Here is a 72,089-nt window from a genome sequence, read left to right on the forward strand (position 1 = left end):
AAGCTGAGCACCTAAGAATTGATGCTTTTGGACTGTGGTGTTGGAGAAGACTCTTGAGAGTCCCTTGGACTGCAAGATCAAACCAGTTCATCCTAAAGGAAATCAATCCCGACTATTCATTGGAAGGACTGATGCTGAAGCTGAACCACTTTGACCACCTGATGTGAAGAACTGACTCCTTGGAAAAGACCCTGATGCTGGGAAAGATTGAAGGCAGGAAGAGAAGGGGACAACAGAGGATGAGATGGTTGGATGGCATCACCAATTTGATGTACGTGAGTTTGAGCAAGCTCCAGGAGTTAATGATGGACAGAGAAGACTGGCTTCTGCAGTCCATGGGGTCACAAAGAGTTGGACACAACTGAGCAACTAAACTGCACTGACATGAAACCAAAAACTTTCTGCACAGCCTAGGAAACCAAATAAAAATGCAACAATAGAATGGGAAAAAATTATATATCCTGAGCAGAAATATTTATATTCATACTTCTGCCATGATACAAAATAAATCAGAATCAAGTACAAATGGTATTGATATTTGCAAATCACATAACCACTGTTTCAAAATATATATTGAACTCATGCAACTTAAAACAAAAAGTAATAATAACCTGATTAAAAAGTGGGCTGAAGAACTCCATAGTCATTTCTCCAAAGAAGATATATGAATGGTCAATAGGTATCTAGTAACATCCCTAATCATCAAGGAAATACAAATCAAAACTATCATCTCACACTAGTTAGGACATCTATCATCAAAAAAAAAAAAAAAGGATCACAAATATTCACAAAGATATGGAGGAAAGAGAACCCTTGTGCACAGCTGATAGAAATGCAAACTGGCACAGCCACTATGGAAACAGTATGGAAGGTCCTCAAAAAATTAATACGAAAATGACCTTATGACCCAACAGTCCCACTTCTGGGAATATATCTAAAGGAGACAAAATCATTTCTCAAAGAAGTATCTGTATTCCTGTGTTCATTGCAGCATTATTTACAATAAATCAAGATATAGAAACAACCTAAGTGTGCATGACTGGATGAATGGATAAAGAATATGTGATGTATAGATAGATGCAGATATAAATACAGACATAAGGATATTTAGCAATTGCCCATAAAGCAATACTCTGATATAATGAGAAAAGATTGCTAAAAAGGCAATAAAATGAAATGCTGGGTGTAAAGAAAGAAAAATATAAGATTTTTGTAAATACATATACATACATATAATTCAGCTGTAAAAAAGAAAAAAGTGTTGCCATGGGGAAAGGATAGTCCCTTCAACAAATGGTGTTGGAAATGGTGGTAAGAACTAAGAGAATAGCATTGATGTATATACATTACCAAGTGTAAAACAAATAGAAGGAGCTCATCTAGGTGCACTGTGGTGATGTACAGGGGTAGGATGCAGAGGAGTGAGAGAAAGACTCAAGAGGGAGGAGACATATGTATACATATAGCTGAATCACGACACTGTACAAGAGAAACTAACACAATATTATAAAGCAATGATACTCCAATTAAAAACAAATTAAAAAAAAGAATATCCATAAGCAAAAGAATAAAATTAGATCATTCTTTTGCACCACACAAAAATGACCTCAAAATAGATTAAAGACTTAAACATAAAACCTGGAACGTAAAATTCCTAGAATAAAACATAGGTGAAAAGCTTCATGATGTTGGTCTTGGCAATGACTTCTTAGGTACGATATCAAAAAGCACAGGAAACAGAAGCAAAAACAAACAGGATTACACCAAACTAAAAAGCTTCTGTGAAGCAAAGAAAACAGTCAACACAATGAAAGACAATCTATGGAAAGGGAGAAATACCTGTAAACCCTGTATCTGTAAGAGGTTACTATCGAAATACATAGAACTCCTACATTTCAATAGTAAAAACACAAGTAACCCAATTTAAAAATGGACAAAGGCATTCAATAGACATTTCCCCAGATAAGATATACATATGGCAAGTAAGTATTTGAAAAAATGCTCAACATCACTTACCATCAGAGAAATGCAAACTAAAACCACCATGAAATATTACCTCACACTTGTTAGAATGGTTATTATAAAAAAAAAAAGGGGGGGGAGGCATAAAATGTTGATAAGGATGTGGAGAAACTGGAACCTTATTAATGGGAGTGCAAAATGGTACAGCCACTGTGGAAAACAGTATGGAAGTTTCTCCAAAAATTGAAAAGGGAACTACCACACGATCCAGCATTCTCACTTCTGGGTATGTATATAAAAGAACTGAAGTCATGATCTCAAGAGCTATGAACACTCCCATGTTCACTGCAGCATTGCAATAGCCACAGATCTGGAAATAATCTAAACGTCTATCAGTGGATGAACAGATAAAGAAACCGTGGTATATACCTACAATGGAATATTTGTTGTTGTTGTTTAGTCACTAAGTCATGTCCAACTCTTTTGCATCCACCAGATTCCTCTTTCCATGGGATTTCCCAGGCAAGAGTACTGGCAGCTGCTGCTGCTGCTGCTGCTAAGTCATTTCAGTCATGTCCGACTCTGTGAGACCCCATAGACAGCAGCCCACCAGGCTCCCCCGTCCCTGGGATTCTCAAGGCAAGAACACTGGAGTGGGTTGCCATTTCCTTCTCCAGGAGGTCTTCCCGATCCAAGGATTGAACATCTGCATAGAGGCAGATTCTTTACTACTGAGCCACCAGGGAAATCCAATGGAATGTTATTCACCCTTAAAAAAGAAGGAAATCCTGCAATACACAACAGTGATGAAGCTTGTAGATGTAATGCTAAGGGAAATAAACCAGTACATAAGAACAAACACCACATGATTCCACTTCAATGACATATCTAAAGTATTCAGACTCATAGAATCAGAGAGTAAAATGGTGGGTTCCAGGTGCAGAGTGTAGAAGGAAATGGAAAATGCCAATCAATGGGCATAAACCTCTATAGATCTGCTGTTAACACTGTGCTTAAAGTTAACAATACTGTATTGTACACTTAAATATTTGTCAAGAGAATTGATCTCATGTTAAGTGTTCTTATCATAATTTTTAAATGATAAAATTAAACTTTACAAAATTTAAATAAAAAGAAAATATTTGTTGAAAAATAAAGTAGATCAGAAAAAATATGTTATAAATTTATACAAGTATATATACACTTGAAGGTACATAGGTGAAAGGATATTATTATTACATTTAACTGAAAATTGGTATAAAAATACATGTGATAGTGTATGCTTTACATGTAAACACTAAGTGGTTAGATCATGGATGGCTTTCATCTTCTTGAAACATGTGTAATATCATATATGAAACGAGTCACCAGTCCAGGTTCGATGCACGATACTGGATGCTTGGGGTTGGTGCACTGGGACGACCCAGAGGGATGCTATGGGGAGGGAGGAGGGAGGAGGGTTCAGGATGGGGAACACATGTATACCTGTGGTGGATTCATTTTGACATATGGCAAAACCAATACAATATTGTAAAGTTAAAAAATAAAATTAAATAAAAAAAAATAAAATAAAATATTTTTAAAAGCATGCATATTTTTTATAATCAGAAAAGTAATTAATAAAATTTTCCTATAAATAATATCATTCCTTAGTGGGATAAAAAGTGAAGTTATATTTTAGTCTAAATATTGCATTCCATTTGCTGTGTATCTATTTAGGCTTAAAAATTCAGAAACTTTATATTGCTCATGCCACAAACTTAGTCCTTCTCAACCAAATCTTTTGCTTTCTTCAAAAAAATCATTTATGGAAAACCTTTTTAATACTTTTAAAGAAAAATTTATAAATACCTATATATCTCAAATAAGGTTTTCAGTAGAGGATCAGAGCAGCCTAGACTGTATGAGTCCCACCTCTCACACAGCAATTCAGAGATACAGCTCTTCTTGTAGGGAGTAAAACAGTGCCAGCAAACACCCACATACTTACAAAGAACTTGAGTTGAAAAAAAAAGTTGTCTTTTAGAGTATGTTAGATACTCAAGAAGTGAATTCTCATTTGATTCCCTCTCCAATGTGATGTGGTACTACTAACAAGTCTTGCTGCTGCTGCTGCTGCTGCTGCTAAGTTGCTTCAGTTGTGTCCGACTCTGTGCGACGCCATAGACGGTAGCCCACCAGGCTCCCCCATCCTTGGGATTCTCCAGGCAAGAACACTGGAGTGGGTTGCCATTTGCTTCTCCAATGCATGAAAGTGAAAAGTGAAAGGGAAGTCGCTCAGTCGTGTCCAACTCTTAGCGACCCCATGGACTGCAGCCTATCAGGCTCCTCCGTCCATGGGATTTTCTAGGCAAAAGTACTGGAGTGGGGTGCCATTGCCTTCTCCGAACAAGTCTTTCTAAAGACAGTAAAAAGTTCCTTCATATCACCCAGCTTGGGAGGTATGCCATTGTCAAATATGCAGAATTAGAAACATCTCTACAAAGATTAATAATAAAAAAACCCCTAAGAAATACTTGAGCTTGTGTCACATGTTTTTATAATTTGACTTTTACATTTTCCTTTAATTTTCTTTTTTCATAGTTAGTTCTTATGCTAGTAAATAATAGAACCATTATAGGATATTTCATTAATCTGCCATTCTTTTAGCCTTCCCTAATATTCCTCTACCTGGTATTTAAAAAATACATTGTAAATAGATAAGTTGCTTAGCCACTCATAAAAAAGGTGTTTAGTATGAGGTAAAGCCACATACTAAACCTGTAGCCCTGAATTATGTCCATGAGTCTCTCTCTACTTAGCTATCACATGTGCTTTTCTCAGACTCATGGCATTGTGCAGATACAATTTGTAAGTGTTTGATTTATTGTTTTTCCTTCCTTTTCCCCAAAGCTCAGTTGACTATTATTTCTGTTGGCTCCTCAAGGTGCCTTGGGACAACTGATATTTTCCAGACTTAACCTGAACCCCACAAGTTACAAGAGCTTGGAGATCTCAGCTGTCACTTCTGTTTCCATGGAAACTCAAATCAGATTGCCAAAAATGAGGTTAGTCACTTAAAAATCATATTATTTTTAAAGAAACAAATACTGCCCACCGCCACCATATAATTTGAAACAGTGTTTTGTTGAAAGCCATTTTCTTGTTTTTAAGGATTAAATACCTGTTGCCATGGTAGCAGATTAATAAACAACAAAGATAGAGCTGAGCTCTAAAAGCTCCTACTGACAACAACACCTACACCCTCTGAGTCCATTGTGCTCAGGAAGCCACCTGCAGTGTGGGGCTCTAAACATGGTTTCTTAAATAATAATAAAGAACGACTCTGTTTCTATATATATATGTTTCCCACAAATGGAAAACATTGATTAAATAGTGATAGGAGGATTTTTGTAATGATGACGATAATAATAAGTACTTATAATTAACTGTCTACAGCGGGACCAAAAGTGTTCAGGCTGGTTGTTGTTTAGTCACTTAGTCATGTCCGACTCTTTGCAACTGGCTCCCAGGCTCCCCTGCCCATGGGATCTCCCAGGCATGAATACTGGAGTGGCCTGCCATTTCCTTCTCCACGGGATCTTCCCAACCAAATGATCTCCAGTCCTCACTATTATTAACTCCATTTTCTCATGGAAGGTTTCACAGGTATAGACAAGGTAGCCATGATTTTAACTCAACTCTGTCCTGCTTTGGGGCCAGGGTTTGTCTCTTCTTCTTTTCAAAGTGCAGCAGGGAACAGGAGCAGAATATTTAATTCCTGCCCTCACTGCCAACACAGGTATATGCCCACGTAGTCATACCACACAATGCATGTGGGTGATTCAATGCAGATAGAGTGAATGAGGTAAGAGGAAATTGGACTTCATTTTTTAATGCTTAATATTTTTAGTGCTTAACAATGTTTAAGCACTGTTAGCTCCTTCTCCAATAAGATCATATAAAGAATGTCTAAGTGCCCCTGAAGCCCAAACATGGATCCTAATCTCACAAGCCTACAACCTTTCGATGGAGTTAAATGCAATATTGCTTCCCGCTTTACACCTCACCTTCTCACCACCAACTATAACCTAACATATAAACTGAACAATGCCTAGAGTAGAGGCTTTATATATAACATAGGTGTGCTGATTTAAATGAACTAATAACTTCTTTGAAATTCTTAGTCAAATAATGAAAGTATTGGTCAATTGTTGATTGTAGCAAGAACTGAACAGACGCATTATGTTACCCTGAAATAATATTTTTCTGGTTTACTTGAGAGTGTACACTTCTACTGTGCCCTCAAAGGCATAGGTGACCACACATTGTTCAGAAAATTAGATAGGGACAGTCATGTTCATTATGTCTTACTTGAAGTTAATTCTGTCAGAGTTAAAAATAAACCCCCAAAAGCTCTGCAGACATACTTAGTAGAAATTGGATCCATCTCAACATGAAACAGCTGTCTTCCACATTTTTTCTCAGGCAAAATGTAGATGGAAACCTGATATAGCAGATTTTGTCTCCAGGCGAAATGAAATGGATGATTTTAATGTCAGTACAGGAAAAAGAGATGGGGCAGTTCCCCAAAGAGCAGCTCGGTGCTCACTCTTAATTTATGTCAATATTTTTCTATTGAAGTAGGAAAGGAAGCCATGGAAGAGGACATTTTTTTGGAGAAGCAGAGTTGAGGCATTGCTGACATCACAATCACACACTATTTAACCTTGAACTATTTGGATTCTTTGCAGTACTGCTAAGGTTATTTCTAAATTAAAGAGCTTAGAAAGCATGATATCAAAGGCCTAAGTGACATTTAATTTGAAGATACAATTACAGTGTTTCCTAAAATCATAGGGACCTCTCCAAAGACCAAACACTCTGAAAACCAATTCAAAACCTTATTCCTCAAGAAAAAAGTGATTTTTCCAAATATATATACATATATATATATATATATATATATATATATGTTGCCATTTGTAACTTATTCCTGCCAATAAACTGCTCCATCAATTTTCAGATCTTTAGAAGCGATACTTAGAAATTTCCAAACTCTGTGCTCATCCATGATGTTAATCACCACAGTAATCCAAATGAAACTACAATAAACCAAAAATCTGTAGCAATCAAGGAAAATGTATTCCAAATGGGTAAGCAAAAAAAAATCCAAACTTTAATTACACTTGCCAAGGTATAAATTAGAACTAAGAAAGTAAGACCAGCCTACACCAGAAATGGAAGATAAACCCTACACTATAGTTCTGTATATTTATTTACCCACAAATTCCAATTTGTGGTAAACAATCATTAAACAGAGATCCTTGTACTTACACTAAATATTACCATAAAAAATGTCAAGAATTCCCTCAAATACACTTCCAAAGTGAGAAAAGTTTCTCCCTTTTCTCCTCCCCTTCTGTCTACAGTAGGTAATAGTTACCCAAAACATCCATGACCTAACCCTTGGAACCTATGGGTATGTTACGTTACATGGCAAAAGGTACTCAGCAGATGTAATTTTAATCTTTAAATTAAAAAGACTACCCTGAATTTTCTCAGCTGCCTCAATCTAATCTCACAAGCTCTACAAAGTAGAAAAGTTCTCCAGCTGGAAGGAGATGAAGAAGGCAAATGAGAATCCAAGCATGAGGATTCAATCGATTGCTGGTGTTTCTGAGATCCATCTCTTGCTATTTCTGGCAGATGCAAAATAGCAGAGGGTAAAGAATAAAGGGGAAGAAAAAGGTGAGCCAAGTTCTTTAACCTCCTCAAACTTTAGTTTCCTCAGCTATACATTGGAGAGAAAGTCAGTTTCTTGACAGGTTGAGGAATGAAAAGAGGGTTTAATAAATGTAAAACCATGTAGAAAATGCTTAATCCATCTCAGTCTCCTCTTCCACAGTCTCTTTTAACACTTTCTGGAGGTTGCAATCCCAAGTTCAAAAAAAACTATTTCAACCACTCCATCCCTAGGTAGCTGCACAAAGCAATGAAAGTTTATAGGACAAACTTGATCAAAGTGATTTAAATCTTCCTGGAAAGCATTTCCAAGGACTATCCCATGGAAGTCAGGCCTGAGGTCATGATTCCCAACAACTCAGATAAAAGAAGAGGATATTCTTATAATTTCAAGTTTACATTGATCTTTGTACAGTCTGAATAACAAAAATAACTTTTGAAATAATTTTAATTATAAAACCAGAATCTCTCAAAATAAAGAGCATAAAAAGCAAAAGGAGTAACTAAGGACAAGAGTAATAAGAACTGAACAAACATAGATAATCTACCTAATTCTAGTGCAGAAAATTGCAGTGTAGAATATATGCTGACAATATTATAGCTGAAGAGATGGTAGGAAACAATTGCCAATAACTCTTGTAAGTGAACTGATTGAACTGGGTGAATTGATTATTAGATGGATTGATTAATGGGAGAACTGATTCTCAGAGATCAGCCAGATTCTCAGATTCTTGGCCAGCTGGTACATGAAAGATGCTCAATACACATTTGTTGAATAAATGGTGAATATTGGTGTCATATTTGGCCTTAAATTTATCTTTAAAATTCCTGGAATCATGTTATTATGCTAAAAATAATCAATTATCTACCCACCTCTTTTCCAAACTTCTAATCAAAAGTATTTGTTGCAGTTGTTGTTTAGTTGCTGAGTTGTGTCCAACTCTTCTTCATGACCCCATGAACTATAGTCCACTAGTCTCCTCTGTCCATGAGATTTCTCAGGCCAGAATACTGGAGTGGGTAGCCGTTTCTTCTCCAGGGAATCTTCCTGACCCAGGAATTGAACTTGCCTTTCCTATACTGGTGGGCAGATTCTTTACCACTTAACCACCAGATTATAGAAACTTAAAAAAACCACACGAAGTAAAATTTTACTTTTAATCTATCAGTTTTACAGTTTTGGCAAGTTAACAAAGTCTATCTCTCATAGAAACTTTAGATGATAAAATATAAGAGTATCTCTGAAAATATAACTCTTTACATTAAGTTTGAGAATTATTCATGACTCAAAATTATTTTAAAATTTGTACTGTGCACGTGTGCGCAATTGCTCAGTCATGTCAGATTCTTTGTGGCCCCACAGACTGTAGCCCACCAAGCTCCTCTTTTCATGGAATTTTTTAGGTAAGAATACTGGAACAGGTTGCCATTTTCTCCTCCAGAAAACGTGTACTAGACTTTCATGTGACAGTCGTTCAGTCATGTCTGACTCTTTGCAGCCCCATGGACTGTATTCTGCAGGCCAGAATACTGGAGTGGGTAGCCTTTCCCTTCTCCAGGGGATCTTCCCAACCCAGGGATCAAACCCAGGTCTTCCGCATTGCAGGCAGATTCTTTACCAGCTGAGCCACCAGGGAAGCCCAAGAAGACTGGAGTGGGTAGCCTATCCCTTCACCAGGGGATCTTCCCGACCCAGGAATCAAACCAGGGGTCTCCTGCATTGCAGGCAAATTCTTTATCAACTTAGCTATCAGGGAAGCACAGATCAAATAGTCAAAATACTTGTTGACTTGATCATTTAGGGTTCTAATAAAGAGTGTAAATACTGAGGGCCCTTTGTGTCCCTTGAATTTATTAGTGACTGACTATGCCTGCATGCTAAGTCGTTTACGTCATGCCCTACTCTTTGTGACCTCATAGACTGTAGCCCACCAGGCCCATCTGTCCATGGACTTCTCCAGGCAAGAATATTGGAGTGGGTTTCCAAGCCCTCCTCCAGGGGATCTTCCCAACCCAGGGATTAAACACACGTCTCCTATGCCTCCCGTATTAGCAGGTGGGTTCTTTACCACTAGTGCCACCTGGGAAGACCATACTTCAACATAAGAATCACAGATTTTTAGCTGTTCTAGCAAGGGAGTCATGTGAGTGTGGGAAGAGATGACCTCACTGAGGAAATGACACTTAAGATGACACTAGCCCTCAAAAGTTGGGAGTTTTCCCAGTAAACCGTGAAGGGGGAGCACTCTTGGCAGAATATTTCATAAGGATCCCTAGATTCAAGCCCTCGAGGTCAGGAAAACTAGAGTGGGTTTGAAGAACTGAAAAGTGTTCAGTATGCCAAGAATGTGATGTACGAAGGGGAAAAAAAATTACACCGTAGGAATGAAAATCTGTAGGAGGAGTCAGCCACTGCGAGGCTTTGTCAGATATTTTAAAACAATTAGATTTCCTTTCCCAAGGTATAGAAGAAAAACCTATGTTTGGATATGTGTACTTCTTCTAAATTTTTCTTTTAGTTTATATTTTAATGACTTACTGTTTCTTTATTTTTAAGAATGGGTTTAAATTTTTAAGAATAATAATATATCTACCACCTATTAACATACATTCCATATTAAGTAATGTGAAGAAAATGTCACTGGCCTTTCTAAATGCAAGTTCAAATGACTGTCTTGAAAAATTAATAGAATATATCTCTCTATATTAAAAGGATAGTTTAGCTGCCTCAGTAGTAATGTATCTTCTCCTTAAAATCATTTGATATTTGGCAATCCCAGCGGCAAGAATACACAGAAGAACTGTACAAAAAAGATCTTCACGACCCAGATAATCAGAATGGTGTGATCATTCACCTAGAGCCAGATATCCTGGAATGTGAAGTCAAGTGGGCCTTAGAAAGCATCACTACGAACGAAGCTAGTGGAGGTGATGGAATTCCAGTTGAACTATTTCAAATCCTGGAAGATGATGCTGTGAAAGTGCAGCACTCAATATGCCAGCAAATTTGGAAAACTCAGCAATGGCCATAGGACTGGAAAAGGTCAGTTTTCATTCCAATCCCAAAAAAAGGCAATGCCAAAGAATGTTCAAATTACCTCACAATTGCACTCATCTCATACACTAGTAAAGTAATGCTCAAAATTCTCCAAGCCAAGCTTCGGCAATATGTAAACTGTGAACTTCCAATGTTCAAGCCGGTTTTAGAAAAGGCAGAGGCACCAGAGATCAAATTGCCAACATCCACTAGATCATCGAAAAAGCAAGAGAGTTTCAGAAAAACATCGATTTCTGCTTTATTGACTATTCCAAATCCTTTGACTGTGTGGATTACAATAAACTGTGGAAAGTTCTTAAAGAGATGGGAATATCAGACCACCTGACCTGCCTCTTGAGAAACCTATATTCAGGTCAGGAAGCAACACTTAGAAATGGTCATGGAACAATGGACTGGTTCCAAATAGGAAAAGGAGTATGTCAAGGCTGTATATTGTCACCCTGCTTATTTAACTTATATGCAGAGTACATCATGAGATATGCTGGACTGGAAGAAGCACAAGCTGGAATCAAGATTGCCAGGAGAAATATCAATAACCTCAGGTATGCAGATGACACCACCCTTATGGCAGAAAATGAAGAAGAACTAAAAAGCCTCTTGATGAAAGTGAAAGAGGAGAGTGAAAAAGTTGGCTTAAAGCTCAACATTCAGAAAACGAAGATCATGGCATCTGGTCCCATCACTTCATAGGAAATAGATGGGGAAACAGTGGAAACAGTGTCAGTCTTTATTTTGGGGGGCTCCAAAATCACTGTAGATGGTGACTGCAGCCATGAAATTAAAAGACGCTTATTCCTTGGAAGGAAAGTTATGACCAACCTAGATAGCATATTCAAAAGCAGAGACATTACTTTGCCAACAAAGGTTTGTCTAGTCAAGGCTATGGTTTTTCCAGTGGTCATGTATGGATGTGAGAGTTGGACTGTGAAGAAGGCTGAGCGCCAAAGAATTGATGCTTTTGAACTGTGGTGTTGGAGAAGACTCTTGAGAGTCCCTTGGACTGCAAGGCGATCCAAGCAGTCCATTCTGAAGGAGATCAGCCCTGGGATTTCTTTGGAAGGCTGATGCTGAGGCTAAACTCCAATACTTTGGCGACCTCATGCGAAGAGTTGACTTATTAGAAAAGACCCTGATGCTGGGAAGGATTTGGGGCAGGAGGAGAAGGGGACAACAGAGCATGAGATGGCTGGATGGCATCACCGACTCGATGGACATGAGTTTGGGTAAACTCCAGGAGTTGGTGATGGATGGACAGGGGGCCTGGCGTGCTGCGATTCATGGGGTCGCAAAGAGTCGGACACAACTGAGCGACTGAACTGAACTGAACTGATTCTGATGTAATTAGTCCTCTACATTTATTGACTCATTAATGAGCCTTTCAATAGTGATTAAAGATGTTTTGCTTTGCAAGGAATTATCTCTTTTGATATATCTTTTACCAAAATAATCTTCAAACATCTAACATACAATATAAGATAACCCCAATTTCAAGACTTTATAACCAATGCTCATAAAGACAATTTTATCAAAAAGCTCTTTTTAGAATATTTTCTTCTCCAGTGAATGGCGTAGTGGAAGAATTTGGTACTACTTCAATAAATTTTATTTATACTAAAAAGTCTATAAACCAAAGAGGCATTCATCCTACTTGAATCCCTACTAATTAGATTATTTATTATAAATGTCATTTTTGTTCATCATATCTGCTTGTTGTTATTGCTGTTGTTGTTTTATAACATTATTTTTCAAAGACTTTAGGAAAATTCAAAATGGTATGAGATGGGTAGGAAAGTACAAGCAGTCATAATGAGAAATAAAAATGAGAACAAGTTACATCCATTGCTGGGAGAATCTCACTGCGGGACGGAATAATAGACAGGCCATTGCTATTTCTCATTACATTTATTAAAAGTGGATTTTATATGAATCTACCCTATGTATATTTTCCCAATCCATCCCTTAACTTATATCTCCAGGACTAGATATTGATGAGAAGAAAAGAGGAAGAAGGAGAAGAGGCCGAATAAAGAGAAGAGTTTCACTAATTCCTTTGTCCAGGATGTATTTTAGTAACTTAGTAAGAAGTTTGTGTATTTCCTAGGACAGAATCCTTAGAAGATGCCTAATAATGAGATCTGGAGCTTCTGGATAAGTACCAATAATGCCACTGGGCAGGCATGTCTTGGTCTGAATTAACATTCCAGAAAAAGCCTTATTCTCTTTAAGTAAGGCATTATTCACTACATCATTTATGAAATGGATGGTAGCCTCCACACACCTACTTCATTATTACAGGAAATGTTGAGATTTGGCAGCATTCCTACCTTCTGCTGCTTTTAGGAAAAAACTGAGGAATAAGACAGAGGAGAAAGATAGATAGATGGAAATTAAAATTTGGCTTTATTTTTATAAGCTTTTTGGAAAATATGGATTTAGTTCTATAATCAAAAGACTTACTATCTTCCCTCCTCCCACACTACCACCACCCGTAAGACACATAGATACTCTATACTTGAGGAAGTCCAGCAAAGAAAATTTTGAATCTGAAGAACAGATGCACTTATCCAAAACTGGTCACTCACCCTGGCCTAGGGCAATGTGAGAAGGAAAAGCAAATTAAGCCCAGGGTACAATAAAGAAAACAGATCCAGATGCCATTTATCAATTAAGAAACTCACTTCATCTCATGTATTGAAATGAACAGCAGATGGGGCAAGAGGCCAAAGTGTTTTTGGTCTTCTTTTTTTTCTTTTAGCCTGCATGCTCAGTGGTGTCTGACTCTTCGCAAAAATCTCTCCACATAAAAATATGCAGCAAATGGAAAGAAGATTAAACTCATCTGAGGCCTAAACAGTATATCCCAAGAATTCTCCAGATGTTAAAAATTAAGGAACCATAAGATTGTGTCCACTTTCAGTTCAGTTCAGTTGCTCAGTCATGTCTGACTCTTTGCGACCCCATGGACAGCAGCACGCCAGGCTTCCCTGTCCATCCCAGAGCTTGCTCAAATTCATGTCCATTGAGTCAGTGATGCCATCCAATAATCTCATCCTCTGTTGTCCCCTTCTCCTCCTGCCTTAAATCTTTCCCAGCATCAGGATCTTTTCCAAGGAGTCAGTTCTTGGCATCAGGTGGCCAAAGTACTGGAGTTTCAGCTTCAGCATCAATCCCTCCAGTGGATAGTTAGGACTGATGTCCTTTAGGATGACTGGTTTGATCTCTTTGTGTCCACTTTAGGTGATCAAAATTCATAATCAAGATTTGATTTATATTAATTCCCCAAAGAACTCTCCTAGGTATTGTATACCATTATTTAAAACACTGTACTGTATCTCCAACAAGAGTACTGGACAATCTTGCCTGGAGAATCCCATGGAGGGAGGATCTTGGTAGGCTACAGTCCACGGGGTCGCAAAGAGTTGGGCATGACTGAGCGACTTCACTTCACTTCACTGTATCTCCAGGATTCAGGAAAAGGAAGGAAAAGCCTCTTCTGTACTTTTTCTAACTTGCTCACAAACAATGATGTATTTAAATAATTAATATTAATTTTCTCATCATAAAACTTATATTCACTAAGAGGAAAAAAACTAGAATTTCATCAAAAAGTAAAATGTAACATAAGCCAAAATGTATTTCCTAATAAAAACATAATTCAGTTTTTAAGCTGATGAGTCACTAGTTCTGTAGCTGCTGTGGATTTATTCCATATAACATTTTCATATAAATAGCTGGCATTTTGAATGGTATTCGTGATGCAATCTTAGCATACCTTCTCCTCTTTACTTCACATTTTCCAGTGTGAGTGAAAGTCACTCAATTGTATCTGACTCTTTGCAACCCTATGGACTATATAGTCCATGGAATTCTCCAGGCCAGAATACTGGAGTAAGCTGTTCCCTTCTCCACGGGATCTTCCCAACACAGGGGTCAAACCCAGGTCTCCCTCATTGCAGGCTGATTCTTTACCACCTGAGCTACCAAGGATGCCTTCCATCTATTCACTATTCTCTCCTTGAATGTGAAAAATATAAATTTATAAAATTTAAGATATCAAATAAGTGTTGACTATTTAATTTCAAGAGCTCCCTGGGTCCGGAAGACCCCCTGGAGGAAGGTGTGGCAACCCATTCTAGTATTCTTGCCTGGGAAATCCCATGGACAGAGGAGCCTGGTGGGCTACAGTCCATAGTGTTGCAAAGACTCAGACACAACTGAAGTGACTTAGCATACACACATACATTTAATTTCTAAATTACCATAAAATGTTACACAATTATAATTTATGCAATGGAATTATCTATTTTTTTCTCTTGATAATTTAAGAAACAAATGAATATTTAAGATATAATGAATATGAGAAGAAAATTATTCAAGATCTTGACATTTAAAACAACTAATTACCCTTTTAGGGCTCTCCCCGTGGTTTAGTAGTAAAGAATCCACCTATCAATGGAGGTCCGACTCTTTGCAACCCCATGGACTGTAGCCTACCAGGCTCCTCAGTCCATGGACTTTTCAATGGAGGAGACGCAAGAGACACGGATTCAATCCCTAGATCAGAAAGATTCCCTGAAATAGGAACTGGAAACCCACTCCAGTATTCTTGCTGGTAAGTGCCATGGACAGAGGAGCCTGGTGGGCTACCATCTATGGGGTCACAAACAGTCAGACACAAATGAGTAACTGAGTACATTTACCGTTTTCAACCTATGAATTGGAAGGTTTCAGGGGAGCAACAGCTTAATTTAATCATGTTGACCAAAATAATCAATTGACACTTTTAAAAGAGGCAACTTAAACAGATACCCTAGGTGTCCACATTCCTGGACTTTATTATTTTCTGGACAGTTACAAAAACACCATTGATGGCTCTTGACAAGCTATGCACTCTGGAGCATAAAGAACCTTTATTTTTAAAGGTCTTTTGATTTCTAAAGTTGAAAGACATTAAGTAACAATCACTGAGTTCTTAAATGACACAGGCAGCAGGTGCATGGGAATCATCAGTGAGAATAAGATAAAGATTTCTTCTTCCATCTAAGACGAAAGCCCTAAGTGATGAGAAATTCTAAATGAACTCTGCTCTGATCTCATTAGCTACCATTTCGTAAATGTTTATTGGGTATCACAAGAGGAAGGAAAAAGGGAATTCAAAGCTGACAAGGCATAGGTCTTCCTTCATTAAAAATAATAATAATAAAAATGGCTCAGTCATGTCTGACTCTTTATGACCCCATGGACTGTAGCACTCCAGGCTCCTCTGTCTGTGGAATTCTCCAGGTAAAAATACTGGAGTGGGTAGCCATTCCCATTAGGTTTATCCCAATTTTATTGGAGGTAAATATGATAAATAACAGTATCATAGAAATGGTACTCCACAACAGGCATCAATAATGTGTTTTGTGTTGTATCTCTGATTTTTTTAAACAAGGCTTGGAAGGGTACTTAGAAAACTAGTTATCTGGAGAAAGGACTAGCTCCCAAATGTGAGCCATCCTCTAGAATGAGAGGCTGGCTCGGGGATTAGGGGTTGATTTTGTATTAGGGGTTGATGGTATTAGTTGGCTGACAGAGATTTCAATAAGTAAGAACACATGATTTAATTATAATGGTTGAGATAGACATGATACCATAAACCTCCTAGAAGAGAACATAAGCAAAACATTATCTGATATAAACTGTATCAATGTTTTCTTAGGTCGGTCTACCAAGGCAAGAGAAACAAAAGCAAAAATAGGGTGTTTCCTGGTTGCCTAATGGTTAGAATTCCAGACTTTCCCTGCCACAGCCCAGGTTCACTCCCAAGTTGGGGAATTGAGATTCTGCAAGCCACACAGTGTGGCCAAAATAAATAAATAAATAAAAGCAAAAGTAAACAATTGGGGCCTTATCAAACTTACAAGCTTTTGTACAGCAATGTGTTAGTCACTCAGTCATGTCCGACTCTTTGTGACCCAACGGACTGTAGCCCATCAGACTCCTATGTCCATGGAATTCTCTAGGCAAGAATAGTGGAGTAGGTTGCCATTTCCTTCTCCAGGGGATCTTCCCAACCCAGGGATTGAACCCGGGTCTCCTGCATTGCAGGCAGATTGTTTACTGTCTGAGCCACCAGGGAAGCCCTTTGTACAGCAAAGGAAACCATAAACAAAATGAAAAGACAATCTGTGGACTGGGAGAAAATATTTGCAAATGATATGACCAACAAGGGCTTAATTTCTAAAGCTTAATTTCTAAAGCAAGGGCTTAATTTCAAACAATTCAAAAGCAACAACAACAACAAAAAACAAAAACACCCAATAAGAAAGAAATGGGAAGAAGATTTAAATAGACATTTCTCCAAAGAAGACACACAGGTGTCTAATAGGCATATGGAAAGACACTCAACATCACTAATTATATGAAAAATGCAAATCAAAACTACAGTGAGGTACCATCTCATACCAGTCAGAATGGCCATCATTTAAAAGTCTACAAATAAAAACGCTAGAGAGGATGTGGAGAAAAGGAAACCCTCCTACTGTGTTGGGAATATAAGAGCAGCCACTATATAGAACAATAAGGAGGTTCCTTAAAAAATCAAAATTATTAATAGAGTCCCCATATGATCCTGAAATCCCACTTGTGAGCATATACCCAGACAAAACTGTAATTTGAAAAGATAAATATATCCCAATATTCACAGAAGCACTGTTTACAATAGGCAAGACATAGGAACTGCCTAAATTTCCATCAACAAATGAACGGATAAAGATGTGGTATGTGTGTATATGTGTGTGTGTGTGTGTGTGTGTGTATATATATATATATATATATATCTCCATTCATCTGTGTGTGTATATATACATACACACACACACCATATATATATATATATATATATATATATATAGTGGAATATTAGTCATAAAAAGAATGAAATAATGCCATTTGCAGCAACATGGAGGGACCTAGAGATTATCATAGTAAGCAAAGTACATCAGGAGGAGAAAGAAATATACCATATTGTATTATCTGTGGAATCTAAAATATGACACAAAAAAACTTATCTGTGAAACAGAAACACTCAGAGACACAGAGAATAGACCTGTAGCTGCCAAGCGGGAGCAGGGTGGGGGAGGGCTGGATTGGAAGTTTGGGATTAGCAGATGCAAACTATTCTATATATGTATAACTGAATAACTTTGCTATACACCAGAAACCAACACAACATTTTAAATTAAGTATACTTCAGTATAATAAATTTAAAAAGAAAACAAATACAATCATTGAGGCACAGAGCCAACACAAATGATCTAATCTTAGAAGCAGAAGCATATGCGGGTAAATGTACAGGGAAACCCAGACAGTAACAAGTAATACAGGAGAGGTGATGCTAAACAGAGCAAGGAGACGGGCAGGCAGAATGCGGGGCACTGCACAATGCAAGCTATCAAGATCCTAAACCATGTGTGGGATTCAGAGCACTTGATCTTCCTTGAGAAACAGGCAATAGAAGGCAGGTCTCAGACCTTGAACGACCGCCCTGTCAGTGCCCCTGAAGGCTGATTCCTGGAAATGGCACTTGAAGCTAAAACCGGATCTATCAATCCAAGTTTTCAACAGACTGAAGTACACCGTACCTATTGGCGGGAAGGTTCTGGAACATAGGGTTTCTAAGTCTAAAAGAAGAATTAGGACAATCTAATTTTTAATAAAAGGAAACTATAGGTAAAATGATTATCTGCCTCTCAGTTTGGAACCAGGACCAAATGCAAACAAAAGCACATCAATTCCAGCCACCTTTCATGCAAAGGAGGAAGAAACCTGGTACCAGGTATGATGTATAACATTTGAGTTTTATACAAAGCCATTCTACGTACATAGAGGAGATAGAGGATCATGGAAAAAGAAATTATTAACACCAAACTATTAACACCAAAAGAAAGCATGAATGGCCAGGAACTGGATAAACCCCTGGCTTTAAGTAGCAGAGGAGACTGAAAGGGAAAAGCTATGGGCAATTGTAAATGCTGGAAAGAAAACACACCTTCTCAAGGGACCTGAACAAAAGACAGGATGGCCTCTAAAGCGTCTGGGACAAAGTCCAATGTGGCGCAAGGGGCTCCAAGCAATTTCACACCAAGCGATTTTCCAGCATCAGTTGGGTATCCAACATGCTAAGTCGCTTCAGTCATGTCTGACTCTGTGATTCTGTGGACTGTAGCCTGCCAGGCTCCTCTGTCCATAGGATTCTCCAGGCAAGAATACTGGAGTGGGTAGCCATTTTATTCTCCAGGGGATCTTCCAGACCGAGGGATCTAACCCGGGTCTCCTGCATTGCAGGCGGATTCTTTACCATCTGAACCACAAGGGAAGCTCCAGTTCTGACACAGTCTACCCAGAGAGAGAGCATCAGACTCCACAGGTATCAGCATCAGTCACATAAGACTGCTCACTGCCTGCCTTCAGATGCCAGTCATCATTCCAGGTTACCACCCGTGCTTTGGGCCAACTATAGATTAGAGGTTCCCACCACCTCTTGCTGAGGTGTGATTAATTTATGAGTAGTTCACAGAATTTAGGAAACTACTTACCAGATGACTAGTTCATTACAAAGTGTATATTAAAGGATATAAAGAGGCACATAGGGCAAAGTATGTAGGAAGGGGCACATGGCTTCTATACTCTCTGATCACAACACACTCCCCTAATCTTCACATATTCTCCAACCTGGAAGCCCTCCAAACACTGTCCTTTGGGGTTTCTATGAAATTCCAAATATTTCAGGAAGTGTGCTAGAAATTTGCCCAAGGACCAAATGTACCTTTCTTATAATCACAAGGTCACTCATACCTCATGATGGAGAAATTTAGCCATGAATGCTTCCTGATGTTGATATTGGAGCACAGGCAGATTTTTAGGAAAATTCCTGTAACTGTTCAGGACAAACATCGTTTTCACATAGACATTGGTCCATTCATAGGTTCTGAATGGACCTAGATTGAACTATGGAGTTAAATGACCATCTGATTTGTGTCAAGCAACAAGGTAGGCATTGGTCCTTGAATAGTCCTTGAGTATTTGAATATTGATTGATTAACTGACTGATTGACCCCGGACCACTAGAAATATGTTTAAGAAAGATTCCAGTTTCAGGAAGAATGAAGACTATCTTTGTACTTCTTTAATCCCAACCATACATCTCCTATTGAAAGGAGAGGTATGTACACAAGTAGCAATAATATTATTATGGGTAGAACACATTTTGAAGAACACAGTGGAGACTACTGGGCTCATTCAGTTCAGCAAATCTGAGAGCTTGAAATTAATCCAAGAGTCCCTAGCTGTGTAAGAAAACCCAGGCTCCTAGGAAGAAACTGAAGAGAAATTTAGGTCAAAATGTAAACACACCCTGCAGCTGCTGCTGCTAAGTCTCTTCAGTCGTGTCCAACTCTATGCAGCCCCATAGACAGCAGCCCACCAGGCCCCTCCGTCCCTGGGATTCTCCAGGCAAGAACACTGGAGTGGGTTGCCATTTCCTTCTCCAATGCTTGAAAGTGAAAAGTGAAGTTGCTCAGTCGTGTCTGACCCTCAGCGACCCCATGGCCTGCAGCCTACCAGGCTCCTCCGTCCATGGGATTTTCCAGGCAAGAGTTCTGAAGTGGGGTGCCATTGCCTTCTCCAAACACACCCTAAGGCTACAATTAAGATACTCCACAAATAAGAGGATATTATAGCATGTGCCAAGAAAGAAAAGACTTTTTTTTTTTTAGTACAGAAAAGTAAAAGGATAAGATTCACTTCTGGAATGTAGGTTTGTAGTCCCTAAAAATATACTCCCTTATATTGTTAACAAGTGCACTTATATTGTTAACAAGTTCTACTTCAACTCTTTGGCACAAGTACCTCAATAACTGGAGAAATGAAACTTCCATGGTCAAAAGAAGCTATAATTATTTGCCAGCCACATCTTTTCACTGCTGAGGGCAAACAGACTTCTTTGGGACTATCTGCATCATCAGACACTACAGCAAATGGAAATCATGGCTATCAGTAGCAACAGAAGCCCAGGCAGGAGTCACTCCAAGGAATTACTAAAACTAAACTGACTGCCTAAGGACTCACCCTACTTTAGGCCCGTTTCTCCTCTCACTGAAGTGCATTACCCTGACTCTACAAAAGATGATGGGAAAAGTCTGTGAGAAAATCCTGGAGTTGTGGATAAAACAATGAACAAGCAAAGCAACCAATTCAGACGCTAACATCCAGCCCCGTACTTCTGGATTATAATCCACATCTTCAGTACTTTACCTGTAGTTGAGGTGACCTGAGAAATAAGAGCTAGACAAGTGAGGACTCAACCAACCTTCCATCAGAGTACATCAATCAAAAAGCCTTTTTAAACTCTAAGAAATATTAAGAGGTAAATAATCTTTCTTTCTTCCTGCCTCTGTTAACCAGCTCTTGTGTACTCCTTCAAATTCCTCTTCTTAATGATATCCACTGTGGCCCTAATTTGCAACTGTATTTCTACAATCACTGCCAAGATGAAACAACACTTTCTTCAGGGGACCTAAAGGAAGTTTAATTCAGATGAGTCATGGGCCTAAGTATATTGTCTGAAACCAGGAGTGCTAACTCTCCATCATTTCTTATCAAATCAGAGTCTGATAGATAATGACAGATATGCAGATATGAATCCCATAAAGCACACAAAATATTAAAATGTGTAAGAAATAATATTTTAATAATGACGTATATAAGAGCTAGGAATTCCAATATTTCCAAGTTTTATGTTGCCAAAATCAGTCTCCTAAAATTTTTTTCTTAAGTCTGAGCTTCCTTTGATAGCCATTTATATGTGTGCACAGTGTTTAACTGTTAATAAAATAATTAAGTATTTTTAAATTTGAGATGTCTCGGTCATATAACAATTATTCTTTTTGTAACAAGGTGACCCTGGGTCTTTCATGTATCCATGCTTTTTTTCTTCCCCTTTACTAATTTTCATTTTGTTCCTTTTCAATGTGATGTTCCTTTCACAACACAATGCTAGGCATTAGATAAAATGGTGAATAAGATGTGGACTCCAAGCTCAAGAAACTCAAAATCTAGCAGAAGAAAGTGATGTGCAACCATCTACAAGTTAAGAATTAAAACAATTACATCATAAGCGTATAAACAGTTTATAATAGAAGCCCAAAGGAAATAGCAGTTTGCTATAATGGAGGAGAGAATGACAGAGGTGAATTTGAAGACTGAATAATCTGTCATTAAATATTAAAATAATCATAATAATGATGATAGAAGAAGAAAGAATGGGGAAGAAGAGGAGGGGGAAAGGGAGAGGGAGAAGAAGAAAAAGAAGAGGAAGAAGATGAGAGGAAGCAAAGTAAGCACACACAGCAAAATAGAAAGATATGGCTGGACAACATCTTGTGTGAAGAGATGAGATCGAGGTGAGACCAAATAGACCCCAGCACATGGTGAATGCTGAATTTGAAACTAGTGAGCTTTGATGAAAGTGAAAGTGAAAGTCTCTCAGTTGTGTCCAGCTCTTTGCGACCTCATGTACTATATAGTCCATGGAATTCTCCAGGCCAGAGTACTGGAGTGGGTAGCCCTTCCCTTCTCCAGGGGATCTTCCGAACCCAGGGATTGAACCCAGGTCTCCCACATTTGCAGCTTAGCCACCAGGGAACCTAAGAATACTGGAGTGGGTAGCCTATCCTTTCTCCAGCAGATCTTCCAGACCCACAAATCGAACCAGGGTCTCCTGCTTTGCAGGCGGATACTCTACCAGCTGAGCTACCAAGGAAGCCCAAGTGAGCTTGATATTTGTGATCAAACTGTTGGAAGACTTCGGAGGTTTGTAAGGTGGAGAATAACAGGATGCTCCGTCTTACGTTTTAGGAAGAAACTTTATGACTGGAGACTGGGTGTACATGTTTTGAGGAGGAAAGGGGTCTACAAAATTATTGCTAATTTAGGACAATGTAAATGGGGAATTTATAGTTTTAGAGATGTGATGTAGATAAATTTTTACAGATGAAATTAAAATGTAAATTTAATTATTCTATATATATATTCTTTTCTGAAGTATGAGTCTAACTGAAGCAGAAATTTTCCAACTGTTGTTTACTGATTGTTTCCAGATGTTCTTGGCTTTTATCTTATTTGCCTACATGTAACAAAGGAAAGTGCTAAACAAGACCAGGGGAAAATCAGCAGTTGTGGAACTAACATATCTGTGGCACCATGTTTCATGTTTCAACACAGATCCGGGAAATCACAAATAGATCACACAGCACAAAAGTCCTTTAAGATATCCAGACAGACACTGATTATGTTAAACATATCACAAATGAAGCAGCAATGTTTATAGATGTTCCAAATTAGTTAAACCAGGAATTCCTTGTCTGGAAAATAATCCTCAACCTGGTAGAAACAAAGAATTCAAAACAAACCTTTTAAACAAACACTGAAACAGACTAGAACTAATTCTTACATAAAAGAAAACATTACCCACAAATAAGTGTACCTACTTACTCTGAAAAAGAAAAATAATCCCCTCTAGAATATAGCTACCAAGTCACTTCCCTTGAGCTCCCTAATAAATCAAATTATTGACTTTTATTTTTTAAACTAAAATAAATTTTCTTTGGTTTGGGCATTTTCATGTACACATTTTAAGTATGTATATGTGCATGCTTGTGTCTGTGTGTGTATTCCTTCTACAGCTAGTCTTTGTGCACTTTTAATTTCCTTTTATTCTTTTTGGATAAATGTCATGGCTTTTTTCAGGTCATTCACATGTAAAATATGAAACACATGTACCTATCATTCTCTAAATGTAATGGATTTGATACATAAAAGACAATCTTTTAATTTTATTCCAACTTCAAAGGTAGCTTTTCTCTCTTAAAGGAATTTCAAAACATGAATGGTATGTTAATTTGTACAATCTCTGATTTAACAAGTCTCTTGATTAAATACTTTCACAGTCAAAGATGAATAACAGGGTGAGACTATGCACTCTGAATGCATTTTCCCATAACTGTGTATGTTTGATTTTTTAGCAAGTTGTTTCTATGGATGGGAGAATAAAAGCTATTAAAAGATTAAATATAAAGTGATTTCACTTTAGCCAACTGCTCTTTATTTTTCTGGTGCTTTTCTCTAAGTATTATTGCAAAAGGTCACGAAGGAGTGAAATGAAAGTAGGGACATAAGAGAGATGGTGCAGCATGGGGGCTAATCTTCAGCTGTATTTTAGAGAGAAGCCACACAAAGATTGGGCTTCCCTGGTGGCTCAGATGGTAAAGAATCTGTCTGCAATGCAGGTGACCTGGGTTCAATCTCTGGGTTGGGAAGATCCCTTAGAGAAGGGCATGGCAACCCACTCCAGTATTCTTGCCTGGAGAATCCTATGGACAGTGAAGCCTGGCAGGCTACAGTCCATGGGGTTGCAAAGAGTTGGACACAACTGAGTGACTTTCACTTTCATACAAGATGCAGAAGCCAAAGCCAAAGAAGAAAGAGGTCTTTTTCTGGTCAGAAAGATGATAACTATGATGGTACCAATTTCTGGAATTTTCCCAGTGTGACATTTTTCTATGTAAATACTAGTAAACTCTATCTGACAAGTAGATTAGCAACTTAGATTTGGTTTTTATCCAACTCAGTGTTGGCACATAAACTCTGAAGTAAATAGCCATGCATGCCTGCAGTGGCACCCCTGCCATATACAACAGAATAAAAGGATGAATGAAGGGAACGCTTTTGTTAACACTTTTGAGAAGAATAAGGTAAGATTGAGTTGACTACCTTTCCAGGAAGTAAGTGTTACTTCTTAACAATTCTCACTAGATTTATTAACTGCAAGCTATGCTTGTGACAATGTAATTTATTTTCTCAAAGCTGTTTTTGTATTTCAAGGAAAGAAAATACTAATTTATAAACTGGGCAACTCTCCAGTTTTTGAGTTTCCTTTTAATGGTCACATCTGGCAATAACATAGGTCCCGTGCCCAGGTATTAATATTATGCATAATTACTCACAGATGGCCAATGAACCACCCCGCCCCAGAGCACAGACAAATACTCTGGGTCAGCTTGCCCATCTGCAACAAACTTCTATAACACAACTCTAGAGAATCCATGTTTCAGGATCACTGCCCAAATCCACCTTCAGTTCCTGAGAAAACTGCTTTCAGATAAAAAATGGGAATAAATTAAAACTCTGACTTCTTATCCAGCATAATGAAATAGAATTGATTATATTCTCATTTCTTCATATTGGAATACAAAAGTTCAATTTATAAGGAAAAATTTTGCTATTTAGCCACTTATGTGCCTCAAAGGATAAATAAACCCAAAGATTTTAGGATAAGCTTAGATTACAACTTTGAGAAAGGATAAACATTCTTGATTCTCATTGTTGAGAAAAGTATAGAAAAATTGCAAGTTATTTCCGCTTTCTCACGCCCTTAAAAATAAAACCCTATACACTTACTTACCCATTGATCTCTGAAGTAATCCAGCCCCACGTTGCGAACATCCAGAATTTATTGGTGTGGTTTGATCTACCCAGGACCAGGAAACTTCCTAGAAACTTCTATTCATGGAATTGAATTTGTCTTAATTCCAATTCTCTTTAACATCTCCAGCTCTTTTGATGCGGTCACATTAGAGACTGAAGAAGAAACAATAAAAGCCTTAGGGGAAGCAAACACTAGCCCTTTTCTCTTCTTCAAATAAGTCCGTTCACTGTTGTCTACTCTTTTCATAAGCTCTCATACACTGAGAATTTATCACCCAAAGCTTGTTTATATTTGAGAAGCTCTGTTACCATCCATATGTCTTCCTTTAACAAAAAACCATAGTAGCAACATAATCCCATCCCTAAGACATATTTTAAAGGTTTTGTTAAGAGGTGTATTTGTAGCCTCTTCACTGGTGATGGCTCTCAGGAATTAAAAATCACAGTTTAAGGACTGTGATGAGTTAGTAAATCAGATTTCTCTTTGCTCAGAAGCAAGCATAAGGATCAGCTGGGGGTAGGTAAGTTAAATGATACTCTCTCCCTAGTCACTACTTCATTTACTGATCTTGTTTGAATACTTGCCCACAACATTTTCCCTGGACACCTCTGAAACGATTTTAAATAAGGATGCTTTTCCTCGAGCCATCTGGCAGCTTCCTGGAAAGCAACAGTGCAAGATGTCCCTATTCAGAGATTGATTAGATTCACAGAGGAACCTTTCAAAGCTGGTCATTTACAACAAGATGCTCACTGCGGCCAAACTTGCTTTTAGGTAGCTCTAACTGAACTGATCAGCACTTCAAAGTTAATGAGCTCAATTCACAGACGTAAAGAAACAGTAAAAGTACAGGCCATAATAACATTGAAGTCTTAGGCAAAAGAACTTCCCCAAAAGGTGAACATTCAGATACAGGGTCCTGTTCACTCAATGAGCATTTATGGAGCACCCACTATGTAGCAGACATTTCTAGGTACTGAGATTCCAGGGATGACAGAGACACGGAATTTGCACCCCAGAAGCTATGATCTTATAACAGAGAGAGCCATATAAACAAATATATTGCAGTTTAGTTTGAAGGTTATTGAAATAATACATAAGTAAAACATGAAATATGAAGTTCTGAACTAATCTCAGTGGAAACCCAGCAAAAAGGAGAGTCCAAACAAGAGACATACATAAATACGATTTTTTGCAGACAAACTAGATGCGGGAGGTGTGGAGAGAAAAGCATCAGGTTTGGGAAACAGTACAGGGAGCAGGAAGAATACAGCAGAAGTGAAGGCTGGAGGAGAGACAGAGACTGAGGAGTCATTCAGTGCATCAGAAGGGGTTAAAGTCATGCAAAGAGGAACTAGTGTATTACCCTATAAGGAAAAGAAAAGACTAAGGACAGATTCTGAACCACACCAAGTTTCAGGGGATAACAGAATAAGAGCATCTGGTGAAGGAGACTGAAAAGCAACAGTTGGTGAGAAAGGCGACCAAAATATAGTGGCCATGGAGATGCCAAAAACAAAGTTTCAAAACAGGGAGCAGTCAATTGTATCAAATGTCTCAGAAAAGTTAAGATGGAGACTGAAAAATATTTCTTGGATTCAAATATTAAGAAAATGCTACTGGACTTGGCGAGAGCAGTCAAGAGAGCCTTGAAATCAGTTTCACAGGCTGGGCATTTCAATGTTTAGGAAGCCATTAATCATCTAACATAACCTTAACTGGAGAACTTAATAGATCATATTGGCTGAGAAACCGGAATATCTGTTTATCTAGTGATTAGTTTCAGCTTTTACACGGAAAAATTCAGGCGAGCTGTGAGAGACACTGTCTTGTCAACTTGCCCATTGTATTCTAAATCCAATAACTTAAATATCACCAGTGCTGCTGTGCAGGGTCTTGGGAAGGCTCTGTAGCCAGCATTAACCCTTTGTTTGCTGTATCATAGTCTAGGGTATCCCCTGAGGGGAAGGACTAGGGCTCTGGGTTGGAGAGGATGAAGTAGAGAGGATGTAGTAGCTTTTTTTAACCAACGATGTAGAAACATATTGACATTTTACCAACCTATAAGGTTATATCAGTATGTATATAGTGATTATCAACCCTCAAGATAACTAATAAACAAAGCTGATCACACAGATAATTTCAACTTGAAATTGTTAGCTTTTTAACCCTAAAGTAGTAAGTGGTAACACATTTTTTTCAATTTACTTGTGTATCCTATATGCAATTTATACATACTGTATATGTTTTGCATTCTTTCAGAACACAACATGGTTTAGACAATGAACGATCTGAAACAGGTAGAAGATCAGCCTTTGTGACCCTACATTCCATTCAGGGAAATAAATGGGGGATAGCTAAAACAACCGGCAAACATTACTAACATTGAAGTAAGAGTGTGACAATGCTGGACTCTCTTGGTGACGCAGTGGATAAGAATCTACCTGCCAGTGTATCGGATACAGGTTTGATCCCTGCTCCAGAAGGTTCCACACACAATGAGGCAACTAAACCCATGAGCCACAACTACTGAAGCCGTCGGGACGAGAGCCCATGCTCTGCAACAAGAGAAGTCCTCCCACCCTGCCACAACAAGAGAAAGCCAGCACACAGTCAAAACTAAATTTTAAAAAAATAGTATGGTGATGAGAAAAAAAAATTAATATAAATTCCAGTAGGGCCAAGCTCAAGGGAGTGATCAGAATGATATAATATTGTTTAAAGAAATTTCAAAGGTGAGGCTTGTACTGAAAATTAGGGTATTTGTAAATATAGTTGAAAATATAGTTGTAAATGTAGTTGAAACTCTATTTCCTCTATAGTCACATTTATCTCAAAGTAAACAGAAGTGAAATTTTAGAGTCAGTTGGTAGAGTCAAACTAGCCCTTGACTCAATAGAAACCCCAGGGCTTTCTCTGTGCTACTTTACAGTGAGACCCTGGTGAAAGCATCTACCTTTCTTCTTTTTTGTTCTCAACTGGCTTTTTATGTAAAAGGACTCTTCAGATTATCTGTTTTCCAATGTCTCCTCCAGTGCCCGGGAATCTGATCTGTCAGTTCTCAGATTCTAGGACCCCTCTGGTTGAAGAACAAGGCCAGCATTAGCACCAAGTGATTTGTGTCTTTGAACCATCGAAGAGTAGATTCAGTTCAGTTCAGTTCAGTTGCTCAGTCGTGTCTGACTCTTTGCGAACCCATGAATCGCAGCACTCCAGGCCTCCCTGTCCATCACCAACTCCTGGAGTTCACTTAAACTCACGTCCATCGAGTCGGTTATGCCATCCAGGCATCTCATCCTCTGTCATCCCCTTCTCCTACTGCCCCCAATCCTTCCCAGCATCAGGGTCTTTTCCAATGAGTCAACTCTTCGCATGAGGTGGCCAAAGGACTGGAGTTTCAGCTTTAGCATCATTCCTTCCAAAGAACACCCAGGACTGATCTCCTTCAGAATGGACTGGTTGGATCTCCTTGCAGTCCAAGGGACTCTCAAGAGTCTTCTCCAACACCACAGTTCAAAAGCATCAATTCTTCAGTGCTCAGCTTTTTTCACAGTCCAATTCTCATATCCATACATGACCACTGGAAAAACCATAGCCTTGACTAGATGGACCTTTGTTGGCAAAGTAATATCTCTGTTTTTGAATATGCTATCTAGGTTGGTCATAACTTTCCTTCCAAGGAGTAAGCATCTTTTAATTTCATGGATGCAATCACCATCTGCAGTGATTTTGGATCCCAGAAAAATAAAGTCTGACACTGTTTCCATGTTTTCCCATCTATTAAAATGAAGAATTACCTGCAGGGATCTGAGAAGAGCATCATGAAGAGCAGAGATGCCAGATATACACATTCAACCCTGCTACATCATCCAACCCAGGATGGGCTTCTCTGCCAACTCTTCACCCCATAATTATCTGTTCCCTTATTGTCTCCTCACTGTTCACCAATCATGATGTCAGTGCTGATATCATTGAAGTTTTTGATAATACTGTAGAACACAGCCACTATAATCTTTTAAAGGGCAGTAATTCCATTTTAATTTCCTGAAAATTCTAACTATGATTATACCAAATATACTGGTTATAACACTGGATCACCTTTTTTAAACTGAAACTACCATGTTAAAATAACATCTGAGGCTGTCTGAAATGTAGGAAAATAATTTTCTCTCTTTCCTTATAAGGCCTACTTACTTTCTCTAAATGATAAATATAAATGCCAACTGACTCAGACCATGGACTGTTAACTTTTGGAAAGTAAGAGGAAAATATGGTAATTTTCTATGAGTGAGTTAAACATATTCTTTACAGTAACAGACTTTTTTCTTGATTGTAATAAATACTGTAGTCTATGACTCTTTTCACTTTTTCCTTTTTTATTTACCTCATCTTTATATGGTAAAAGAGAATTCTCTCAAGTTAATACTTATGATCAAAATCCATGACTTTCATCAAAACTCAAGAGTATAGAATCTCCCGAAGATCTTTTCTGAATTTCAAATGTCTCGTTGTTTTAGAAAAGGGATTTCCTTAAACTATGTTCTCACACTGTCAAACATATATGTAGACGTTGAGGAATGCTGAGGAAAGGATAAGACTAAAAACTTAGTGAACCAAGTAAAGTTGATTAGGAAATCTCAAAGATACATGCATTTTCCACTTGAACCAAAGGTTCACCATTGTTCTATTTCATTTTTTTCCCCCATAAATTGGCCCTGATTACTTCTAAGGGTACCATCAGAAAGGTACAGGAGGTTTGGGATACAAATGCCCCGGGCTAAAAGCTGACAGCAAAAATATTTTATAGCAATAGCTGTCATCTCAAAGGCCACTTCTTGTAAATTATGTACCTTCCCCTTGCTTTTTAAAAAATCTTGCTGATTCTTTATTTCCTCTTAGTGAGGGTGATTGCATCCTTAACATAGAAGGAGCAAGTGTTTTTGTCTTTGTGGGCAAGAAAGAAAGAGGAAGTTGAAAAGACTCAGGGGGAGAAAAACCATCCATGGAACAGTCGCTAAGTCGCTTCAGTCGTGTCCGACTCTGTGCGACCCCATAGACAGCAGTCCACCAGGCTCCCCCGTCCCTGGGATTCTCCAGGCAAGAACACTGGAGTGGGTTGCCATTTCCTTCTCCAATATGGAACAGAGTAGAATCAGCCAAAAATGACAAGGCTGCTGCTGCTAAGTCACTTCAGTTGTGTCTGACTCTGTGCAACCCCATAGACAGCAGCCCACCAGGCTCCCCCAACCTTGGGATTCTCCAGGCAAGAACACTGGAGTGGGTTGCCATTTCCTTCTCCAATGCATGAAAGTGAAAAGTGAAAGTGAAGTCGCTTCAGTTGTGTCCGACTCTGTGCGAACCCATAGACAGCAGCCCACCAGGCTCCTCCATCCATGGGATTTTCCAAGCAAGAGTACTGGAGTGGGGTGCCATTGCCTTCTCCAAAAATGACAAGGAATTCAGGCTAAAAGCCCCAATCTGGCACCAAAACAGAAGGAACACATTGAATCACTCTGGGCCAAGCAAGGACCTTCAGGATTGGCACTGAAAGATCCATATGTAGTTCCCCTGTATTCAGAGAGTGGACTGAATTTTTCAGCTTATAATCAAAGGCTCAGTGCTAAGTAAACCTGCCTTTGTTGTACTGCTGGTCCTTTGCATTTATTTCCAGCAAGTGTAGACAGAAATAGCACCCTAGACTCTTATTTTCTCAGTAACTTCCACTGAGAAAATCTGAATTTTGGCTTTACAATCGTCCCTCTTTGTATCCCTTTGGCTCTTGACACTGGGTGTTTATTCCTACCAACAGTCTGACGGAAACAGATGAGTCTGAATTTTGATACTTTTGTAAGCTGGCTCGGCACATGGACACTGGATAAATGCTTTTGCAGATAATATTATTGGAAGACTAACATTTTTAAAAGTAGAAGGATACCAGGATGTATTAACAGGGGTGCAACTTGCCAGGAGTCAGGAAGCAACCTTCCACTTCTTGGCAAGGGCCACAACCTAATAGAATACTATGTTCAGTGTTTGTCTCTGCAGTTTAAAATGCATATGAAGAAATCTGAGATAGAGGACACCAAAACAAGTAAAATACACTGAGGGAAAAAAAATGAAAAGCAGTTATTTGGAGAAAAGATTAAAGACACCAAGGTTGTTTAACCTGGAAAAGAAAAACCTAGGGGGAGATTTAAATGAGAAATGTCATAGTAAGTAAAAAGTCAGCAAAATTATTCTACATCTTGATTGAGGAAATAATGAGAGGAAACGTGTTAAAATCAGAGTGAGGGCAAGAGAACTTGGCTAGACATAAGAAACTCTCAGCTTTGACATTGGAAGTCTGGAGTATACTGTCAAAAAAGTTGTGAAATGTATTGGAAACATCTATAACAATCTAATTGATTGTACTAATTGATGAAGGCATTTTTCTGCCACAAGAAAAATATTTTAAATGGATAACTTCTTAAAAGTCTCGGTCTTGAAGCATACTTAAATGAATTTATCTACCTAAAAAGCAAGGTCAGATCAAAATTCCCAGGCTCAAAACATTTTGTTCATAAACTATTTATATTTCTGACACCTCGAAGTTTTATCTGATTAAACTTAAGAAGCCTGGCGTTTGTGTTCAATTTTTTTAATCATTTCTATAATATATTTTTGGCTCTTTTCTAGCATCAGAGTCTCTTTAAAGTAATTAGGGTCCTTTAGGGCTCTAAGGTTATTGAAAAGAAGATAAAGACATTCTGGATTATAGCACATGAGACATCCAAATTGACTTTCTGGTCAAGGCTTATATCAAAAAGCTAAAAAATAAAACCATCTTCCATTTCTATAACTCATGATCCCTTTCCAGATGAGTTTCCTTCACCACATTAATAACAGCTTACCCCAGGCAGTTTCCTAAAACCCGAATGAACAAAATGTGGAGGAGAAAAGAGAGATAAAGTTAAGAAAGAAGTAAGAATAAAACCTGGTGTCCATCGTGTGTGCTGAGGCATGTCTACTCTTTGCAACCCCATAGACTATAGCCTGCCAGGCTCCTCTGTCCATGGAATTTTCTAGGCAAGAATACTGGAGGGGCCTGCCATTTCCTTCTCCAGGGGAGAGAGTATAAAAGAAGAAGAGTAAGAAGTCTGAACTTTATTTTGATAAGATGGGGGGAACACTGAAAAGATTTTAGGTAGAAAATCTATCTAATCCAATGTTTATTTTATTGAAATCATTCTGAAAATGCAGAGAATGGAATAGAGTTGAGATGAGACCAGAGGTGAGATATAATGATGACTTAAACAGGGTGGTGGCAATCAAGGTGGAGCATGTCAAGTAGTTCCAAAGATATTTACAGGGCACAGTGATTAATTAGATGAAATACAGGGTTGGCAAATGACAAAAAAATCAAGGACAATTCTCAGGTATCTGATTTAAATAAGGTTGGAAGGACAGAGGTGCTTCTTTTTCAGCTCAGACACCAAGCCTGAAAGCTCCAAGAGTACATATGAGAAGATTTCCTAGCAGTTATACGAACTCCTCAAAACCTTTTTCTTCCTGGATCAAAGGCATTGGCATTCAGTTGAACAAATAGTTGTACTGCCTTTAACATATTTCTGACGTCTTGCTGAGATATCCTTGTTTAATCCTCAAAAGTCACTTGACAAATGTCATGCCTGACAAATGCCCCATAAATCATTTGACAAATGAAGTGCTAGAAACACCAAACCATGCAAGTCTAGAATCCAAATACCCTGACTTGCTTCACAGCACTTTGAATTTTTGTAAAAATTCTATTCCCAAAACTCAAGTGATTTTTCCCCCTAAAGTACATCATTTCCAAGAGCAAATCAAAACTTCAACTACTCTGGTGGGCATTTATCCTGTTCCTTTATCTGCTGGGTATTCCTCTGTCTCTTCATCTTGTTTAAATTGCTGAGTTTGGGGTGTCCTTTCTGTATTCTGGCAGGATGCTTGGGGCTGGTGCACTGGGACGACCCAGAAGGATGGTATGGGGAGGGAGGAGGGAGGAGGGTTCAGGATGGGGAACACATGTATACCTGTGGCGGATTCATTTCAATATTTGGCAAAACCAATACAATATTGTAAAGTTTAAAAATAAAATTAAAAAAAAACTTCCAAACTACTCTAAATCTTATGTGCAATAGCAAATCCACTCATTATATGATTTTCAGGTTTCTTTAAAAACTCTAAAATAAGTGGCTTTGGTGGTTTCTGCATTAGCACTCCCCTGATGACTGTATAAGAGTCGTCATGCAGAGTTTTAATTGAATCTGCCTAACACTCTCCTGGAGATTAAAGGTAAGTGTTTCCAAGAGGAAAGAAAAGTAATAGAACAGAAGAGCTTAAAGTCAGGTTGTAAGATTTCAAGAGAAGGGAACAGAACAATTGTATAGCACTTACATCTATGACAATAATAGCACAAACTCTACTAAAGAAACACTTGAATGTTTCCAGGGCTTGTATTCAGGGAAACTATCTCAGAGATGGACAACAGGAGGTCAAGAGTAGCCATTTATTCATCCAATGAATGTCATCTACAATCATATAATGAATCCAGGAATATTATTATTTAATCACATGACTTGAGGCAGGTGAGTTTATTTAAGGGAAAGAAAAGAAAGCATAAATTTATTTTTAAACTGGCCATTTTGATTCAACTGGTCAAGGTGATAGACTGAAAATTTCTTAGAAGAGAACTGGTCTTTTGTATAAAATTTCTTAATGACATGTTTTATTTATGGCCATTTTGGAGTAAATTAAATGGAGACAAACATCTTTTATTCATAATCCTTAACAAAAAGTTTTTTTTTTTCAAACATATATAATATTTAACTTGCAACTGAAAAGCCAAGGATGTGACACAATTAGGCTGCACTTCCAGAATATATATGTTTTTATACTTCTTACCCAGACAATTTAATCTGGAAGACTTATTGAGCCAATGTATTATCCAGCATGACTCTGCAGCTTTCTAGAAATTGGGTCCAAAAGTCAGTTAAATTACATCTGGGAACTGGGAATCCATTTCCCTCCAGAAATTATTTTTTAAAAAAAGAAGCAAAGTGTAGACTGTTGTAAGAAGCTTCATGTCTCTCGCATGTCAATGTTGTAACCACCATTAACACTGTACTTGGGGTTTATAAGACTGGTGAAATCAGTACCCAGTCAGAAAAAGAAAGCTGAAAGTTATTCAAGTTGTTACATAAAGAGACATTCTAAATCCATATTCAAATTTAGCATTCCATAGAGTTATATATAGCTTCCCTGGTGGCTCAGACGGTAAAGCGTCTGCCTGCAATGCAGGAGACCCGGGTTCAATTCCTGGGTCGGTAAGATCACCTGGCGAAGGAAATGGCAATCCACTCCAGCACTCTTGCCTGGAAAATCCCATGGACGGAGAAGCCTGATAGGCTACAGTCCATGGGGTTATATATATCCCATGAAGCAGTTTTCAATCACACAATAGTAATCTAATAATCTGTGAGTTATTTGTCTTTATTCACACCGAGTAATACATTCCCAAACTGAGAAATGCTTCCCACAGTCTTTACTAAACACATACTAAGCACCTACCATGTGAGGGGAGGGGACCACAGGGTGAAAACAATAGAGAGCTAGAGTCCATATTTCCAATTTAGCATTAGGCTGATTCCTATGTTACACCCCTAATTTAGCAGGCTAAGGAGAACTCTAAAAGTTTCCAGCCAGCAATGAAGCTACTGCATGGAGGATCATTATTATTGGATAAAAACATAAGTTTCTAAAACAGTCTAAAAATCTGATTTCATATTCATCTTTGGCCAGTAGAAGTCAACCAGTTAACTCTCAATTAGTTCACCACATACAGAATAAGGTTTATAAAGAGACACTGATGTATAGAACAGTCTTATGGACTCTATGGGAGAGGGAGAGGGTGGGAATATTTGGGAGAATGGCATTGAAACATGTAAAATATCATGTATGAAGCGAGATGCCAGTCCAGGTTCGATGCACGATACTGGATGCTTGGGGCTAGAGCACTGGGACGACCCAGAGGGATGGTATGCGGAGGGAGGAGGGAGAAGGGTTCAGGATGGGGAACACATGTATACCGGTGGCGGATTCATTTTGATATTTGGCAAAACTAATACAATTATGTAAAGTTTAAAAATAAAATAAAATTAGAAAAAAAAAAAGAAAAAAGAAAAAAAAAAGATTATACCTCAGGAGACTAAAAAAAAGACCAAAAAAAAAAAAAAAATGCTATTCTCCCAAATCTCCCCACCCTCTCCCTCTCCCACAGAGTCCATAAGACTGATCTATACATCAGTGTCTCTTTTGCTGTCTCATACACAGGGTTATTGTTACCATCTTTCTAAATTCCACATATATGCATTAGTATACTATATTGGTGTTTTTCTTTCTGGCTTACTTCACTCTGTATAATAGGTTCCAGTTTTATCCATCTCATTAGAACTGATTCAAATGTATTCTTTTTAATGGCTGAGTAATACTCCATTGTGTATATGTACCACAGCTTTCTTAGCCATTCATCTGCTGATGGGCATCTAGGTTGCTTCCACGTCCTGGCTATTATAAACAGTGCTGCGATGAACATTGGGGTACATGGGTCTCTTTCCCGTCTGGTTTCCTCAGTGTGTATGCCCAGCAGTGGGATTGCTGGATCATAAGGCAGTTCTATTTCCAGTTTTTTAAGGAATCTCCACACTGTTCTCCATAGTGGCTGTACTAGTTTGCATTCCCACCAACAGTGTAAGAGGGTTCCCTTTTCTCCACACCCTCTCCAGCATTTATTGCTTGTAGACTTATGGATCGCAGCCATTCTGACTGGCGTGAAATGGTACCTCATAGTGATTTTGATTTGCATTTCTCTGATAATGAATGATGTTGAGCATCTTTTCATGTGTTTGTTAGCCATCTGTATGTCTTCTTTGGAGAAATGTCTATTTAGTTCTTTGGCCGGGGTCTATTTTAGAAAGACACTAATCCCATTTATAAGGGCTCCCTCCTCATGACTTGATCAGATCCCAAAGGCCCCACTTTCACAATACCATTGGAGATTAGGTTTCAATCCACAAATTTTGGTCAGGGGTACAACATTGTCTATAATATATTTATATATCATTTTAATTATACAGGTAAATCATGACTTAACATTATAACATTTAAATATTTCAGATAAGATAAAAATTCTCCTCTGAGTAACACTCTCCTATCACTGAACAAGGATAACCCCTATTTTTGCAGCTCCCACACTCAACCTATTCTAATCCTTCCATCTCAGTGTTATGAAGAAGTGCAGACCAACTAACCAGAAAATGAGAAATCATCTGGAAAACTGAGGAGTCTCAGCCGACATCCAGGAACAACTGCTACACATCTGAGTGAAGACAACCTGGACCCTCCAGCCACGATGGAGCCTTCAGGTAACTACAGCTTAAATGATCCCAGGTGATGATAAGAACTTCCCAGATTTCCAACCTACAGATAACAAGAATTAATAATACACTGCTTTAAGTAATCAGGTTTCAGACTTCCTTATTACACAGCAGCATATAACTAAAATGAATCCTTTTTCTATTAGGCTAGTTCTTACTCCTTTTTAGAATGTTGTTTTAACTTTTTCTTCTGAAATACTCCTTTTTAGATGTCACAAATAATTTTTCCTAGCCTGTCAGTTGTATCAGTGTTCATCAAGAAAAATACAACCAGTAGGAAATATCTATTAACAGGGTTAATGCAAGGAATTGGCTTATGCAATTGTAGAGGTGGCCTAGGTAAGTTCAAAACCACAGGGCAGGCCACTTCAAATGAACAGAAGCTGCAGTCCATGGGGAACCATTTCCTCTCCTTCAAGGAAACCTTAATTCTACTCTTAAGGGCTTCCAATGGATTAAATCAGGCCCATCTACATAATCTAAAATAATCTCCTTTACCTAAAGTCAACTAATTATGGATTTTAATAGCATCTTCAAAATTCCTTCACAGCAATACCTAGATTAATGTTAGAATAAATAATGGAAACTGTAGCTAACCCAAGTGGACATGTAAAATTGGCCATCACATTTGCTTAAACTTATTTGGTGCCTTTAGTCAAAATTAAGTTTTTTATTCTGATGTAATCAAATGTGTCAAGCTTCTAACTTATGTTTTCCATGATCATGTTTAAAAACAATTTTGGGGGTCTGGGTCAAGATAATGGGTTAGGAGACCCTGAGCTCAACTCCTTCCATGGGCATACAAAAATTACAGCTACTTAAAGAGCAATTGTGGGTTCCCTCGTGGCTCAGATAGTAAAGAATCTACCTGCAATGCAGGAGACCCAGGTTCAATCCCTGGTTTGGGAAGGTTCAATCCCTGCAACCCACTCCAGTATCCTTGCCTGGAGAATTCCATGGACAGAGGAACCTGGTGGGCTACAGTCCATGGGGTCGCAAAGAGTCAGACACGACTGACCGACTAACACACACACAACACAACAAAGAGCAAACTGTCTCTGACAACAACCTGAAAGCTAGCAGAAAAAGGTTTTCTACAGCTAGAAATATAAAGAAAGAGCCACAGTGAAATGGGTAGGAAGAATGGAGATATGGTTTAGTTAGGATCCACAACCTCAGCACAGTAACACACAAATGGGAGGAAAAATCACAACCAGGGAGTTCCTCCTCCAGAAGCAGAGAATCTGATCCTCGTATCAGGGTTCCCAGCCCACTGGGAAGACAAGCCCTCAAAATGTCTGTCTTTGAAAACCAGCAGGGCTTACATTCAGAATACCCAAAGAGCTGTAGGAAACCTAGGCTCTACTCCTGAAGGGTGCATTAAAAAACTCACTCACTCTGAATCACTATTTGCAGATGACATGATACTTTAAACAGAAAACCTTAAGTGAAAAAATAAAAGTATTAGTCGCTCAGTTATGTTTGACTCTTTACGACCCCATGGACCGTAGCCCACTAGGCTCTTCTGTCCATGGAATTCTCCAGGCAAGAATATTGGAGTGTGGTGCCATTCCTTCTCCAAGGGAATCTTTCCTTAAATTCCTCACCAAAAAATAATAATAATAATAATAAAACTAATAAATTCACAAAGTTGCAAGAGACAAGATTTATATAGAGAAATCTGTTGTTTTTCTGTACACTAATAATAAATAGAAAGTAAAAAAAAAAAATCCTATTTAAAATTGCATCAAGAAGAAAAAAATACCTAGGAATAAATTTAAGTAAGGAAGTGAAAGACCTATACTCTGAAAACTATAAAACACTGATGAAGAAATTGAAGATGATATAAAGAAATGGAAAGATGCCCTATGATCTTGGATTGAAAGAATTAATACTGTAAAAATGGCTATATTCCTCAAAGCAACTTATAGATTTAATGTGATCTCTACCCAAATACCCATGACATTTTTCTCACAATTAGAACAAATAATCCTAATATCCATATAGAACTACAAAAGACCCCAAACTTCCAAAGAAGTCTTGAGAAAAAAGAACAAAGCTGGGATATCATGCTCCTTGACTTCAAACTAAACTACAAAGTTACTGACAAAAGGTTAATTTCCAAAATACATAAGTAGTACATACAACTCAGTATAAAAAAAAAAAATCCAACAAAAAAAATGGGCAGAAGATCTGAACAGACATTTTTCCAAATAAAACATACAGATGGCCAACAGGCACATGAAAAGATGCTCAACATTTCTAATAATCAGAGAAATTCAAACAAAAACAAATATATCACCTCACACCTGTCAGAATGGCTCTCATCAAGCATATAAATGTTGGCAAGAATGTAGAGGAAAGGAAGAATAAGCTGATGCATCCACCACGGAAGACAATATGGAGGTTCCTCAAAAAACTAAAAATAGAACTACCACATGATCCAGCAATTCTACCACTGCATATATATCTAAGGAAAATGAAAACACTAATTAAAAAGATACAGGTACCCCAATTTTCATAGCAGCAGCATTATTTACAATTGCCAAGATACAGAAGCAATATAAGTGTCCATCAATGAATGAGCAAAGAAGATGTGCTGTGGTATGGTGCATGTGCGTGTATATGAAATACTATTCAGTATATGTAATACTATTCAGCCATAAAAAGAATGAACTATTGCCATCTGCAAAAATGGATAGGCTATATGCTATAAGGATATATATTGTACAGGACAGGGAATGTAGTCAATATTTTATAATAACTATAAATGGAGAATGGGGCTTCCCAGATGGCTCAGTGGTAAAGAATCCACCTGCCAATACAGGAGACATAAAAGACACGAGTTCAATCCCTGAGTCTGGGAAGATGCCCTGGAGGAGGAAATGGCAACCCACTCCAGTATTCTTGCGAGGAGAATTCTATAGACAGAGGAACCTGAAGGGGTACATAGTCCACAGGGTTGCAGAGAGCAGACACAATTGAGGGACTGAGCACCGGGCACATGTAAATGGAGAATAACTTTTAAAAATTGTAAATCACTGCATTGTACACCTGTACCTTATTTAATATGTGCATGAACTATACTTAAATTTTTTAAAAAATTCAAATGGATAAAGAAGACGTGATACAAACACACACACACACACACAAAATGGAATTCTCAGTTCAGTTCAGTTCAGTCGCTCAGTCGTGTCTGACTCTGCGACCCCATGAATTGTAGCATGCCAGGCCTCCCTGCCATCACCAACTTCCGGAGTTTACTCAAACTCATGTCCATCAAGTCGGTGATGCCATCCAACCATCTCATCCTCTGGCATCCTCTTCTCGTCCTGCCCCCAATCCCTCCCAGCATCAGGGTCTTTTCCAATGAGTCAACTCTTCGCATGAGGTGGCCAAAATTTAGAGTTTCAACCTCAGCATCAGTCCTTCCAATGAACATGCAGGACTGATCTTTAGAATGGACTGGCTGGATCTCCTTGCAGTCCAAGGGACTCTCAAGAGTTTGCCTTGATTCATGGACCTAACATTCCAGGTTCTATGCAATATTGCTCTTTACAGCATCAGACCTTGCTTCTATCACCAGTCACATCCACAACTAGGTATTGTTTTTGCTTTGGCTCCATCCCTTCATTCTTTCTGGAGTTATTTCTCCACTGATCTCCAGTAGCATATTGGGCACCTACCAACCTGGGAAGTTCCTCTTTCAGTATCCTATCATTTTGCCTTTTCATACTGTTCATGGGGTTCTCAAGGCAAGAATACTGAAGTGGTTTGCCATTCCCTTCTCTAGTGAACCACACTCTATCAGACCTCCCCACCATGACCCGTCTGTCTTGGGTGGCCCCACACAGCATGACTTAGTTTCACTGAGTTAGAGAAGGCTGTGGTCCATGTGATCAGATTGGCTAGCTACTCAACAATAAAAAAGAATGACATTTTTCTATTTGCAACAACATGATGTACCTGGAGGATACTGTGCTTAGTGAAATAGACAAAGAAAGGCAAATACTATGGGTTGGCCAAAACATCCATTAACTTTTTTTTCTATAAGAGGGCTCTAGTAGAGCACTTTGCTGTCTTTAACTTCATTCAAAACAGTTTTGTAAGATTGTGACATAAAATCAGCATGCATTTTTAAAAAATCAAAATTTTCTAATTTTTTTGTAGCCATTTTAGTATTGAAGATAAATGAAAGAAGCAACATTTTGGCATATTATGCTTTATTATTTCAAGAAAGGTAAAAATACAACCAAACAGCAAAAAATAAAAAGATCTGTGCAATGTATGGAGAAGGTGCTGAGACTGATCAAACGTGTCAATAGTTTCATGCTGGAGACTTTTCGCTGGATGATGTTTCATGGTCAAGTAGACCAGCTGAAATTGATAGTGATCAAATCAAGACATTAACTGAGAGCAATTATGTGACACCACACAGGAAATAGCTGACACACTCAAAGTATCCAAATTAAGCACTGAAAAATCATTAATGATTTGCACCAGCTTGATTATGTTAATCGCTTTGATGTTTGGGTACCACGTGAGTTAAGCTGAAAAAAACTTTCTTGACCATATTTCCACATGCAATTCTCTACCTAGACATGATGAAAGTGTTCTGTTTTTAAAGCACATTATGACAAGCAATGAAAAGTGGATATTGTACACTAATGTGGAACTTAAGAGATCATGCAGCAAGTGAAATGAACCACCATCAACCACACCAAAGGCCAGTCTTCCACCAAAGAAGCTGACGTTGTGTATATGGTGGGATTGAAAGGGAGTCCTCTACTTTGTGCTCCTTCCAAAAAACCAAATGATTAATTCCAACAAATACTGCTCCCAATTAGACCAACTGAAAGCAACACTCGATGAAAAGCATCCAGAATTAGTCAACAGAAAATGTGTAATCTTCCATCAGGACAAGGCAAAACTGAATTCTTTTTTTCTATGACCAGGCAATATCTGTTACAGCTTAGCTAGGAAATTTTAAATCATCCACCATATTCACCAGACACTGTACCTCTGCATTTCCATTTATTTCACTCTGTACAAAAATATCTTAATGGAAAAATTTTCCATTCCCTGGAAGACTGTAAAAGACACTTGGAACAGTTCTTTGCTCAAAAGATAAAGTTTTGGCAAGATGGAATTATGATTTTGTCTGAAAAATGGCAGAAGGTAGTGAAATAAAACAGTGAACACATTCATTGCTCAATAAAATTCTTGATGAAAATGAAAAATGTGTCTTAAAAACTGAAGCAACATTTTGGCCAACCCAATATGGCTCAAAACTCTCCAAATGAGGCTTCAATAGTATGTGAACTGAGAACTTCCAGATGTTCAAGCTGGATTTAGAAAACACAGAGGAACCAGAGATCAAATTGCCAACATCTGCTGGATCACGGAAAAAGCAAGAGAGTTCCAGAAAAACATCTACTTCTGCTCTATTGACTATGCCAAAGCCTTTGACTGTGTGGATCACAACAAACTGGAAAATTCTTCAAGAGATGGGAATACTAGACCACCTTACCTACCTTCTGAGAAACCTGTATGCAGGTCAAGAAGCAACAGTTAGAACTAGACATGGAGCAACAGACTGGTTCCAAATTGGGAAAGAAATATGTCAAGGCTGTATATTGTCACTCTGCTTATTTAACTTATATGCAGAGTACATCAGATGAAATGCCAGGCTGGATAAAGAACAAGCTGGAATCAAGATCTCCAGAAGTATCAATAACCTCAGATATGCAAATGACACCACACTTATGGCAGAAAGCAAAGAACAACTAAGGAGCCTCTTGATGAATGTGAAAGAGGAGAGTGAAAAAGCTGGCTTAAAAACTCAGCATTCAAAAAATGAAGATCATGGCATCCGGTCCCATCACTTTATGGCAAATAGATGGGGAAACAATGGAAACAATGACACACTTCCTTTTCTTGGGCTCCAAAATCGCTGCAGATGGCGACTGTAGCCACGAAATTAAAAGACACTTGCTCCTTGGAAGAAAAGCTACGACCAACCTAGACAGCATATTAAAAAGCAGAGACATTACTTTGCCAACAAAGGTCCGTCTAGTCAAACTATGGTTTTTCCAGTAGTCATGTCTCACATGGATGTGAGAGTTGGACCATAAAGAAGGCTGAGCACCAAAGAATTGATACTTTTGAACTGTGGTATTGGAGAAGACTCTTGAGAGTCCCTTGGACTGCAAGGAGATCCAACCAGTCCATCCTAAAGGAAATCAGTCCTGAATATTCACTGGAAGGACTGATGCTGAAGCTGAAGCTCCAATACTTTGGCCACCTGATGCAAAGAACTGACTCACTTGAAAAGACCCTGATGCTGGGAAAGACTGAAGGCAGGAGGAGAAGGGGATGACAGTGGATGAGATGACTGGATGACATCACCAACTCGATGTACGTGAGTTTATACAAGCTCCAAGAGTTGGTGATGGACCTGGAGGCCTGGTGTGCTGCAGTCCCTGGTGGTCACAAAAAGTTGGACATGATTGAGCAACTGAACTGAACTGAATATATTAATATGATTCCACTTATATGTGGAATCTATAATACAAAGTAAACGAACAAACAAAACAAAACAGAAACTAACTCACAGAGAAGAAACTAGTGATAGCCCGAGGGGAAGGGGTGGGGGAATGGATGAAATAAACAAAGGACATTAGAGGCACAAACTTCCAGTCATGTAATAAATGTCATGGGGATGAATATAAAGCATAAGAAATATATTCAACAATATTACAATAATTTTGGTGATAGATGGTTACTTGATTTATCATGGAGATCATTCCATAATGAATGTAAATATCAAACCACTATGTTGTACACCTGAAATCAATGCCACATACCAACTATGCTTCAATAAAAAATAATAATAAAAAATTAAAACAATTTCTTTTCCCCATGTTTATAAACAATTCTATTTTTACGATCCCTGTGGTTTTGTTTGCTTTAGAATTACTATTAGATACTCTATCTACCTGGGCTTCCCTGGTGGCACAGGGGTAAAGAATCTGCCTGCCAATGCAGGAGATGCTAGAGATGTGGGTTCAATCCCTGGGTCAGGAAATGGCAACCCACTCCAGTATTCTTGTCTGGAAAATTCCATGGACAGAGGAGCCTGGCAGGCTACAGTCCATGAGGTTGCAAAGAATTGGACATGACTAAGCAACTGAGCACACACACACACTCTACCTACCCTCATTCTTTAATGACTAGTGTACGGTAAGAAAACTCACCTTTCCCCTAAGATGGATAGTCAGATGTTCTAACATGATTTTTCAAAAAATTAACTTTTGATACATTCATTCGAAATACCATGCTGCTTGTAAGTAAGGGTTTCATAGGAACATTATATTTCTGTTTTGTATGTTTTACTAAGGCACTTGACTAATATTTCCTTCACATTGTGAACCAAAGTCTATTCATTGATTAGAAAGACAGGATAGCTGTACCATCCTGAGGATTTAGAGGACTTCATGTCCTGCTCCTTAATTTATGTGTGCACGTGTGTTAAAAATTATAAACTAGCTTTTTGGATTCTATAGAATAGTTAGCTGTAACGGTGTTATTGCTATGTGACACTGTTCCAGGCCCTGAGAAGGAAACCGAGGCAAGTTGACCCACCAGAGTCTTTTCTTTTAAAATCTGCAGTTAGGTCTGAGAATACATTAGTTTGCCTTGTTTTTAAAACAAAAGGGACATAAGGTCTTGAAAGTTATGGCATGGCCATATTTTACCAAGTTGACTGAATATAAGAAAAATAAGACTAACAACGGAGATGAATGAAGCAGATACATATTCAGAGATCAGTGATTCAGAGGTCAGTGATGGCAAGCAATTTATGTTGGCTTTATACTTCCCTGTTCTAGACCCTACAAAGATCTATCTTTATTCTAGACTTGGAATCCCATGAAAAATCTCTTAAATCCTTATTAAGTTTTTTTTTTATATAAGTAGCATGAATACATTTCTAAGACCATAGATGCCCTTATCTTATCCAAATGGAAGCTTGTTGGTTTATTAAAAGGACACACAAGAGAGAAGCTTACGAGATACAAACATTTAGCAAGTCTTGTAATCTGACGGTGTGCTTTACAGCAAGAACAAAGAGTTTCTATTAATACAATAAAGTGCTTAATCAGAGATTATTTACGAGTTCCACTCTACTCACAACAGATAATTCAATTCTACTTGGTAACAACAACATGCTGCATACTATTTTTTAAATTTCTGTGTGTACAAGACATGCTGCTGCTGCTGCTGCCGAGTCGCTTCAGTCGTGTCCGACTCTGTGCCCCCATAGACGGCAGCCCACCAGGCTCCCCACCCCTGGGATTCTCCAGGCAAGAACACTGGAGTGGGTTGCCATTTCCTTCTCCAATGCATGAAAGGGAAAAGTTAAAAGTGAAGTCGCTCAGTCGTGTCCGACTCTTAGCGACCCCATGGACTGCAGCCTAGCAGGCTCCTCCGTCCATGGGATTTTCCAGGCAAGAGTACTGGAGTGGGGTGCCATTGCCTTCTCCGATGTAACCTGCACTCAGGTCAAAAAATGAAACATTAGCAGAAACACAGGAGCCTCCATAATGTTCCCTCCCAACAACTATGACCCTCTGCTCCCCCAAATCAAACACTATACTCTCTAGTAGCATTATAAGTGGGCCTGTTGACACACTTTATGTAAATAGACCTCAAAATTATTTTCCCTAGTACGATGTGTGATTAATCCACTGTAACTTGTCAGAGTAGGTCATTCATTTTCTTTGCTGTATCATACTTGTTTGCATGAATATAACTGAATTTACATGTCCATTCATTGTTGATGGAAATGAGGTTGTTTCTAGGTTTTTGGCTACTACAAATAAAAAGCTGAGATATGTTTCTGTAACATCTTTTGATGAAAACAGAGATGAGATGCAGTTGGATTTTTACCCAGGAGTGAAATCCTTGGGTCATTCCTGGGTATGCTCAGCTTTCGTAAATAATGTCAAGCTGCAAGATCATCTACATAACTTTCTGGGCTCAGTGATATGTGAAAACTCAGGGTACCTTGTTCAAAAATGATTAAGAATCTCAAGACAGAAACAACAGAACATTAAAACAAGTGCAGGGCCCTCTGTGACAACACACATCATTCACTCACAAGACTGGTCCTGCCAAACTCTTTCCCAAAGTGATTGCACCAATTTTTATACTCCAGAGTTTTTCATGTCATTGCTAAAGTTGCTTTGGTTGTGTCCAACTCTTTGCAACTCCATGGACCATAGGCCTCCAAGCTTCTCTGTTCATGGGATTCTCCAGGCAAGAATACTGGAGTGAGTCACCATTTCCTACTCCAGGGAATCTTCTCGACCCAGGGATTGAACACACATCTCTTGACTCTCCTGCATTGGCAGGTGGGTTCTTTACCACTAGCAGCACCTGGGAAGCCTCTTCATGTCATTGGGTTCATGAAATTGGGAGCCTTGTAACTGGGCTGAACATTTTATGGTTATAAGAGCTAGCCCCAGAATTCTAGCTCAGGGAAAAAAAAAATGTGGGAAAACACTGTTTAATAAAGCTCACATGGAAAAGGGAAAGATTCTGAAGGAAAAACCATGGCAATCAAAATGAACACTAGACTTTATTCATGAGATAATATGAGAAATGCATTTCCCTATGAACTGCATAGGAGAGGTGAGAGGTAAAATGCAGAGAAGGGAAAGAAGAAAGAAAAGGTAGTGAAAGAAAAATTAGTTTGGATGGTGAAAAATGCCCATTGTCAGACTTTTGTTAATAAGAACTTGTAATATTCAATGTTAATTTGTTTGCCTTTCTAGATTGCAAGCATTTCTCCCTGTTTCCCACCAATAAATTTTCCTGATGGTGTGAGGATAGTTTCTTTGTAGATATCAATAAGGAATAATGTGCCTCATTTAAACAATGCCTCCGTGGAAACAAAAATAGATCCCACAGTCGCAAAAATCTAGCAGAAGCAGTAACTGGAATCATGAATGCCCACAAGTCCACATGCCCTTGTGAAATTCTTTAAGCGCCTAGACCTTCACAAAGCATAAAATGTGGATTTCCACTGATTTTATTTAAAAGCAGGATCCACAACACTGCATACCTGATGTCACTATTTCCATATCAATTGACGGCGATCACGCATACTGCATTGGTTCATCTCTGAATCAATGTGATATGATAGGAAAACATTGCCTTCTTGTCAAAAGAGAACAGCAATCACCTTTAATACTCAAGGGTTCCAGTATACCAGTAGACACTGGAACAGCCCGTAGAAGTAACAGCACTTCTGCAAAGACACGGCAAAACCCACCGGAGAGAATATGGTAACTAGTAGGATAAAATGGTGTCAATAACAAGCATCATCTTGATCAAGGGGACTGAAGCTAGTTGTGGCAGGGTTGGTGGGGTTCATTCCATGTAATGAGTGACCAAATTTGATGAAAAGCAGTCCGGTAATAGGTGTATGTGGACTGAGGGTGGGAGTGGAGGAAAGTAGGGAGATAGTAGAAATTTTTTCAGAGGCAGGTCCCTCAATAGCAAGTTAGAGCAAAGGTCACTAGAAAACAAGTTATACAAATTCTAGGAGCTTAAGAAGCTGCAAGTAACACTTTCTGGTGTTATAAGTTATTTCCGTTTATACTTTCCAGCCAGTTTTGACCTTTCTAAGCACATCAAGGACGTGTGCCTTATTTCATTTATCCTTATTTCATTTAGTCACTCAGTGGTGTACAACTCTTTGCAACCCCACGTACTAGAGCCCACCAGGCTCCTTAGTCCATGGAATTTTCCAGACAAGAATACTGGAGTGGGTAGCCATTCCCTTCTCCAGGGGATCTTCCAAACCCAGAGACTGGGTCTCCTCTATTGCAGGTAGATTCTTTACCATCTCAGCCACCAGAGAAGCCCTATCTTGGTATCCTTGGGCTTTAGCATAGCATTTAGCATATATCCAGCACTTAATAATGATTGTTAATTATCTGACATATGAATTAAATAAGGTGACAAGCTTCTATTTAAAAAAACACAGAAAATTTTTCCCACCAATGAAAGTTATCTGAAAAGCTTACCAAAGTGAAAAAGTTATCCAAAAACCAAAATCACCATTTATAAAGAACCAAGGATATTTAAAAAAAAAAATCTAAGTCCCCCTAAAGAGATGAATGTCCAGCCAATGTGAATATTATCAGAACCACAGGAATATAAAACATATCCCTGAGGAGACACTGTATTTTTCTGAGAAAACAACGAGAAGGGATTATACAGAACTCTAAGTATGACCTTGGGCAAATAATTTAATCTGTAAAACTCACAAATCTGGATCATGCTTATTGTGAGCTTTTGTTGCCTGTGCCCAGGACACTAAACACTGCTGAGAGAAGACAGAGATCTATTGAGACTCAGCACACTGTGAATTCTTAGTCTAACATCAAACAAGCCCACTGTATTCAGCAATCCCCTAACCATGATCGGGTCTGTTTCTCTCAGTGGCTAATTTCAAACCCTCTTTCCTCTACTTTCTCCCTCCTTCTGAAAGATTGTTGCTATGAGCCATGAACAACACCATTCTTGGTCTCTGGAGGAGAGGAATTCAATCTGGGCCCAGTGACAAGGCTTGATTGCTCAGACCTTTTGTGTAATGAAGTTTTATTAAAGTATAAAAGAGATAGATAAAGCTTCTGTCCATGGAATTCTCCAGTTCAGAATACTGGAGTGGGTAGCCTTTCCCTTCTCCAGGGGATCTTCCCAATCTAGGGATCGAACTCAGGTCTCCTGCATTGCCAGATTCTTTACCATCTGAGCCACCAGGGAAGCCCTGGTGTACATGCAAATGTATGGCCTAACTTTAAAAAAAAAAAACATAGTAAAACAAAGATTTTCTTTTGAAAGTTCACCTTCTCAGCACTATGAAATTTCTCTGAACTACCAAATTTTTCAGTGAGCTCAGCCCAGTAGCTTTTTTTCTTTACCCACCTTACAGTATCTTTTTAACTCCTTGAAAAGGATTTAAAGGGTTTCTCTTTAAACCCTTTAAATCTTTCAAACACATCTTCTATACTTCATCATTTTTGATAAATGATTTATTCTGCCAAAGCAAAACCATTAAGGTCATCTTGCCAGTTTCTTTTAAATCTTTGCACCTTACAACCCATCAGTCACCAAGTCCTGTCAACTCTTCCCTGACACTGACTTTTAGATGTGTCCCTTGTTCTCATTGCCCAAATCCCTAACCATTTATGTTTGGGATAACGATACTGCCTACTAGCTAGCTTTATTAGCTAGGAAATGCTGCATCAATAGATGATCCCAAAGCTTAATGGCGAACAGGAAGAGAGTTTATTTCAAGTTTAAGGTGTAGGTTGCTGGTGACTCTGCTCCGTGCTTCTTCACCCCAAGATTCTAGGTCATGAAGCCACCCTCTTCTAAAAATTTACCAGTCTCACAGTAAAAAGAAAAGAGATGATGGCAAACCAGAAGGCAGCTCTTGAAGTTTCTGCTCGGAAGTGGCTCTCACCACTTCTTATTGCTTCCCTGCAGCGCATTTCCTCTGTCTTCATGCTCTGCTCACCATCTGCCACCTCACCCAACTAGCAGTCCCACTGAAGAACCTACATACTCTTCAGCATTCTCAGAAGATAGTTCCTTGTGTACATTGAGACCCTACAGATCCCCTCCAATAATTCCCCCTAATGTTGTCCATACTACACTCCTTAGACTTTTAACAAATCAGTATATAGTACTTGTATAGGTGGCTAGTTTGCACATTAAATTGCATCTAATTTCTCCAACTATATTGTATACATTTTGTGATCAAGACTAAGTCTTAATTAGAAAAAAAAAAAATAATTGTCATTTAAATGCTTGATTTTGCCTATTTCCAAATAATTGGGAAAGTATCTGATATAAAATAATTTGTAATTTAAGGCACACCATGAGATAGTCATGCTCCTAATTAGAGTGAGCTTGGTGAGGAATGTAGGGGAAACACAGAGTAATAAAAGGTAAATGTAGTTATGAGTGTTGGTTCTGAAGACAGACTACCCAGGTGCGAATCTGTGGCTCCATCACTTACAAACAGGGTAATCATTAGCAAGTTACTTCATGTTTTTTGCTACATTATCTCCTATTGGAGCAGTATATTAATATGATTATACCATATGATTGTTTCAATGAAAAAATAAGTAAATACATAAAAAGTGATTATAAAATTGATTGGTACATATTAAGCCCTCAATAAAGATTAGGTGTTGTTGCTGCTACTGTTGGTGGGCAGTCTATAGTCGCAAAAGAAATTTATTATTAATATTTTCTGCTCTCATGACTATTAAGAATAAAGTATACAAGAAAACTCATATTTTCTGGTGGTACTTGCAAATCTGGTGTCAGGAAATACTACTAAAATATTCCAAATAATTAATGTATTTCTTTTGTCCCTCACAGCACTGAATACTGCCCAAGATTCATTCACGATGTTAATAATATTTGTTGGTTGGCATAACTTCTCCTCTCTCAGATTTCAAGTCTTAAAACAATACTTAAATTACAAAGCTATTTTAAATATAGAAGTTATTTGTTTTAGAAAACAAAATTAAAAAATATATGTGTGTATAAACTTTTTTATGCTAATGAAAGTGGAAAAACAGGATATCTGGGATGATAAGAGAAAACAAAAAGAAAAAATCACATAAATTTTGCAATTCAATATTATAGACAATAGAGGTAATACAGTAATATTTATCAAGAAATATTATAACAATAAAAATTAAAAGTGGTCAAATAATATCTTCTCTTTTAATTTGTTTTTAATTAAAGGATAATTGCTTTACAATGTTGTGTTGGTTTCTGCCATACATCAGTGTGAATCAGCCATAGGTACATATATGTTCCCTCCCTCTTGAACCTCCCTCCCACCCCATCCCACCTCTCTACATTGTCACAGAGCACCAGGTTTGAGCTCTCTGTGTCATACAGCAAATTCCTACTAGCTATCCATTTTACATATGATAATATATATATTTCAAATGGCACCCCACTCCAGTACTCTTGCCCGGAAAATCCCATGGATGGAGGAGCCTGGTGGGCTGCAGTCCATGGGGTCGCTAAGAGTCGTACATGACTGAGCGACTTCACTTTTCACTTTCATGCATTGGAGAAGGGAATGGAAACCCAGTCCAGTGTTCCCTTGCCTGGAGAATCCCAGGGATAGGGGAGCCTGGTGGGCTGCCATCTATGGGGTCGCACAGAGTAGGACACGACTGAAGCGACTTAGCAGCAGCAGCAGCTATTCTCTCAATTCATTCTACTCTCTCCTTCCCTACTGTGTTGAAAAATCTGTTCTCTATGTCTGTGTCTACACTGTTGCTCTGAAAATACATTCATTATAACCATCTTTCTAGATTCCATATGTATGTGCTAACATATGATATTTGTTTTTCTGACTTACTTCACTCTGTATAATAGGCTCTAGGTTCATCCACCTCATTAGAACTAATGCAAGTGTGTTCCTTTTTATGACTGAGATATATTCCATTGTGTATATGTACCACAACTTCTTTATCCATTCATCTGTCAATCGGCATCTAGGTTGCTTCTATGTCCTAACTATCATAAATATGCTGCAATGAACATTGGGGTACATGTGTCTTTTTCAGTTATGGTTTTCTCAGGGTAGCGGGATTGCCTAGTAGTGGGATTTTGGGGTCATAGTAGGTTTATTCCTAGTTTGTTAAAGAATCACACACTGTTCTCCATAGTGGCTATACTAATTTAAATTCCTACCAATAGCTCAAAAGGGTTCCCTTTTCTCCACACCCTCTCCAGCATTTATTGTTTGTAGATTTTTGTTGATGGCCATTTTGAAAAAGTGGTCAAATCATACATTCTTGTTTGAAGTTATAAAAGCAAAAGGTAACAACACACTTTGAGACACTCTAAGGGAAAAAAGAGTCAAATTTTTCAACTAGTGATACTGGGAAAATTGAACAACTACAAGAAAAAAATGAAATTAGAACATTTTCTAACACCATATACAAAAATAAACTCAAAATGGATCAAAGACCTAAATGTAATGCCAGACATTATAAAACTCTTAGAGGAAAACATAGGCAGAACACACTCTTTGACACAGATCACAGTTTTGATCCACTTCTTAGAGTTCAGTTCAGTTCAGTTGCTCAGTTGTGTCCGACTCTTTGCAACCCCATGAATCGCAGCACACCAGGCCTCCCTGTCCATCACCAACTCCCGGAGTTCACTGAGACTCACGTCCATTGAGTCAGTGATGCCATCCAGCCATCTCATCCTCTGTCGTCCCCTTCTCCTCCTGCCCCCAATCCCTCCCAGCATCAGAGTCTTTTCCAATGAGTCAACTCTTCACGTGAGGTGGCCAAAGTACTGGAGTTTCAGCTTCAGCATCATTCCCTCCAAAGAAATCCCAGGGCTGGTTTCTTTCAGAATGGACTGGTTGGATCTCCTTGCAGTCCAAGGGACTCTCAAGAGTCTTCTCCAACACCACAGTTCAAAAGCATCAATTCTTCGGTGCTCAGCCTTCACAGTCCAACTCTTACATCCATACATGACCACTGGAAAAACCATAGCCTTGACTAGACGGACCTTTTATGGCAAAGTAATGTCTCTGCTTTTGAATATGCTATCTAGGTTGGTCATAACTTTCCTTCCAAGAAGTAAGCGTCTTTTAATTTCATGGCTACAGTCACCATCTGCAGTGATTTTGGAGCCTAAAAAAATAAAGTCTGACACTGTTTCCACTGTTTCCCCATCTATTTCCCATGAAGTGATGGGACCAGATGCCATGATCTTAGTTTTCTGAATGGTGAGCTTTAAGCCAACTTTTTCACTCTCCACTTTCACCTTCTTCAAGAGGCTTTTTAGTTCCTCTTCACTTTCTGCCATAAGGGTGGTGTCATCTGCATATCTGAGGTTACTGATATTTCTCCTGGCAATATTGATTCCAGTTTATGTTTCTTCCCCAAAATAAACAAATAGGACCTAATTAAATTTAAAAGCTTCTGCACAACAAAGGAAACCATAAACGAAATGAAAAGACAACCTACAAAATGGGAGAAAATATCTGCAAACAAAGCAACTGACAAGGGACTCATCTCTAAAATATACAAAAAAACTCATGCAGCTCTATGTCAAAAAAAACCGAACAATGTAATCAAAAAATAGGCCATGCCAGGGTAGTATATCTAAACACATTTTTCCAAAGAATACATACAGATGGTCAAAAAGATGCTCAACATTACTAATTATTAGTGAAATGCAAAGCAAAACTATACCTCACACCAGTCAGAATGGCCATCATCAAAAAGTCTACAAATAATAAGTGCTGGAGAGGGTGTAGAGAAAAAGGAATTCTCCTAAACTGTTGGTGAAAGTGAAGTGAAAGTGAAAGTTGCTCAGTCGTGTCCAACTCTTTGAGACCCCATGGACTATACAGTCCATGGAATTCTACAGTACAGAATACTGGTCTGTAATACTAGTCTGTACACATGGAATTCTCCAGACCAGAATACTGGTCTGTAAGAGTATTTCCCTTCTCCAGGGGATCCTCCCAACCCAGGGATCAAACCCAGGTCTCCTGCAGTGTAGGCAGATTCTTTACAAGCTGAGCCACCAGGTGGGAATGTAAATTAGTACAACCACTATGGAGAACAGTATGGAAGTTCCTTAAAAAACTAAAAATAAAACTACCATATGATCTAGCAATCCTACTGCTGCTGCTGCTGCTGCTGCTACTAAGTCGTTTCAGTCGTGTCTGACTCTGTGAGACCCCATAGACAGCAGCCCACCAGGCTCCCCCGTCCCTGGGATTCTCCAGGCAAGAATACTGGAGTGGGTTGCCATTTCCTTCTCCAATGCATGAAAGTGAAAAGTGAAAATGAAGTTGCTCAGTCGTGTCCAACTCTTTGCGACCCCATGGACTACAGCCCACCAGGCTCCTCCATCCATGGGATTTTCCAGGCAAGAATACTGGAGTAGGGTGCCATCGTCTTCTCCAATAGGCATATATTCAGAGAAAACTAATTCGAAAAGATACATGAATCCAATGTTCATAGCAGCACTATTTACAATAGACAAGACACAGAAGCAACCTAAATGTCCATCAACAGATGAATGGATAAAGATGTAGTACTTATACACAGTGAAATATTACTCGGCCATTAAAAAAACACAAAATAATGCTACTTTCAGCAACATGAATGGACCTAGAGATTAGCATAACTAAGTGAAGTAGATCACACAGAGAAAAATAAATATGATATCACTTACATGTGGAATCTAAAAAATGATCCAATGAACTTATTTACAAAACAGAAATAGAGTCACAAATATAGCAAACAAGCTTATAATTACTAAGTTACTAAGGGAGGGAAAGAGGGGCATAATTTGGGGATTTGAGATTGACAAATACGTACTACCAAATATAAAACAGACAACTAATAAGGACCTATTGTATAGCATAGGGAACTGTACTCAATACTCTGTAATGACCTATATGGGAAAAGAATCTTAAAAGAGTGCTGTGCTTAATCACTCAGTCTTGTCCAACTCTGCGACCCCATGGACTATACCTACCAGGCTCTTCTGTCCATGGGGATTCTCCAGGCAAAAATACTGGAGTGGGTTTCCAAGCCCTCTTCCAGGGGATCTTCCCAACCCAAGGATCGAACCAAGGTACCCCACACTGCAGGCCAATTCTTTACTGACCAAGCCACCATGGAAGTCCTAAAAAGAGTAGATATATGTTTATATTTCTTGAAAACACATAAAAAAGAAATAAAAATTTTAAAATGACACTTTGATACACTCTAAGGAAAAAAATCAAATTCTTGCAATAACGTGAATATAAAGTGAGAAAGAATACAAGGATTATGGTTGAGAATAAAAGTTTAAAATATGTTTGAAAACCACCTCTACTGACAATCTGAAAGAGTCAGAGAACAGGCCTGGAAGTGGAGGCAAAGGGGTAGGGAGAGACAAGAGGAAAGAAGGAGAGAAGAATGAATGAACTGGATATTAACAAAAATAGTTCCCCACGGTCATTTACCAAATTCTTTTTGGTGCTTATATATCTCTAACTCCATAACTTTGTGGTACATTTCCTTCATGTATTCTATTTTATTTTACTTATTTGTACTTTTCTATAAGAAAATAACTTTTTCAAATATGTGATTAAAATGGTAAGTTTGTAAGTTCAAGTGAAATCTAGTTTAGAAATGATGAATTCTTAGTGATAGTATTTGTATCATGAAAGTACACAATCGCAACCTGGCAAAGACATTTAGTTTGATACATAAAAATACCCTGTGCATGTTTCTGCAATATATTAATCAGTTCAGTTCAGTTTAGTTCAGTTCAGTCGCTTAGTCATGTCTGCCTCTTTGCGACCCCATGAATCACAGCACACCAGGCCTCCCTGTCCATCACCAACTCCTGGAGTTCACCTAGACTCACGTCCATCGAGTCAGTGATGACATCCAGCCGCCTCATCCTCTGTCGTCCCCTTCTCCTCCTGCCCCCAATCCCTCCCAGCATCAGAGTCTTTTCCAATCAGTCAACTCTTCGCATGAGGTGGCCAAAGTACTGGAGTTTCAGCTTTAGCATCATTCCTTCCAAAGAAATCCCAGGGCTGATCTCCTTCAGGATGGACTGGTTGGATCTCCTTGCAGTCCAAGGGACTCTCAAGAGTCTTCTCCAACACCACAGTTCAAAAGCATCAATTCTTCGGCGCTCATACATCCATTCAAAAAAAAAAAAAAAAACAATGTGGCTTCTGTAGTGGATTTCCATTTGGAAGAAATAAGATATTCCTGACTGAATCTGTGACTATCTATTAAAGGGTATGTTTAAACGTCTGCTTGCAATGCGGGAGACCTGGGTTTGATTCCTGGGTCGGGAAGATCCCCTGGAGAAGGAAATGGCAATCCACTCCAGCACTCTTGTCTGGAAAATCCCATGGACGGAGGAGCCTGATAGGCTACAGTCCATGGGGTTGCAAAGAGTCGGACACGACTGAGCGACTTCACTTTCCTTCCAGCAAACCATTAGTTTGCCAGTGTTTGATGTTAGAAGCAGTTCCTTAGTGAAAAACTGTACCATCATTGGCTTTCATCTTTTACGTGGATTCCTAGTGACTATAATACATATATGGGATCCAGGTTGGAATCTATCCTATCATTAATGCAATCTTAGTATGGAAATTGAGACAGATTTATTCTCTCTAAGCCTCCTTTCTTAAAATATATCATAATATAGGTTTGAAAATATAACTCAGAGCTGTAACTGTAACATTTATAGTTAAGAAAAATAAACAGGTCCCTCTGTCCTTTACCCTTCCCACTGTCAAATATTCCTCCTCTCACTGTTATTCCACAGGCTTTTGGTGGCTTCCACAACCATGGAAATGGAGAGGAGTACATTTCTGGAAACATGACTATCCTTTCATCATCCTCCTACTCAACAGTGTTAAACAGTTCATCTTTGTTTTATAACTTGAATTGCAAAAACCTTTATGCTGGTAAAGCTCAAACTGACCAGCTAGGTCTCCATCACGTTACGCTTCACTTGTAGGTTCTCTTTCTCTGTTTGTTGTTGTTGTTGTTGTTGTTAATGATTCCCTTGCACTCTGACTGCTTAAAGTAATTCACTTGTTAGTTAAAGCTCTATCAGGCACCTGGCGTTTTTCCTCTTTGAGACACTCCCTAACACTCCTCTTCTTTGTAAGCATTCTTCATTCCAGAAGAGGAGATCCCAGTATAGCAATCTCAGAGACCACCAGAGCCCATCACCAGGACTCCTGACACCAGCCTTGATGGTTTTTAAATGTTCCATAAGAACAGAAGGATACAGACCCAACAACTGCCCCATCCTCATCAAGAATCTTATTCTGAGGACTTTCCTGGTGGTCCAGTGGTTAAGATTCCACACTTCCACTGCAGGGATGCAGCCAAAATAAAGAAATCAAAACAAACAAACAAAAAAAAGAGAACCATATTTTGAGCTAACACTGTAAGTTTTACTTACTGAACCCTTTCAGGAAGGACACAGTCTTGATGGCACTAGCTTGATGCGGATTTCTTTGCCTGGCAAAGAAATAAAGCTACTCTTTTCTTTCTTACCCAAAGTTGTCTCCATGATTTTGATTCAGTGCTGGTGTACAGAGATGGAGATTTCAGTAGCAGTATTAAAGGCCCCAAATCACTCCTCCAGCTTTAGCTTTATTATCCAATTTGCAATTCCTCTCTAGTCTATTTGCTGAATGTGCCATGCTCATCACTTCATGTCTACACAAGCTGTTCTTCCTAGTACACCCTCCCTTTCTCTCTGCATCTGAATCTTACCTGCACTCTAGAAGTCTGCTCAAGGCCCCTTTCGGTGTGCAGCCTTCCCCAGGGTCTTGAACTGTGTTGACCTCTCTTCTTCAGAACTGTTTTAATCCTGGAGTGTGCACTCACTCATTCGCATTAGTAATCTATACCTTTTGTGGTTAACAATGTTGTCATGTGTATTAGTCTTGGGACTCCAGGGAGATCATAAATACATTGTTATATGTTTTATATGTTGCAGTTTATTCTTCTTTTCAAAATGTGCAGCAAATTACAATACAGGACTAGCACAAGTATTTGCAAAGAATACATGTTTGATAAATATGAATACTAATTCAGCTTCTCTGGTGGCTCAGTGGTAAAGAATCTGCCTGTCAATGCAGGAGATGTGGGTTTGATCCCTGGATCGGGAAGATTCCCCTGGAGAAGGAAATGGCAACCCACTCTAGTATTCTTGCCTGGGAAATTCCATGGACAAGAGGAGCCTGGGGGACTGCAGTCCATGCGGTCTGTACAACTTAGCAACTAAATAACAGTTATTGCAAAATCTTTAAAGAGTTGAAAGATGAGAATCCTAAATTCAAACTTTAAGTACATTCCTGGTGGCCACCATGCTATTAAACCATTTTGACTCCTTTTCAATCTATTTAATATAATGTAATGAAGAACCTTCAAATACTTTTGCTTAAATCATCTACCTAAACTATTTCTACAAATAATTAGCAAAGTTTTACCCCATCAAAAGAGACTCACAAAAAAAGAGAATTTCTATTCTGTACTTTGGGCAGCTGGAAGAGCAGCTACATTATTTCATTTATCCCTTTAGGTGTTTATTCATTCATTTAGTAACTATTTAGTAGAAGCCTGCTATATACAAAGGATAAACTTGCCGAGGACCAGAATACTACCATTCTAAAATCCATTTCTTCATGCCTTGGAAATTTTCTAATCTTCACAAATCCTCTATTCAATGCAAATACACCACAGGGAAGAAACATTTTGAACCACTGTTAGGTAACACCTTTACCAGAATCACTTGATCACCTTCTGGTGCAAGAATGGTGCCTGGAAAAACAGAGAAAGTACTACAAGATGTGGTACCTGGTAATGCCAACCCTCACCTGTAACTGGTCTAGAAAATGACCAGATCTCCTTCTATAGAACTCGGCAGGGATGCATTCAACTCTCTCCCATTTCTCTTTCTTGACACCAGTCTTCATATTTCCTTCTCTCTGGGACACAGAAATTTTTCTACCTGGGACAGATCATAAAAAGAAAGTCAATTTCCAAAATAGCCCCAGGCAAACACAATCATTATCTTGTCCTTCACAAATGAAGTAATTCTACTGGAGGGGGCGGGGGGCGGTGCGGGGCGGGGGTGGGGGGGTTGGGGGGTGGGGGGAGACCTATAACTTCTTTGTTATAAACAGTAATTTATTTAAACATTTGGTCATTTAAAGTAAACAATGCATTTTGAGACCCCAAGCAAGTATAGTTCCTTTGTCTAACCTAAAATGAAAACGATTTTTTTTTTCATTCCACAAAGGAAAGGCTAAATGTCCACAAAATGCCAATACAAATACCAGAGCCTGTTATGCTTAATTAGTTGGCCTAATATGAATGATCAGGTCAGGGAACGTCTGTGAACTTGCTCTTTTTTTTTTTGCGAACTTGCTGTTTAAGATTTTCATCGCCATCTTTATGCAGTTTTGCTGCCCTCTTGAGGAGAGTCGAGTCATTACGTGTACTAATTGGACTCATCAGTATTCCCAATGCATTATGTTTATTGAAACTGATAACTAACTGACTATATTAATCAAGTCACAAATTAAAATAATAATTATTGCAATACAAAATTTCTTCTAAAAATCTCAAAGAACTATTGATAAATAATCACTGTAACATTAAACTTCCAAATTAAAAAGGCAAGTTTTGTGTCTATTATTTGCCCTTTATGGACAATTAACATGGAAAAATTATCTACTCAAAAGCATTCAGAAAGATGTTACCTAACTATAGTCCTGGATTCCTTATATAAAATACACTAAATAAAATAACTCCAAGTAAGAAATCTTTCATTATAGATAAATTTATTCCTTTATTTGCAGGTGAATTTGAAATTTGTGGATATTGTGCAGGAATCATTGCTGTTTCTACAATTTAAATATTTCTCCCAGTTCACAACAACAGAAGCAAGTCACATAATCAGTAGTTCCCAGTTTATTTATTCAAACAGGATTTATTCAGAGCCTTCTATGAGCTTCTTCTGAATTATGCCAAAGGTTGGTTGAGAAACTGATGAATTATTTAACTCTCTTCTGCCATCCTATGATTCTCCCTCTGATGCTTCAAGTGTGTGACCAAATTTACACACAGCACAGAAGTCAGCTCTCAGACTACTGGCCTCGGTGCATTCATCCTCAGTCCTTTTCCACCTGAACAATCAGGCCATTAATATGCATTAAGAACTCTCGTCCTGCAGTGTGAAAGTTCTAAAATTTTAAACTGAGGGACTGGGAGTCAACTTCAATTTTCTGCCACAGTCACTGCTCTGGACACACATGCCGAACTGTGCCAAGTAACCACAGAAGGTCACGTGAGGTGGGCTTCACCGAGGTTGCCCCTTTTGCGGGATGGATAAAACAGAGCACCTGGACTCTCCTCGGCACTTTCCTCTTACTTTCACCCAGGTAAAAGGGGGAAAGATACCCTGGTACCTAGTGCCACCTCCCTTCGGCTTGGTTGCCCAAATATCCCAACGGTACACTCTATTTCAGCATCCCAGTGTTTTAGCGTTCATATTATTCTTTTTATAATTCCTGCCCCTAAAATCTCTTAACCCTGGGTCTCTAACATAGCTAGAACCTGCTTGCTAAAATGATATCAAGTGGTATTAACTAATTCAGACTATGGGCATCATGAAGTGAAAATGGATGAATGTCTCTGTCTTCTTATGTAGCATTTCAACAAAGCCAAATAAGAAAGATCTTCATGGCAATATAGTAGAATGATAAAGAGTACACCTAGTTGATTTTACAGGATGGATACGATGGTGTATAACTGGAACACCCAAAAGAGCATCGTATTCCGTAAGTTTTCCTTTATCGTAGAATGAATCCAAATAATCAACTTTGATTTTACCTAGAAAAAAGAAAATTTTGAATTTACATTGAGATAAATTCGTAAGGCACTAAAGGTTTATTACTAACCACAGTTTGATTAATTTAGACAGCTTCTGCACACCCACTGTTCCAACGTAATCCAGATCAACATCACCTCTTGCCTAGATTTGAACCACAAATTCCTACTGATCTCCCTGACTCTTAGCATTTACCTGTTTCATCACGTTCTTCTTACTGCTGCCAGAATGACTGCATCATTCATTCATCCAGAATGCCCTTGGAACCTCTGTTAAAGACACATCTCTTACCTTTAGACTCCTCAGGCATGAATCAAAATATGACTTCCTCTGTCTCTCAAAATCCACAATATGCAAGCATCCCTTGACACCCTTCACCTCTTCCAAAGAAAGGAGGAGGAGGGACAGCATACCAACAACACTCTCCAAAGAATTCCTGGCTCTCAGCCTAATAAACAAGCCCTGAAATCCCAAAGCTTAACACAACATATGCTTTTCTTTCACACATGTCACCGCTCAATGAAAGATAAAGTGGGATAAAGGCTCTGTTCCATCTAGTCTTTCAGGGACCCAGTTTCCTTCCATTTAGTGACTCCCTCATTCCCCCTGCATTGGCAGGGGGATTCTTCACCACTAGCACCACCTGGGAAGCCCCTATGGCTCAGACAATAAAGAATCTGCTTGTAATGCAGGAGACCCAGGTTCAATCCCTGGGTCGGGATGATCCCCTGGAGGAGGAAATGGCAACCCACTCCAGTATTCTTGCTTGGGAAATCCCATGGACAGAGAAGCCTGGCGGGCTACAGTCCACGGGGATGCAAAGAGCCAGACATGACTGAGCAACTAATGCTATCACTTCAGTTTCATTCCCCCAAGATTCACAATCCCATTCCAGATCCTCTGCCTCCCACCTTCCAAGAAGCAAAGAAAGCAAGCATGGAGGACTATGTCTAAGGCCCAGTCTGTAAGGGGCACATATCACTTTGCTGAACACACCCTTCCTGTGACATTTAATTTTAATTGTAACTTTCAGGGTACTTTTAGATGAGATTGACATTTAAATCAATGAACTTTGAGAAAAGCAGTCTCTCCTCCATAATGTGGGTGGTCCAAATCCAATCAGTTGAAGATATGAATAGAATAAAAGGAGCCATCTCTCTAAGCAAGAGAGAATTCTCCAGCCTACTGCCTTCAGACTTCATCTGTGCCATCACTTCTCATGTGTCTCCAGCCTGCCAACCCTCACTGCAGATTTTGGACTCAGCAGCCTTCATAAACAGGTGAGCCAGTTCCTCATAATAAATCTCTTTATATGCATAAACATATACAGACACACACACACAACACACACACATACACACATCCTGGTAGTTCTGCTTCTCTGGAGAATCCTAACTAATATATCCTCTTGGCCAGAATGCAGGCCCCTAGGCTTGGTAGTGTGCCCAGGAGGAAGAGAAGAGACACAAATAGTGAGCATCAGCACTTTCTGAAACAAACATCTGATCATATCACTTCCCTGTAATAAGGGACACTTCCTACTATTGCCTTGGAACAACGTCCAAACTCTTTAGCAAGTCAGAGTCCTCCAAATTCGTATCTTTTTCTACATTTCCAGTTGAGCCTCTGACCAGCTGCCACTACACATTCTAATGAATTTCATCTGATGGGTCTCACTCTCTGCTGACTCTAAGTCTTTCTCATACATTATTAATGACCATCGCTAACACTTACTGAGCACTCACCATCTGCCAGGTACTGTACCCCTCAAATCAAATACATTTCTTATTTAATTCTTACAACAACCCTGTCAGGTATTATTACATATACTTTACAGATGGTAAAAGCATGACACAGAGAACTTGGTAAGGCAACCAAGGTCAGACAGCAAGTAAACAGTGAAAAAGAATTCAAATTCCTCATCCAACTTGAAAACCTCCTTCATCTCCAGTTTCTCTTTACCACAATCTACCACCACTGCTTCTTCATCTGTGTAACACCTTATTATCCTTAGACTATCAACAGAATTCTCTTCTTTCAGGAGATTTTTATAACTCCATAGCCTTTATCACAGAGAAGGCAATGGCACCCCACTCCAGTATTCTTGCCTGGAAAATCCCATGGACGGAGAAGCCTGGTGGGTTGCAGTCCATGGGGTCGCTGAGGGTTGGACACGACTAAGCAACTTCACTTTCACTTTTCACTTTCATGCATTGGAGAAGGAAATGGCAACCCACTCCAGGGTTCTTGCCTGGAGAATCCCAGGGACGGGGGAGCCTGGTGGGCTGCCATCAATGGGGTCACACAGAGCCGGACACGACTGAAGTGACTTAGCAGTAGCAGCAGCAGCCTTTATCAGGTCTACCTGCTAAAGCTTTTAGGGGACCTTTTATTACCCCTATGATTGCACATGTATTGCAAGTACTTGTATAGATGTCCATCAACTCCTTTAGAGTTTAGGTTCAAGATGGCAGAACTGTACATACACACACACCAGGAAAAGATGACAAAATATTTCATTTACAATATTAACAAAAAGATATGTAGTGTACTAAATATCTCTTATTTCCCCTTCAGATCCACCCTTTACTGTTGACTTTGTCAGTTCAAGTGTTATAACAGCACCATAAACTGGGTGGCTTATTGATAACAGAAATCTATTTCTCACAGTTTCTAGAGGCTGGAAGGCAGAGATGATGGTGGCAGGTGGTCAGATTTTAGACAGAGCTCTCTTCTGGGCTGCAGACTGATAATTCTTGTTATCCTCACATGGCAGAGCTGGGCTAAAAGACTCTCTAGGATCCCTTTTATTAATATACGACCACTAATCCCTTACAAAATCTACCTCCATGATCACATTTTAAATGCTCCACATCCTAATACCATCACACTGGGAGCTGGGATTTCAACATAGGAATCTGGGGAAGACAACAAACATTCAGTTCACTGCATTCTAGCCCTCACCCCCCCAAATTTATGTCCTTCTCACATCCCATCCCAATAACCCAAAAGTCTTATTAATAACTCATTCCAGCATCAACTTTGAAGTCCAAAAGTCCAAAGTCTTATCTAAAAATCATCTAAATCAGATAGGAGTGAGATTCATACTCAAGCAAAATTCCTCTCCAGCTGTAAACCAATGAAATCCTGTGCTTCTAAAATACAATAGTAGGAAAGGCACAGGACAGACATTCCCGTTTCAAATGGAAGGAAAAGGAAAAAAGGAAGGAGTGATGCAAGTTCAAAACCTAGCAAGGCAAACTGCCTGAGATCTTGAGACGCCAGAATAATCCTTTTTGGCTCCATACTCTGCCTTTCACTCCCACTAGGTGATCCTGCCCTCTGGACCCACTGGGGTGTCACTGTCACCCTACAGTTTGGCAGGGCATTGCCCATGCTAAATTTCTCTCTGCAGTGGGTGCCACTCTGTCAGGATGAGGGTCGCACCTCCAGGACTCCACTGAGTTTGAAATCAAGGTTGATACAATCCTGTCCCCAGGGCCCAAGTATGCTGGGCCTGTGTTAGGAGTGGCAACCCTGATGATCTTCTGAATTGACTTCAGGGTTCTTCTTCCCTTGTCTAGAGCAATAGCATGTGTTTACATTCAAATAGTGTTATGGGCCAGTCCTGTAGGATCTATGAAGTCTGATAGACTTCCCTCGTTTTGTTCCATTTTCTCTGCTTCTTTTAGTCCCAGCTGGCAGTTTTTCTCATGGTGTAATCCTAATCTCTACTCGTGCTTTTTGTTGAGATGGTAGATTAACTCCATGGTTCACATCCCTTAAGTGTTTTCTTCCAAACACACATTCTTATCTTTTGTAATATGAATAGGCTAAGCATATCCTAAATTTGCAAGCTCTGGTTCCTGTATGCTCAATGATTTTATCTTCAGAGCATTTCTATCTCCTCACATTCTTCTGTAAGCAGTCAGGAGGAACCAGGCTTCTCCTTCAACATTTTCTTAGAAATCTCTCCATTTAAATATCCAGTTTTATCACTGGCACGTTCCACCTCCCACAGTGTAAAAATTCCACAAATTTTTGCCACTTTATAAAAAGGGTCACCTTTCCTCTATTTTCCAATAACATATTTCTCATCTCTATCTGAGACCTCATTAAAATGGCCTATACTTTGCATTTTACACCAACATTCTCTTCATGAGTAATTAGGTATTCTCTAAGAAGAAGGAAGCTTTCTCTATAGCTCTCTGTCTTCTGAGTTCTTATCAGAATCACCTTTAAATGTCTATTTACAACTATCCCCATTTCTTCTAGCACCCATCTCAGAACTTCCAGCCCCTACCCATTATCCAGTTTCAATCACATTTTTAGGTATCTATTACAGCAGCATTCCCACTTCCTGCTACCAATTTCTGTCTTAGTCCAGGCTTTCATAGCAAAGTACCATAGACTGGGGTGGTTTATAAAAGCATAAATTTATTTCTTATAGTTCTAGAGGCTGGAAGTCTACTAAGATCAGAGTACCAGTATGGTTGGGTTCCGGTGAGGACCCTTTCCTAGGTTACATGCTGCCAACTTTTCGTTGTATCATCTCATGGTGGAAAGAGGGTGAAAGAGATCTCAGAGTCCATTTTGTAAAGGCCCTAATCGTATTGTGAAGACTTCATCCTCATGAACTAATTATCTCCAAAAGTATCTACTTTCTAATACCGTCACATTCAGGATTAGGATTTCAATACATGAGTGGGGGGCACAAACATTCAGTTCATTGCACCCTTTTCTACTCTCTCTGCATCTAAGGAGGCCAACATTTGTGGCCCATGTCAGTGGTCTCCCTTGCCCTCTGCTTCTGTTGGGTTTGTCCAACAGGGGGGCATGGAAGGTCACCACATGGTAAGCACAGAGCAAGGTCGAGGTATCTCCTCCTCCATTTGTCTCTGTCCTTCTATGGATGTCCACAGTTCTTGAACATCAGTCTTCTCCTATAAGTGAAAGTGAAAGTGAAGTCGCTCAGTCGTGTCCAACTCTTTGCGACCCCGTGGACTGTAGCCCACCAGGCTCCTCTGTCCATCGGATTCTCCAGGCAAGAATACTGGAGTGGGTGGCTATTTTCTGCTCCAGGGGATCTTCCCAACCCAGGGATCAAACCCAGGTCTCCTGCATTGCAGGCAGAGGCTTAACCTCTGAGCCACCATAAGTGTTCCCTCCAATACCTGGTAACCCTTCCTTCCCACTCCTGCTACTCTCTTCTTACAATAATTCGGGGATGTTTCACTGTCCATTGTTGAGTTTTCTTATGCCTTTCCCACACCTTTAAAAAAAATAGCCCATTCATTAAACTCTCCTTCATTACTTCATTTGAGGATTTGCTGTCTCTTTCTTGCCAGGACCCTGATTAATACACACAGCAGAAAACTTAATAAGAAATGTGCAAAATTTGTATTAAGAAGCTTTAAAACACTAGTAATGGACACAAAATAGGCATAAAAATATAAGTGTAAAAGCATAAAATGTTTTCCTTGAACAGGAAAACTCAACCTAATAAAGGTGTAAATCTCCATTAAATAATCCATAATTTTACATTGATTCTAGTAAAAATACTAGCAATACTTATAACTAAAGAAGTCAATTTTAAACTTATATTAAAATTATAATAAGCAAAAATAAAAAGGGAAATTCTGGAAAAAAAAAAAAAAAAGAGTAACATGGAAGAACCAGCCCTATTGGTTACATGAAAGTGTTAGTCTCTCAGTCATGTCCAACTCTTTTGCAACCCCATGGACTATAGTCTGCTAGCTCCTCAGTCCATGGAATTCTTCAGGCAAAATACTGGAGTGGGTTGCCATTTCCTTCTCCAGGGGATCTTCTTTACCCAAGGACTGAACTCAGGTCTCCTGCATTGCAGGCAGATTCCTTACCATCTGAGCCACCTATAAAATAAGTTATAAAGCTACAATATCAAGAATAACACAGTTCTTATTTAAGAATTGATTTAAAAATTCATTGAAATAAAAAAGAAAGTCTAAACATACATCAGAACTTTAGTATGTCATAAAGTGTTTCAACAGTGGAGAAATAACTTCAAAAAGAATGAAGGGATGGAGCCTATGCTGTAAAGAGCAACACTACATAGGAACCTGGAATGTTAGGTCCATGAATCAAGGCAAATTGGAAGTGGTCAAACAGGAGATGGCAAGAGTGAATGTTGACATTAGGAATCAGCAAACTAAAATGGACTGGAATGGGTAAATTTAACTAAGATGACCACTATATCTACTACTGTGGGCAAGAATCCCCAAGAAGAAATGGAGTAGCCATCATGGTCAACAATAGAGTCCGAAATGCAGTATTTGGATGCAATCTCAAAAACGACAGAATGATCTCTGTTCATTTCCAAGGCAAACGATTCAATATCACGGTAATCCAAGCCTATGCCCCAACCAGTAACGCTGAGGAAACTGAAGTTGAAGGGTTCTATGAAGACCTACAAGACCTTTTAGAACTAACACCCAAAAAAGATGTCCTTTTCATTATAGGGGACTGGAATGCAAAAGTAGGAAGTCAAGAAACACCTGGAGTAACAGGCAAATTTGGCCTTGGTGTACAGAATGAAGCAGGGCAAAGGCTAATAGAGTTTTGCCAAGAGAACACACTGGTCATAGCAAACCCCCTCTTCCAACAACACAAGACTCTACACATGGACATCACCAGATGGTCAACACCGAAATCAGCTTGATTATATTCTTTGCATCCAAAGACGCAGAAGCTCTATACAGTCAGCAAAAACAAGACCAGGATCTGACTGTGGCTCAGATCATGAAATCCTTATTGCCAAATTCAGACTTAAATTGAAGAAAGTAGGGAAAACCACTAGACCATTCAGCCATGACCTAAATCAAATCCCTTATGGCTATACAGTGGAAGTGAGAAATAGATTTAAGGGCCTAGATCTGATAGAGTGCCCGATGAACTATAAGATGGAGGTTCATGACATTGTACAGGAGACAGGGATCAAGACCATCCCCATGGAAAAGAAATGCAAAAAAGCAAAATGGCTGTCTGGGGATGCCTTATAAATAGCTGTGAAAAGAAGAGAAGTGAAAAGCAAAGGAGAAAAGGAAAGATATGCCCATTTGAATGCAGAGTTCCAAAGAATAGCAAGGAGAGATAAGAATGCCTTCCTCAGCGATCAATGCAAAGAAATAGAGGAAAACAACAGAATGAGAAAGACTAGAGATCTCTTCAAGAAAATTAGAGATAGCAAGGGAATATTTCATAGAAAGATGGGTTCAATAAAGAACAGAAATGGTATAGACCTAACAGAAGCAGAAGATATTAAGAAGAGGTGGCAAGAATACACAGAAGAAATGTACAAAAAGATCTTTATGACCAAGATAATCATGATGGTGTGATCACTCGCCCAGAGCCAGACATCCTGGAATGTGAAGTCAAGTGGGCCTTAGAAAGCATCACTACAAACAAAGCTAGTGGAGGTGATGGAATTCCAGTGGAGCTATTTCAAATCCTGAAAGATGATGCTGTGAAAGTGCTGCACTCAATACGCGAGAAAATTTGGAAAACTCAGCAGTGGCCACAGGACTGGAAAAGGTCAGTTTTCATTCCAATCCGAAAAAAATGCAATGCCAAAGAATACTCAAACTACTGCACAATTGCACGCATCTCACACGCTAGTAAAATAATGCTCAAAATTCTCCAAGCCAGGCTTCAGGAATATGTGAACTGTGAACTTCCAGATGTTCAAGCTGGTTTTAGAAAAGGCAGAGGAACCAGAGATCAAATTGCCAACATCCTCTGGATCATGGAAAAGCAAGAGAGTTCCAGAAAAACATCTATTTCTGCTTTATTGACTATGCCAAAGCCTTTGACTGTGTGGATCACAATAAACTGTGGAACATTCTTCAAGAGATGGGAATACCAGACCACATGACCTGCCTCTTGAGAAACCTATATAGGTCAGGAAGCAACAGTTAGAAATGGACATGGAACAACAGACTGGTTCCAAATAGGAAAAGGAGTACATCAAGGCTGTATATTGTCACCCTGCTTATTTAACTTATATGCAGAGTACATCATGAGAAACACTGGGCTGGAAGAAGCACAAGCTGGAATCAAGATTGCTGGGAGAAATATCAATAACCTCAGATATGCAGATGACACCACCCTTATGGCAGAAAGTGAAGAGGAACTAAAGAGCCTCTTGATGAAAGTGAGAGAGGAGAGTGAAAAAATTGGCTTAAACTCAACATTCAGAAAATGAAGATGATGGCATCTGGTCCCATCACTTCATGGGAAATAGATGGAGAAACAGTGTAAACAGTGTCAGACTTTATTTTGGGGGGCTCCAAAGTCACTGTAGATGGTGACTGCAGCCATGAAATTGAAAGACGCTTGCTCCTTGGAAGGAAAGTTATGACCAACCTAGATAGCATATTCAAAAGCAGAGACATTACTTTGCCTACAAAGGTCCATCTAATCAAGGCTATGGTTTTTCCAGTGGTCATGTATGAATGTGAGAGTTGAACTGTGAAGAAGGCTGAGTGCCAAAGAATTGATGCTTTTGAACTGTGGTGTTGGAGAAGACTCCTGAGAGTCCCTTGGACTGCAAGGAGATCCAACCAGTCCATTCTGAAGGAGATCAGCCCTGGGATTTCTTTGGAAGGAATGATGCTAAAGCTGAAACTCCAATACTTTGGCCACCTCATGCGAAGAGTTGACTCATTGGAAAAGACTCTGATGCTGGGAGGGATTGGGGGCAGGAGGAGAAGGGGACGACAGAGGATGAGATGGCTGGATGGCATCACTGACTCGATGGACATGAGTCTGAGTGAACTCCGGGAGTTGGTGATGGACAGGGAGGCCTGGCGTGCTGCGATTCATGGGGTCGCAAAGAGTCGGACACGACTGAGCGACTGAACTGAACTGAACTGATACGTATGTCACTGATGATTAAAGCATTACTGGGTTCTAGGTTTACAAAGGTCAAAGACCAGCAGCACAGCGTGTAAGTCAAGATTCAACCAGGAATTAGAAACCACTCTACATATTTAAACCAGAGGGAACTATGTGTAGGAAATTGATAGCGCAAGTGAGGCAAAAGCCAAGAAGGCAAATAGGGTTGGCAAAGGAATCTAATGATACCAGCAAGCTAGAGGAACCAAAAGAAGAGGTAGTGTTATAGGAGCCTCAGGGCTGGGTCACCAAGGAAAACTTGGAACCAGGGCAAGCATCATCACAGAAAGCAGGAGCCACAGAGGAGATGCAGGCACTGCCAGAAATCCCACCAAGGGCAAAAGAGATAGAGGGGTCTTGTCCCATTTCCCAGTGTATTTCCACCCTCTCATACTCAGGTCTTATCTTGCCTTCTTTCTGTAGCCTAACTTTTGCCCTGCAGCCTTGACCTTCAGACTGCTCCCCTGGTCTGGACTTGGCTCAGGTGACCCTCACATCCCAGCATCTTCAATGCTTCCTGTCACTCCACATTCCGGCCCACCTTCACAGCACCAGAAGTTCAGCTCTCAGGACTTTGCTTGAGTGGGGCTTCTGGCACTTGCAAATGAGACAGTCCTGATCCAATTTATTAATATCAATGCAGTCTGTCATCTGTTCATAAATCTTACATTTCATGCCTAAGAATAATGATTTTCTTTTCTTTTACTTTCTCATGTTCTATTCATTTTCATCACCAGTAATATCAGTTGACATTCTTTTTGGAGTTATTGTTCACAAAGAAATGCTGTTTTAATATTTCATCAGGCATTATGTTCATAAGGACAAGCAGAAATAATACAACTCCTGTGAATCAGAAATGCTGCACCATCTTCTATCGTTGTCTAGGCACTCAGTCATGACTCTTTATGACCCTATGGACTGTAGCCCGTGAGGCTCCTTGTCCATGGAATTTCCCAGGTGAGAATTCCTTCTCCAGGGGATCTTTCTGACCCACGGATCAAACCCACAACTCCTACATTGCAGGAGGATTCTTTACCACTGAGCCACCTGGGTTGTAAAGCAGCAGAGATGACTCACAACATCAACAACACAGTTGGCCCAGTAACTGCTAATGAACATACAGCACAGTGGTGGTTCAAGAAGTTTTAAAAAGGAAATGAGAGACTTGAAAATGAGGAGTGTAGTGGCTGACCATCAGAAGTTGACGCCAAACAATTGAAAGGCATCATCAAAGCTAATCCTCTTGCTACTATACTACACAGGAAGCTGCCAAAGAACACAACATCGACCATTCCACAGTTCTTCAGCATTTGAAGCAAACTGGAAAGGTGGCAAACCTTCATAAGTGGGTGCCTCATGAGATAACTGAAAATAAAAGTCATTGATTTGTAGTGTCGTCTTCTCTTATTCTGTGCAACAAGAGCAAACCATCTCTTGATTGGATCATGACATGTCATGAAAAGTGATTTTACATCACTGACAGTGACAACCAGCTCAGTGGTTGGACTGAGAAGAAACTCCAAAGCACTTCCCAAAGCCAAACGTGCACCAAAAACAAGTTATGGTCACTGTTTGGTGCTCTGCTACCTCTCTGATCCACTACAGCTTTCTGAATCCTGGCGAAACCATTACATCTGAGAAGTATGCTCAGCAAATCAATGAGATGCACCAAAAACTGCAATGCCTGCAGCCAGTATTGGTCAACAGAAATGGCTCAGTTATTTTCCACGACAACACCCGACCTCAAGTCGCACAACCAACACTTCAAAAGTTAAATGAATGGGCTACAAAGTTTTGCCTCATCCGCCATATTCATTTGATCTCTCGCTGACCAACTACCACTTCTTCAAGCATCTTGACAATTTTATGCAGGAAAAATGCTTCCACAACCAGAAAATGCTTTCCAAGAATTCCTCAAATCCTGAAGCACAGACTTTCATGTTACAGGAATAAACGAACTTATTTCCTGTCAGCAAAAATGTGTTGATTGTAACAGTTCCTATTTTGATTAATAAAGATGTGTTTGGGCCTAATTATAATGATTTAAAATTCACAGTCCGAAACCACTATTATGTTTTCATCAAACTTAATAGTTAGACCAAAAAATGTCAGCTTGTTTTTTTTCAAATTCCTACTAGAACTGACAGAGGCAGGTAGTAGATGGAAGTTGACATTACCTAAGACAGAAAATGAATGAAGCATGAATTTATGCAACTGGTTCAAAATATATGTCTCTCGTTTTTCACAAAACACTGAAGGGATAAGTATTATATATAAGTATTATACACCAGTAATTATAACTTTATAGTTATAGTACTATATATAAGAACTATACACCAGTAACTCTAACTCTGGTTCCAGAAAAGCTAACAGACTGTAATAAACTACTGAATATATATATAGAGAGATGTGTACACATACACACAGGTACAGGCATACCTCAGATGCAGGTTTGATACCAGACCACCTCAATAAAGAGAATATCCCAATAAACTGTGTCATGCAAGCAGGCTTTTGGTTTCCGGATGTATAGTAAAGTTACATTTACACTATATGGTAGTCTATTAAGTGTCCAATAGCATTATGTCTAAAACTCAATGTACATACTTTAGTTAAAAAATACTTCATGGCTAAGAAATGCCAACCATCATCTGAGCCTTTGATAAGTTATAATCTTTTTGCTGGAAGAGGGTCTTGCCTCAATGCTGATGGCTGCTGACCGACCAGGATGGTGGTGGCTGAGGACTGGGGTAACTGGCAATTTCTTAAAATAAGACGATGAAGTTTGCCACATTGATTGACTTTTCCTTTCCAAATGATTTCTCTGTAGGCATGCAGTTCTATTTGATAGCATTTTATCCACAGTATTAATTTCTTTCCAAATTAGAGTCCTCTCAAACCCTACATCTGCTTTATCAAC

The 72,089-nt window shown here is 39.0% G+C and overlaps 1 long non-coding RNA gene across 1 annotated transcript; it reads left to right on the forward strand.

Annotated features, from left to right (window-relative positions):
- The first annotated feature begins 9,309 nt into the window (after positions 1-9,309).
- On the forward strand, positions 9,310-59,694 carry LOC132345456 (uncharacterized). The gene is made up of 4 exons (XR_009494771.1): positions 9,310-9,742; positions 19,073-19,154; positions 36,571-36,712; positions 59,208-59,694. It is a non-coding gene; the product is annotated as an uncharacterized lncRNA (long non-coding RNA).
- Positions 59,695-72,089: the final 12,395 nt, after the last annotated feature.

The sequence above is a fragment of the Bos taurus genome, chromosome 1 (assembly GCF_002263795.3).
Source record: "Bos taurus isolate L1 Dominette 01449 registration number 42190680 breed Hereford chromosome 1, ARS-UCD2.0, whole genome shotgun sequence".
Taxonomy (NCBI): domain Eukaryota; kingdom Metazoa; phylum Chordata; class Mammalia; order Artiodactyla; family Bovidae; genus Bos; species Bos taurus.